Raw genomic sequence first — 72,089 nt, 5'->3', positions numbered from 1 at the left:
TTGTTAAACTTTTTCCAACGCCGCATTTGTGACACAGATGTTGCACTTTTGTTTCGTTTCACTGACCGTCTCTCCGAACACGCCTTTAGTCTTTGAAGTCCAACGTCGACTGCATTACCGAAGAACAGATTTAAAAAATCCACAAAATCATTTTGAATTAACGTAAATTGAAACTGAATGAAATAGCAGACAAGCTAAAGATATCAACTGAACGTGTACATCATATCATTCATAAATATTTGGGTATGAGAAAGCTCTGTGCAAAGTGTGTGCCGCGCGAGCTCACTTTTGACCAAAAATAACGAGTTGATGATTCGGAGCAGTGTTTGAACATCATCAAGCCTGACAATGGATGAAACATGGCTCCATCATTTCACTTCGAAGTCCAATCGACAGTCATCCGAGTGGACTGCACACGATGAACCCGCCCCAAAACTTGGGAAAACGCAACAGTCGTCTGGCAAATTTATGGCGTCTGTATTTTGGGTTGCGCATGGAGTAATTTTCATTGACTATCTTGAAAAAAGAAAGACCATCAACAGCGACTATTACTTAGCGTTATTGGACAGTTTGAAGGACGAAATCGCTGAAAAACGACCGAATTTGAAGAAAAAGAAAGTGGTGCTTCACCAAGACAATGCACCGTGTCACAAATCAGTGAAAACGATGGCAAAAGTCCATGAATTGGGCTTCGAATTGCTTCCTCATCCACCGTATTCTCCAGATCTGGCCCACAGTGACTCTTTCCTGTTCTCAGATCTCAAAAGAATGCTCACTGGGAAGAAATTTTCGTCTAATGAAAACGTGATCGTCGAAACTGGGTTCTGTTTTGAAGCAAAGGACAAATCATACCACAAAAATGGTACCGAAAAGTTGGAGGGTCGCTATAATTACCCTTGAAGGGAATTATGTAGAATGAAAAAAACTAATTTTGCCCAAAAAAATATGTTTTATTATAGCAGGTTGGGGACTTTTCAATTGACCTGTTACATACGTTTCAACATCCAGCTTATGCACTGAATATAGTTTACTTGTCTCATATCCACCTCGTAATACAGTTTATTAAACTTGAATGTAGTGGTACTGAAAAACAAAGTATAGGTTTTTCATTCAAGTTCTGCGTTAATAATAGTGCCTATTGTATAAAGTATTTTAATTTTGTCGATGTATGATTTGCGTTCTTAATTAATAGATTATGACTGATTAGGTCATTTAACATAGATGTCAGCACTCCGCGGAAGCATGCAAATTTCTCTATGCCTCTGAACAGTTAATTTGCCGTTTTGTAGATACCAATCTGACAAATCTCGGCTAACTGTATTCTACGTACGTGCGCTTCGCACTTTACCCGAAAAACAATGAATCTATTTTAATGCACCAATTAGCACCCTTTTATTTTTGTTTAATGGTAATTTTTCTCGGATCCACATATGGAAAAAAAGTTTCGTTCGCCTTTGCCAGTCGACTGTTAGAATAATTATACGCTAGAAGAAATCCGAATCGTATCGCGGGTGTTGATGGATTTGTTTGTTTTATGTTAATTCGCGTTTGATAGCTGAAAGGTGAAATAACGAATGCTTTCCGACCGTTTCGCAGGTCGCTGTGACCGCTATCAAGTGGGAAACACCGGCCTATGTGACACTCAATTGTTTCAATTTTAACATTTCCTCTAGTTTTCTCATCGAATTTCCATTAATTTCGCATATTAGGTATTTTATGAAATATTTTTCACAAAAAGATTCAACCGATTTCAAAAATAAATAAGGAACTCACTAAAAGGTAAAAAACAACCAAACTTAGATTTTTAACACAAAAAAACGTTTTAATCAAACTATATGCATAATAAGTTGATAGGATGGTTGCAATAGTCGCGGGTTGGAATCCAGCTGTGCATGGTAGTCAATTTATGTATGGGATTGTTTAATATTTGTGATTGTCCTAGTCAAGAGTACAAAATCCGATAAGGGAAATGATCCCAGTTACGACAGTAACCAGGCTGGGTAGGACCGGATGTCTTCTGGGATGATTTCGAAGTTGATCACTCGCCAGTCGGTAGGTTTCATGCCGAGGACCGAGGTTCGGAGCCCAAGTTAAATGGTAGGTCCAATCATGATAAACCCTCATTAGTAAAAAGGGGAGTTTAAAATATAAAACGAATAATTAAAAAAAAGAACAAAAACCTTTTTTAACCTATCAACTGCACGTATTTTATAATATACTATATACAAAGAATTTAGCTTAATACCTACCTAAACTTAGTTATCTCTCTACAATATTATTTTAACTCCTACCTACAAACTACTGTGAGTTCAGTACGAGCAACAATTTAGATTTGCTTTGTTCCTAATTTAATTTTGTGTAAATATCACAAAATTGTATTATTATTTTTGTAATGTTTCGGCTTGGCGCCGATTTCAATCTTATCAGTTGGCAGTAATTAAAATAACATTGTAAATAGACAAATAGGTTTAAGTAGGTATTAAATTAATTTTGTGAATAAAGTAGAATATAAAATACGCGTAGTAGATAGGTCACATAAAGCTTTTGTTTATTTTTATTTAGTTATTACAACGATTATGTACAGATTTTATTTTAAACCTTTTTTTTTTGTTAAAATTTAAGTTTTATTATATTTTACTAATTTATTTAATTGTTGAAGTCGGTTAATTTTTTTTGTTAAATATGTTTTTTATTTTCTCTTTTTAGTATTAGATATTTACTCAATAAATTACGCAGTTATTTGATTAACTATTACATTATTATTAACATATTAATTATATTCTGCAAAATATCCACATCAAACCATGAATGGTCCAAAACATCTTTGAATATTCTGAATTAAAAAGGCAACAATTTTTGTAACTAATAAAACCGCTAAAATATAAAAGCCTTATCGATTAAAACAGGTAAAATTTTAATGGAATATTGAGAAACTACTATTCCATATTCCACAAAGAGGGCTTTGTTCGATGCGTGTGTTCAGACTGTTGTTTCACTTACTGAACAAGAGCTGTTAATGTCAAAACTCTTGGCCACGATGTTGAATTGATTTGTGGATCATAATAGTTTATAAAAGGAGGGAGGAGTGCTGAAAATCTGTTGTCCAACAAGGAAACCGCATTGGTTTCTGCCTGTATTACAATTAAAATTCCAATTTAGTTTTAATTATTCATAAAAATGTGAAATAGCTGTACATGTAATAGAAGAAACTTTGGATATTTATTTTTACAAGCGGCTAGAAAATAAAACCAGCGAGAAAACCGAGATATCCTCAACAATTATGTTTATGGTTATTTTTATCACGCTAAATGATTCCGGAACGACGAAAAAAAAATCGTGAGAAAGCAAACTGACAAGAAAATCAAATTATATCCCAGTAGGCGTCGGCGGTGGATGGTGCTAGACGAAAAACGCAGTAGTTTCGTTTGTTTATATGACGTCGGAAAAAAAACGCTTAATTTTCAGCCTTAGAGTAAAAAAGTGCCATCGCGATGAAGAACAACCGCATCAAGCCGGCCGTTTAGTTTTATATGGTGTAGAACCCCACAAAATGGAATGGCGTACCGGGAAGTTATTTAGATAACAGCGTTTAAGAGCGACCATTTTTTCCGACAATAGAATCGTTGAAATTTTTGTTTAACACCCAAAAAAGACAGTATCGCTACTATTAGACTGGTCATAAGAGCGTAACTCAAAAACCATTTGTTAAATTAGTTTTATTTGTCTTTGTCTCCCGATCTGTCACAATAAATCAGAATAAATTTGTTCTTTTTGATGTTAAAATTATTGAGAATAATAAAAATGTATTACATGCTACCTCCAAATATAGTCTATTCAAAAAAGCAGTTAACTCGCGTCAATTTATGACGTTAAAACGTAGCAATGTTGCCCCATTTAAATTTTGTATTTAGTTTATTTCACTTTGGTATAAAACAACATTTTAATATAAATAATAATGTAAATAATGTAATGAAAAACAGTTTATAAAATATGACTTATTTTAACAGTATAGTACATCTAATATATATAGTGTATTCAAAGTTTTTTTAGTAACGCATCATGGATATTTGTGACGCCGAAATATTGCAATGTTGCCGAATTCACTCTGAGTTTGAGTTCAGTTTGGTGATCTGTCTCAATAAAATACAATAAATTTGTTGTTTTTAAAGTTAAAATTATTAAGAATAATAAAAATGTATTACATACTAGCTCTAAATATAGTCTATTCAAAAAAGCAGTTAAATTTAATTTTTAAGTTTAATTTAATTACTATTTGTTTTTACTTGATCGACTATATCGATTGACTCGAAAAGAATGTACCGCCATTAGAAAAGGAAGTAAATATGTCCATGTAGGAGAGTGTTCAAGTGCTAAATCCGGAGATATTTGTGGAGTAATGTAAATTACAAAAATGGAGTTACATTTCGTCAGCTTCCTAAACGGTAAAAGCGATAACCTTATCATCCTTGAACGCTATCCCTAAAAAGTGTCCATACAATGTAACACTTGTTTGTGCTCATCAGGATCTATTGAAGGATATTTTTAGCAGGTTTTCTCCATTCCTCAACAAGAAGTTGTTTATCGTACAAAGTACAAGTATATTTCAAGAACTAGTGTTCATCAAAGAAAATTCTTCTATTACTGCTTAATAGACTGAGCTGGATTAATTCTATTCTATTTACATAACCTCACAACGCTTACAACGCCTCACTAATTTAATAGATTTTTATAGTGTATGTTATTTCAAATACACAAGTTGAAAATAATTTTACTACGTATTTTGAATGCATGCAAGATAAAAATTTGTATTTTAATTAACACAAAGCTTGTATTTTGCCCAGATCTGAATACGGATAGATCCTCAAGTAGTTAGAAAAGTAATCTGAAAATTTCAGTTGGAAATACACCCACTGGAGCGGATAAAACTTTTCGACTTCTTCAGATCTTCCTGTCGATTAATTTGCTTAATGACTTTGGTTAAAAATAACATAATTTATTCATATTTTTAGGTTAGTTCCACTAAATGTTAGAGAAAGTTATTGTACATCCTGCATAACTGTATGTCGTTCAACGTCAGCCAATTTGGTTAGTGATATATTATTCAGATCTGAATAATGTTTACTGAAAATATTATTTTAGGTCAGTTTATAGATTTAGACAGAAGTGTAACAAATATTTATATTTCCATATTGACGTTGACGTGTATACAGCGATAGAACACGTTTTCAGTTTTGAGTATTCAAATTTTAAATGCTAACGTTTGGTCGTCGAAGTGTTTACCATTTACTATACCACTCGGTATGGTGGTTATATCACAATATTTACTTTCAGAGCTTCGATTGCAATCAGCCACTTCGACGCCGATACCGCTATTCGGATCGTAGACATCACAATTACTAACTAATTTATTACCCAGGGCATTAGAATTACAATAGGCAGCGCTGGCAGCAGAAACAAACAATAATTTCGCAATTTTGTGTCTTATCCGTGTTACATCTCTAGCTCGGATTAAATCACGAAGCGCTGTTTTCGTGACTGACACCCTATACAACATGGACGCACGAAAAAAAGAAACAAGACTTTTTTTAGAACGAAAAATCAGTAAATGTTATTATGTTGCTAGATCATGCTAGATCATGCTTCAGTGTATTCATATGTGTTCGTTGACTTTTTTATAAATATAAGTTCGTCGGTTGTGTCTTGGTTTGATCGATGACTTTTTGCCATATTTAAATAAAGAAGACGTCCTTTAATCCAAAACAGGTGTCCGCAAAAAGCGTCTAATGCTCTGGCGTTATTTTTTTCCTTCTTTACAGAATACTGACTTTGTTCGATATTGGCTTTTATTTGTAATTATTCCATTATTCTAGCTCTCTGTGTTTGAAAGGAAAGAATTTAATAAATTTAGGTCGTATGATGCTTGACGATATAATACAGATACGTACTGGTTTTCAATCCATATTTCGCCAGCCAATTTTGTTTAATAATTTCTAACTGGCGGGCCATTTTTATAACAAGTTAATTGAAAAGTCCATGGCCTGATACACAGATGGCGCTACTAGAACTAAATCCATACGTTTTTTAGTTAGCCCTAACCATCAATAGATGCGTGGATAAATTTGACAGCTGTCGGATCATTAGTTTTGTCAATTATAGCATTTTGAGTGAAGCAACTTCAGTTATTATGAGAGAAATGGATGAACAGGAATTTCGTGTGTTAATAAAATATTGCTTTTTGAAACAAAAAAATACAGTTGAAGCAAAAACTTGGCTTGATGCCGAGTTTCCTGACACTGCTCCAGGAAAATCAACCGTCAAGGATTGGTATGCTAAGTTTAGACGTCGTGAAATGAGCACCGAAGACGGTGAACGCAGTGGACGCCCAAAATAGGTTGTTACCGACGAAAACATTCAAAAAATCCACAAAATGATTTTGAATGACCGTAAATTGAAAGTGAATGAAACAGCAGACACTCTAAAGATATCAACTGAACGTGTACATCATATCACTAACGAATATTTGAGTATGAGAAAGCTCTGTGCCAAGCTCATTTTTAACCAAAAACAACGACGAGTTGACGATACGAAGCAGTGTTTGAAGATGATCAGGCGTAATAAACCCGTGTTTTGCGTCAATATGTGCCAATGGATGAAACATGGCTCCATCATTTTACTCCGAAGTCCAATCGACAGTCATCCGAGTGGACTGCATAGGATCAACCTGCTACAAAGCGTGGGAAAACGCAACAGTCGGCTGGCAAGGATATGGAACCTTGATGAACCTATGGTTACCTTGAAAAGGAAGAACCATCAACAGCGACTATTGTATAGCATTATTGGATGGTCTGAAGGACGAAATCATTGAAAAATGGCCACATTTGAAGAAAAATAAAGTGCTACTTTACGAAGACAATGCACCGTGTCACAAGTCAGTGAAAACGATGGCAAAAATCCATGAATTGGGCTTCCAATTGCTTCCTTATCCACCGTGTTCTCCAGACCTGGCCCTCAGCGATTATTTCCTGTTCTCAGTTCTCAAGAGAATGCTCACTGGGAAGAGATTTTCGTCGAATGAAGAGGTGATCGCCGAAACTGAGGCCTATTTTGAAGCAAAGGACAAATCATACTATAAAAATGGTATCGAAAATTTGGAGGGTCGCTATAATCTGTGTATCACCTTTGAAGCAAATTATGTTGAATAAAAAAAACTAATTTTGCCTCAAAAATGTGTTTAACTAGGGTAGGCCGGGGATTATTCAATTGACATGTTATATTTGGTTGTTAAGTAATTTGCGGTGTCAGAAAAATCAGATATAATATGTAATAAAATTGGATTGAAGGGGTTCAAATTTGATTAATATACAAAAACTATTAACATATTTGAAAAGATAGCACTGCGATACATCATTAAAAACATTGTCTATTAATATGATTGTCTAACTAGTCACGTTCCTTAGTAATAGTGTGAATACTATTTACACTTAAAGGCTGTATTACTCCACAATGGCAGTCGATGTCTTTTCATACCTATTGCATATTCAGTGATTTTAAAAGAAACGTATGAAAGCATGCAGCTAATTATAGTCTTAATTCACAAGAAATCAATTCTTATTCCACAAGAAAATGTGATTCTTCCACTCGTACATATAAAATTTGGTTTAACGAAAAAATGTTTCCATAAGACCATATATAAAAATGGTAAAAGATTTTTTAGTAGAAAACTGTTTTCTCTGAATTAAGTGATGCCAAATTAAAAGAAGACATTTTTGTTGGTCCGCAAATAAAAAACTGAAAAACAATGAAATCGATGAAAACCTTACCGCGAAAGTGTTAACGGCTCATCGTGCTTTCACTTCGTCATCATCATCGTCATTTCAGTTAGAATACTCAATTCTTCAAGCTGACATCCTTCTCTTTTATAAACATCAAAATTTAAATTAGTTCACCTTGTCTTACATAAATTTTTGCCGCTGTTATTTTGAGGGATCAAAGTTGAGATTCACCCTTTTAGAGAAGATGGCGGCAGCAAAAAACGGAATTTAATATGTGATGACAACAGGTTTGTTCATGACTACAATTGCAAATTTGATCTACCGGGATTTACATCGAAGTGAGTGTGAGTAAACATGACTCACAACTTGTTCAATAATATGATATAATATTTTTATTAATTTGTAAAAAAAATGCAGCTGAATCATGTGGAATGATAATACAGATACATAGTGATGAGTTTATTCGTGAAAAACGGGCCCAAATACGGCTCCAGAAAGTCAGGCATTTTCCGTTGACGCTCCTTCACATATCACCAAATTTAACACCTGAAAAGAAATATTTTTGAAATTATGGAAACAATAAAAATATAAAATTCCATCAACTCTTGGATAGTTTCCAAAGGAAGCGTACGTTTCAAATAGTAGTGAACAGTATTATATAATAGTGAACAGAATAAATAGATTTTGTGTAATAAAGCTTTAAAGTTAATTTAAGTTTCACAAACATTAAGCTGTTCCATCATTGTTTTTCGTTTCAGCTTGACTGGAATCAAAACAATCAGAAGTTTATCTTCTTTCAAATAAAAATACGAACATGTATAATTATATATGTTGATCGTACATACATAACTGATATTTAAATAGCTGTATTTAGTACAGTGACAGTTCGGTTGCAACAATAGGATTGTCTAAATTTTGTCTAACGCCCAAAACGGCTATATCATTATAATTAGGTAGTCAGGGCACCGTAACAATAAATAATGGCGTCCGAAATTGCCAAAAATAACACCTAGTTAGATTGTTTTGACAGTAACAATAGACGAATGGTGTGTAGTTATAGGGATCGAATAAAAAAACTGAAACGGAAGAGCTCTGAGGATAATTGGTGGTCTTTCGAATCATTAGCATACACTTCCTTCGTTTATCTGATGAAAAAAACGATTTTTTCTTCTGATAAGCTGGACTCGGTCAAAATATAGCTGAACCATGCATGTTCCTGTTTCGTATACAAATACAGCTTTGCGTTATTCAATTCTGACGGGTTATTTATCATATTTCCTCGACCAAGTGACAAGTTTTCCTTATTGAAGAGAGATACTTCAAAGACAACTGTCAAACGTTTGATGGCTAAATTCTAGGCGACGTGCTTCAAGGTAAACAACTACCTATACGTCAAAGAAACACCAAACCGGTACAGTGCCTTGAAATTGTCTGGGAGTGTCCGAGGATGTCACTTCCTCATAATGGGCAAGAACTCGGCATTTCGAACACCACAATTTGGGGGGATTTTAATCGAAGATCAAATTGACAGGATTTCTGAGCATTTGAAAATGTTTTTTTCAATTTTATTTGAAAAATTATGTTTACATACGAGGCACATTTTGGAATGAAGGGATGTTTTAAGAGACATAGTTATCTTATCGAATGACGTCTACTATCGTGAGGTTTACCGAATGGCAATACATCCAGAAAAACTAGTGTTTGATCAAAAATTTTGGTCAAAAATGTCAATGGTCCCTTCTTTTTATTATATCAATGACAAACGGTACGGAACTATTATAATAGATTGTTGCAGGTGGCTAGGAAATAGCTAATAAGGTCGGCTTTTATCGAAGTAGCACATTTGTGCCAATAAAGCGCAATTGACCAATGCTGTATAATTCAACATAGACCAGACTATAGTCCAAGTTGAACCGATACTGTGCATCGTAGATACTCATCATTGAACGTCTACTGCCCATGCCACTGTGAGAAGAAGCAGATGATATTTAAACAATGCTCTATTTCATATACAATTACATACAAGATCCTTTTGGTTTGATGACCAATGCTATCGTGATATGGATGAATTCTTGTTACACTATATTTCATGCTGCATTGTACTGTGGCCTAAATACCAGCTGTTTATTTTGTCTCTACAGAATGAAACAACTTAAATTAAATGTATAACATTTATGCGATTAAACATAGATATAAATAGGAACAAAATTGGGGTGGAATTGTGAATACTAATTTAATATATATTAGATAAAATACTAAAAGTGATTTCTAGTGAGAATCCTACGCTTTTATTTATCATTAACGCTTTATGCTGATTAAACTTATCCCTGATGCTCCTCCTAATGTTCCTGATAGTGGTTGAGAAGTTTAGATTAAAATACCCCTTTCTACAAATCGATTTGTTGAGATCTCTTAGGAAGAAAATGCCCAACTATGACTTTCACACCTCGATATGCACTTGCAAATTCTTACAAAGTTCCGATAATTAATTGGACTCGTATGATCATATGTGTGTGTCTTTTCACCGCCATGTGATTTAATGGAACAACCAAATGCTCTTAAAAATTTTACAGGTACATATTTGGATTTGGCCAATTTTAAGGCATTAAACAATAAATAGACTAATAAATACTTGGTATCGTAACAGTTCCTGGGCTATGACGGTTGACGCTGTGACTGCCTTATATACTAATAAGTTAATAAGTGAATAATAAGTTAATGGTCTAATATATGCTTGAGAATTACAGCTGAAGTGTTTTAAATAATTGTAAACATTTGTGGAGAGAATACCGATATACCATGGTGTTGGTTTCCCAACATAATTACTTTAAGATATTATTTAATAGAAACTCGAGCCAAATACAAAAGAAGTTTGCAGGATCATTCAGTATTTCTTAACAAGGTGTTTTTATTGAACAAAAATGTATCGTTTTCATTCACAACCTATAGAATTCGCTATCTAGTCAACTGAAATAGAGACTGGACATTTTATCAGTATTTAGCGAGCAATTGATTGAAATGCAGAAAAGGGTTTCTATAAGGTATCTGCATGTATTTTGATCAGCGATATATATCTATGAAAATGCGAAGTATCAATGCCCAAACTGTAACATCAATTTTGCACTTTTCTATATAAAATAACTTTATGATATAGTCTATAAATGCATATAACTACTATATAACTGTATGTATAATTTATATTATTATTTATAAGTGTTCCATTAGTATTATTAAGTTATTAAGTGTATACAGACGATAATCGTGGAAAATTACTTACAATACATTAGAAAGACACTCATTACTTCTTTCGTTTGGTTAGGAAAACTATTCTGCCAAAGTCCATTGAACACTTTCAGAAACTTATGGTTATTCTAGTACGTCATTGTCCGTTTTGGTTTCTAACTATCCATAACTATCTAAAAGTGGAGATTTTTGTATTAATGACATACAACGGCCGGGATCACAAAAACATCAAAGCATCTAAAAATTACTAAAGGAAAGACCTGTTGAAAATGACTACCTTGCGATGTGAATGAACCAGTGATGCTATTTCGAACTGTTTCAGTACTTCAGTTTTATTGCTTGACAGGCAAAAAAGAAGGATTTTCGGTGGCGTATTGTAACAAGCGATGAAAAGTGGGTCAGCTACCACAGCATCTATCGGCGTAAGTTGGACAAAGTGATAAAGTAACAAGCAAAAAATGTTAAAATTATGGCAAATAAACGTAAACTCATGCATGACAACTCTCGGCCTCACATTGTAAAAGTTGCTTGCGATACGCTCTTGTAGTTCTAATAGGAATTTATGTCAGAATCAACGTACTACCCATTAAACATAGCGTTTTTTATTACAACGTATTCAGATCGATGCTGCATGGCTTGGCTAATACAGGGCTTCAAAATGCAGAATAAATGTGAAAATGTGTCGATTATATGATCACCTGCAAACCATCATCATTCTTTCGTGTTGTTTTCATTGCTAGAAAGATGAGAAGAAGTTATGGAAGATGATTTAAAATATTTGTATTAAAATATATTGTATGATTTCTTTACTTTTTGAAGTGACTAATACATGACAGTGGATATTCTGCATTTCGAAGATCATATGGTGTACCTAATCGGACAAAAATATGTTGTACACTGAGTTAACAAATATTCTTAGACACTCTCGTGAATTCCTCGGAATTTTATGTAGAACTATTTGTTGTATATGTATGACTGTAAATAGTTTAATTCATATCTTTTTCCATCTACAAAACCTCTTTTACTTCAAAAATGTAACCCAATAATGAAGAGGCTTTTTGTGGTGCCCCATTTCTGCTACTACAGCAATATTGTTCTGTTTTCCCTTATCATCATTTTACAAAAATATATTTTGCACAAATATACTGTTTATAGTTTTGAGGCATCCGATTTTATTTCAAAATTTTCCGACTGATAAGATCATCCTTACACATTGGCCAATCCTGCAATTCCTGCACAATTGCGCGAAATCTCCGAAAGGACTGACGACACTCTCGAAACGGTTTATATCCGAAATTTAATAAATCCACGTCATCAGTCTGTATGCAAAAATTCGCCGTCTGCACAAGCTGCCGTCGCTACGCATTTCCAGGCAATGATTAATGTGGAAAAATGAACGACTACCATATGACGTACAAGGAACGATACGTCACCGGCGACGTCGCAGGACAAGTCGCTACACTCCTGCAATACCGGGTAATTTAATATGCGCCACCGGAAAAGGAGGATTGAAGTGGGAGGGCGAAGGGGCGGCGGCGACGGGGGGAGAGTAATTGTCGTGATCTCGTCATTTATCATGGGCGAATGGATAACCGGGCATGGATTCTTGATGAAATGGCTTCCCGGAAAATATACGTCCATTATGTTTTGTCCTTGTTCCATTTCGTTTTTCAATACCCTATCATTTTTGGTTACGTTTTCAACAATAAAAAATAGTTTTGAAGGGAGTTTGTATGGATAATCGAGAATAGCAAATAGGAAAAGGCTGAGCATGGTAGACAACAAGAAAATTATAATATAGTGTATCCTAAACAGAACTGAATTCACGTCACCTAAATGAATGACGTCAAAACGCCGCAATGTTGCCGCGTTCAAATTTGACTTTTACTTTATTTTGGTTTTGGTATATAACAACATTCTAATATAAATTAAATAATGAGACAATCATGTTATAAAATATAATTTAATTTAACATCATATTACATCTAATTCATATAATGTCGGAGTTAAAGTACAGCTACACTAGATAGAGTTTTTTTTAAATATATCTACATTGAACTCTTTTCCAAAGCACCTATAGAATGTACGCCCATTCCCTTAAATTAACAATTGTATATCGAAGTAATTTATTTTGATAGCATATTTACATTTTTATGCTGATTTCTCCTTAGTTTATTCTGTTTCTTCAAGTCTACATTTTTCAAAACAGTTAGTATTCATGCTTTCCTTGTATATTTTAACTAAATGTTCACATATATTCTGAACCATTATATAAATATCTATGCACATATATCTTTCACATTCTACAATACGATTTTCTACAGTTATTTTATATCAGTTACTTATATACTCACCTTTAGTGGTTTCCACTCTCATCACCATGTCTTGGTAATTCTTAGCATTGAATCATAACCCACATACAGAAAGTTTCATTCAGTCACTGTCACTTTCTGAGCCATTATCCAAGTCAATAACACTTTTAATTTTCAATCTAAGACCAGTTCACGGCTCCATATTTGTTAATTTCAAGTTAACTGAAGAGTGTTATTGTAGACAATCTTTCTGTCCATATATCCAAACAGTTTTGGGTTTTCAGGGATGAAAAAACAAATCAAGTTTCTGCTTAAAATCCAGTAAACTGAGCTAATAGATATTTCCGCGACTTGGACATTTCCAAATTCCAATAGTTCACGACTTGGGGAAACTTTCACCATCTTCAGTGTGCCTTAGGTGACCGCAGAGCCGGAATTTTTTGTTTTTTTTTCAAATTTCGGTACTAGAGTTACTAGAGTTACAAAAGCCATTTTCGTACTTCAGAATGTCCAAATTCCATGTAATCACGACCCATGGGAATTTTTCAAAACTTAGAATATAAATACTTGCTATCACTTCAAACTAAATCCATGAAATGGATATATACTTAATATATCATTATTTATACATTAACAGGTAAATTGAAAAGTCCCGGCCTGACACATAGATAGCGCTACTGGAAATAAATCCATATGTTTTTTAGTTAGCCCTTATCCTTAAAAGATGCGTGTATAAATTTGACAGTTGTCGAGTGAGTAGTTTGAGAATTATAGCATTTTGAGTGAAACATCTTTTATAATTGTGAAAAAAAAATGGATAAAAAGGAATTTCGTGTGTTGATAAAACCATACTTTTAAGGGAAAAAATATAGTTGAAGCAAAAAATTGGCTTGATGTCAAGTTTCCGGACACTACCCCAAGAGAATCAACCATCAAGAATTTAGATTTATTTATTTAATTTTAAATTTAGACGTGATGAAATAAGCACCAAAACGTTGAACGCAGTGGACGCCCAAAAGAAGTTGTTACCGACGAAAACATTTAAAAAATCAACAAAATGATTTTAAATGGCCGTAAATTGAAATTGAATGTAATAGCAGACACTCTAAAAATATCAACTGAACAACTGAACGTGTACATCCTATCATTCACGAATATTTGGATATGAGAAAGCTCTGTACAAAGTGGGTGCCGCGCGAGCTCACTTTTGACCAAAAACAACGACGAGTTGATGATTCGGAACAGTATTTGAAAATGATCAAGCATAATAAACCCATGTTTTTGCATGAATATGTGACAATGGGTGAATCATGGCTCCATCATTTCACTCTGAAGTCCAGTTGACAGTCATCAGAATGGACTGCAAACGATGAACCCATTCCATAGCGTGGGAAAACGCAACAGTCGGCTGGCAAGGTTATGGCGTCTGTATTTTGGGATGCCCATGAAATAATTTTCATTGCCTACCTTGACACTGACTACCTAAATGAAGGACCATCAACAGCGACTATTAAATAGCATTATTGAATCGTTTGGAGGACGAAATCGCCGAAAAACAGCCGCATTTGAAGAAAAAGAAAGTGCTGCTTCACCAAGACAATGCACGGTGTCACCAATCAGTGAAAATGATGGCAAAAATCCATGAATTGTACTTCGAATTGCTTCCTCATCCACCGTATTCTCCTGATAGGGGCTAGTAGCGACTATTTCCTGTTCTCAGATCTCAAAAGAACGCTCGCTTTGAAGAAATTTTCAAGGAATGAATAGGTAATCGCCGAAACTGAGGCCTATTTTGAAGCAAAGAACAAATCATACTACAAAAATTGTATCGAAAAGTTGGAGGGTCGCTAGAATCAGTGTATCACCTTTGAAGGGAATTATGTTGAATAACTAATATTGGCAAAAATTGTATTTTACTATGTTAGGCCGGAGACTTTTCAATGGTCCTATTATTTATATTACTATACAACTCATCAGTCATAAGACCTCATTAATATCTATAAGTGGAGCTAGCGAAGATACAAACGTTTTCAATATTCGGTATATAGATCCATCATTTCAGGTGCATGCAAAATGCACTCTTATGAACGGCTAAATTAAACATTGTACACGACTATATGAAATTAAAGACATATGATACCCAACCACAAATATATTTTCCCCTTAAGTGAGCGTTTTAAATGATTAATTCCTGGACATTTTTTGGTGTTCTTTAGAATTTATAAATTACATTTTAAGTTCTATTTTTTCTATTTGTAAAACAAATCTAAACAAAGCTAAGTGGATTACTGATACTGTATGTTATTAACTAATTAAAAATAAAACAGTATCAGTCAAATCATGTCAGATGGACATTTGTTCATCCATTAAAGCCATAATATATATGGGAATATTTCAAAAATTCACCTCCTTAACGACCAATATTTTAACAGGAACATTATGAGTTTTTATTATTAGGCAAATATAAGTAGTCAATTATATTTTGGGCTAGTTTATTATAACCTGCCAGGAAAACGATAATTTATTACTACATTTCATGCCTATTAATTACCTTTTAATAAAATCAAGTAACCGAAAATCGTTTAATAATTATTCCGGTGTTTGTGTGGGTGTGCTTTTCGATCAAACCGAAACCTTTAACTTTAGTTTCCGTGTAAAGAAAGTAATTTTATATTAAGTTAATTAACAGACACAAAAAAAGATAAATAATGATTAACCTCATTGATATAATAGATTTGTATATACTGTCAAAAAATGTCTGATCATTTATTGCTAATTATTTGAAAAAACTTGTTAAAAGGGACTGTAAGAATTATTAAGTTAGAACAACTGTTGTTTGTAGTGACGAGAAGTTCAAATGTCTCTGTCATTTAGTTTAGATACAGTGTTTTCCAATTTTTAAAACAATATAAACATAGTAAAACAGAATTTTCCTTATTACTTGGACTAAAATATAACGACAATATTGTTAAATAATATTTTCAGTTTAATTATTAACACGATATTTATTAAAACATCCGTATAAGTGGAAACAGTGCATTCAAGAGCAATCATGGCAGAAGATTTTCTTTGAATGTTTCAATGTTGATGTTTAGTCGGAATTTTTGTCAGAAAATCAGAAAACAGGCAATAATACAACTGCATTATGGGATAATTAAAGTGGTAGAAAAATGACAGAGTTGTGAAAAGAAAATTAAACGTAAATTATCTCTTCTATGCAGCTGTGTTCAGTCAATAAAACTGACAGACAGATATAAAACATAATTTGACATACATCATAGAAGTGTAAAGGATATATTTTAATATGTAAATAGATGTCAACAATTAATTTGATGGTAGGTAGAGACAAAAGAAGACATGCGGAGTGACTAACAATTTATTCAGTACTGATCACAAAACTTTATGGGACCCTAAGTGTTTCTCCTCCGCTAAAATACTCAAAGGAAACTATTGAGTGAAATTATATAAATTCAATGCTGAATCCGCATAAGGTGCTTCCGAAAGAGAAAATAATTCTTCTGGTAACCTGCAGACCCGGTGATACGGCATGATCAAAGGCAGAGATCAGTATTAGTCAGAACACTTCACGCCATCAGGAAAGCTTATTACACTTATTACTTGAGATCTAAATCAAACAAACACCTAGTTCCTGAAGTTTAACAAATGTGTAGTTAACAGACAGAGTAGAGAGAATTATGTAGAATATTATTTCATCAAGCATATTGATGTGACAAAAAATGTTTCTTTAACTCTATTTAATCATAAAATTATTGATAGTTATAGGAGGTATCACTGGCATCGGACTTCTCTATCAAATGAACCACAATCCCCAATCTTCCATCGCCACAATGCAGCCCGAAATCCTTTAGATGAACAAATATGAACTTCTGTCATATCATAGTTATAATATTTTATCACAAATGGGATGGTATTCCCAAAAACTATAAATTTAGCATACATAAGAGGTCAATTGGAAAGTCCCCGGACTGACACATAGATGGCGCTACTAGAATTAAGTCCATATGTTAAAAGATGCATGTATAAGTTTGACAGCTGTCGGATCATTAGTTTGTGAATTACAGCATTTTGAGTGAAGCAACTCTTAGCGATAGTTGAAGCAAGGATAAAAAGGAATTTCGAGTGTTGATAAAATATTGCCTTTTTGGCTTGATTTTAACAAGGAGCTCAGGTGCAATGTAAATGCCAAATAGGTATTTATATTTCAATTACGTATTTTTATTATTAGTAACTGAAATACTGCCAATACGGCTTAAATTAATATTTAAAATAATAAAATAACAAACTAATTATATATATACGAATTAGGTAATTAAACTTTTATAATTTAGAAATGTATGTTAGGAAGGTATTTACGGCCGTAAAATTAACTATAGATTTTTCAAAACTGAGCTCTATAAACTAGATAATCAAAATAATTGATACAAAGTTCATAGAATAAAATGTCATATATCTTATAACATTAGTTGTCAAATAACTTAATATTTATAAATACTTTTAAGTTTTTACAAATTTAATGTTAATAATTCATAATTTCTTCTATTTGTCCTATATGTACCTAAAAATTATGCCTTTAGGTGGTTTAATTTTAAATGCTGTACATTTTCATTATTTTTTTATGTATTAATTTTTTTTTAAATAAAGTTTTAAGTAAAATTTCATCGTTATTTTTTTATTTACTCCATTCTTCGATCTCATCCATGCAGTTAGCTCTATAGCTATGGTTTATCTGTTTCTTTCTACTCGCAAACAAATGGGGAATTAAAATTCTGTAACGCTAATTTATAATTGTTAATATTCTTAGCAACATTCATTTTAAATATTAATTTATAAATTAACCTATTGATTATCTGGGTTATTCGGTCAGTGTTTTCCAAAGAAGTGCATTTACTAAAGATATCTGAACTGAATCAGAAGTTATTAATACTACTAAAATTTACAGAAATATCTTAATGACCCTTAGAATTACCTCCTAGTATAATTTCCCCAAAAACCCTATTATTTACTATCAGTCCTTAAGCAAGAACAAATATCTTGTAAACAAAAATGACGGAGGGTTATTGTTATTCTCGAATTTTGCTAATCTATATCGGAATGAAATTTTCGTACATGTCGGATTTTTCTTTCACAGCTGTATACACCTTCCGATAAAGCGGACACATTAATGTGTTCTCTCTAAAAATGTAAAATGTAACTTTACAAGGTCACACTATTTCTAACCGTTTTTATCCAAATTTGCCATAACTCTCTAATAGTTTCAACAATACGGGATTAACTTAATATATCACAAAATCTTATATTGCTTGAAACTAAATAACTTTGTTTAGTACTTTTTAACATACCCACTTTCTGTTCTAATATCGATTCAATTATCAAATTTAAGGATTTATCTTCTGACTCAAAATTGCTTGTCGGAATTTTGCGGTACAACGTTGCCAGATTTTGATTGTAAAACTTACGTGTCCGTAGTTAATTTACGTAAAACAGAAACGACGAATAATCCGTATACCGTATAAGAGTTGGAGCTGGCAGCGCGTCGTCCAGGGCTTAATGATTTGTTTATATATCTTGTGTCACCGATCTGACAGCTTGTTTTAGACGTATTTTATTTGATTGAAATTTATGAATTTCTAGGACATACTCCATATGCCTCTGTTTTTCCTCAAGAATGAAGGCAACATTTCCACCAAGCCGATTAATATATAGATATATCGAACTCTGTATATAATCGTTAAAATTCTTCCCGAAACTGCAAAAAAAGAAACAAAAGCAATCCGATCACCAAAAATAAACGAAGAACGCGAATATTAACCAAGAGAAACTGTACCCACAATCTCTGGCCGAAGGCATACTAATTAACAATGTAACGCGTATCTGAACTCTAAATGTTATGCCGAAATTTTTAAACCAAGTTTACCCAAAACTTATTAGAATTGCAAATATAAATAAGGCTAATTGAATTCAAATTATCTGCTGTTAGAAAGAAACCAGAAGAGAAAAAAGCGATGGGCGGGGAAGGGTTTCTAATTATCCGATAGGAATATCTGCGCGTAAAATTAGGTGGGTAATTACGTGGCTTCGGACGCAGGCCATATGACCTGGCGTTAAATTTGCTTTTCTGATGTGGGTAATGATACTGTTCGAACAGTACAGCCTCCTTACCTTCAGGGCGTCTAACATATTCTTTATATCAAGCACCCAATATAAAATTACTATAAGGTATATTAGATAAATAATGTGTTACAAAAGTATTTATATTATAAATTGTGGAGTGAAATGGACTCATTCAGTGATAGGTTGGGGCAGTATTTGAATTACTTGTAATTAAAATACGTAATTAAACTGAAAAGATTATATATTTATTACTTCGTAAAAATTTAATTTTTAATTGGTATTTGAATTACCACAAGCATTTCGACGTGTATTTGTGTAAAATACTTAATGTTTCAAAATACATATGATCATAAATATATTTATCATTCGGTCCAATTTAGGTGAAGCCCGAATATGTTGTCTTGGATATCAGTTAATATATCCCTGTCTCTTGAGAGGGAACTCTTAAACATTCTTATGAGAAGTAACTTAAATTTAAAGGACTTATTTGTTTAATGGAGTAAGACAAGCAATTTCTTGGATTGGTAAACATGGAGAAATTCAGTGAAGTATTGAAATAAATTGCTAAAACTTTATATTATATTCAAAGCAATAATTATTGCTTTAGCAAACTTACCTACTTTAATGTGTACCAGACTAGATGGCCTACAGAATTTGAATTTGAGACAATTTACTGTTATTGTATCAAAACTAAAAGAGAAGTTAAGAAGAGTCTTTGACGACTTGTCTCCTGAAATAAACAGAGCCATATTAGCGTCTCAGGAGTGACAGTACTAGTATAGAAGATGATGATTTTATTGTCTTTGTGTATTTCATTCATATTAGAATACAGATGGGCGTGATGTGTTATTTAGGCAGACATGCTTTTCGTTGAAAATATAGTTTTCTAGTAAATTAAAAGTTCTTAGGGGTTTTAGGGCAATATCATCGCTGTTCAAGATGTAGAGTCCCTTCTTGCCATGGACTTGCAACTATTACAATTACAGTATTCTAACCGGTATATGAAAACCTAACTATTTTTTTATAATGACTTTTCTGTTTTAGCCTAATGTCATTGATATTACTGTTTTCGTGCTATTTTAAATTAGTGTTTCTTCGACTGTCCTGTGTTTTTCTCTCCTATACTGCTTAACCTCTGTATATATCTTTATTAGTAGTGAGTTTAGACATTAATTAATTTAATTAATGTTATATATCAAATATATTTCTGATCTTATATTTAAAATACTGTAGAAACAAGTTTAAGTAACATATCATTTGTAAATAATTCAATTTAGTCTCTTATGAGAGAAACATAATTAACTTAAATAATACAGTTTGTTGTCGATTATAATATAACACATGGGCTAAGAAGTCGATGGCTTAACGCATAGATGGCGCTAGTTTTATTTCATTCACTGCTTTTACAGTTAGTACTAGCCTTCAAAATATACATTCAATCATACATTTTTGAATTATTGTGCAAAGAGTGTCACTACTTTTGGTTATTTTAAAAACAATAAATCAAAAACAATATAGTGCTTTAATTTTACACTCCTTTTTGATGGGAAAAATACCATTCAAGTAAAGGGATGCCTTGAAAAGTGTTATAAGGACTCCGCTCCAGCAGAAACAATAATAAAACTTTGGTTTGCTGACTTCAGACGTCTTCGTAGAAAGACCGATGATGCAGAATGCAGTGGACGTCCAAATAAGGTGGAACACCAGAAAATATTAAAAAATCAACAAAATAAACAAAATAGTTTTGAATGATCGTAAAGTGAAATTTGCGTGAGTCAGCTAACATCGTAAAGATATCAAAAGAACGTGTCGGTTTTATATTGCGTGAACATTTGACTATGAGAAATCCCGGTTCAAAATGGGTGCCGCGTTTGCTCACTGCTGACCAAAAAGAAGAACATTTTGATGATTCTGAGCAGTGTTTGGCTATGCTTAAATGTAATAAACCAGAATTTTTGCATCGGTATGTGATAATAGATGAAACATCCATCACCTAACTCTGGAATCAAAACGATCGTAATCTAAGTGGGCAGCAACTGGATACAATTGCCTATTTTGAGGCAAAAGATAAACCGTTCTATAAAAGTGGTATTGAAATGTTAGAGCGGCGCTGGAATGATCGTGTGGCCCTTTATTGATATTACGTTGGAGAACAAAGCCAATTTTGAAAAAAAAAACGAGTTTTCTTTTTTACTCCCGGAACTTTTCAGCTCTTGTGTTACATCGTGAATTTAATCTTTGCATATATTTCGGTTATACAGACCTGGGATATTTTTAATAGTTCTCCATACACGACATAAATATACCTATATCCGACACATAGTATATTATAATTTAATTAACTAAAAGTTAAAATCATGACTAGAAGATTTGATGATGAGCAAAATTGAATTTTTTTTTGTGCCAATTTTTCGCTCTATGGCTGTTAAAGCGTGAGTTCAAAATTGGTCAACATACATTCGAAAATTTACAGTTTACAATCGAATTAGGACTGTGTTGGCTCTGTTTGCGTTTCGTTAGGTAGACAGAGAAAAAAACTGTATGTTGGAACGATGGTATCTGGATTCGGCCGAACGACACAATGGACGCTAATTATATAGTTTTTTTAGTTTTATGCATGATAGAGGTTTTATCGTGACATTCCCGTTACAACGGCGAGCGGTGTTCGAGTTATTTTATGAATTTACTGTTTTTAATGGATCCCTAGGGTAAATTTAAATAAAAATATCAATAAATTAAAATATTATCTGATTTACATGTTTTTCTTTTCAATTACATTATGGCTTAGACTTATATTATGTAATTTTGGTAAAATTTGAATCTAATCAACTTTTTTTTATACAAATGTGGTGATATTTCTTAATAAATTAGAACATTAGGTAATATGACACTAAATCGTTATATATTTCAACAGAAATTTATTACACTCTATTTATTCTATTCTGTTTTATGTTATTTTTGTATGTTAATATTTACTAAAACATCTATTTAAAAAAAAACATATTCTCTGGATATTGGATCTTGCCAAATTATCCAAAATACTTCCTATATTTTGATTTTTGCTTTCCTTTCTTTAGTTTCGCACTCATTTTAATATAAAAAACTTCTAGAGCAACTCTTAATAAAAACAAACGCATAAATGGGAATAGCAAGGGGTAGTTTATTTATTTTCTAGATTTATATCTTTATCGTCGGTACGGAGTTTTTTATAGCGTCCCATGGCTTGTCATTAATGGCAGTATATATATATATATATATATATATATATATATATATATATATATATATATATATATATATATATATATGTGAACATGTGAGACGGGTTGGTTCAACCAGTCGCTTCTTCTTTCCGCAAAATAAAATGTTTTTTAAAGTAAATTAATAATTTAATTGTAATAATAGTATTTCAGACCAATATTAATTTATTTTCAACATGATTTTTTGATTTTTTAAACTAAGTCTCTTTTTAGTTTTCTTTTACTTTAGTTGGCTTCAGTGATAATAATTTTATACGATATCTGTATGTAAGTAATGTTCCTTTTAGCTTGGCGAATAATTAATTTAATGAATAATAAATTGAACTATTTGATGTACCAATTGTAAGAAACCAGATATTTGGTAATATTAATATTTTAGAAATCTGACCATGGTGAGACTTTTTATTTAATTAATACTTTTATTTGGTTTTGTTGATCATTTAATTTGATGTTTATCAACTATACTTGTCTATCCTTCGGTAGTGTTAGCAGTATATTTTTTCTGTCTGGTTGGCATTCATATCTTGTATTAATATCTGCTGACTTCATGTGTACTTGAAAGACTAAATCCATGATATTAAATATAATTTTCCATAATATTTGATAACTGAACAAGAATAACGTATTAAGGACTCATGTACACACTAATTAAAACAAATGAAACTTAACTTAAAATTTTATGAACAGCGTTATATATATTAATATTGAGTTTTTGAGACTTGTTATGTTATGTATTAAAATCGGTAATAATAATATTAAAATAGAAATGGGCGTTACTTAAAAATAAATGTTCAAGCCATTTGGTTGTGTTGCTTTCACATTGCGAGGTTTCCACAATTCCACAATTCCTTACCTTTTTTCTGCCATGGAACGAAATTGAACTACGTTCAGAATTTTTGTCGATATATCGATATGTCGATAAGCATTATGGGCACATTAAAGCTTGTAATTAGGATACGAAGTTACTAAAACAATATATCAATAAACCTTACAACCCCCCGAGTGAAGGGAAACAACTACGTCACAAAATTTTAAATGCTTATTATTTCAACTGCAAAATTTTCTTGCAAACCCTATATTTTCCTAAGAAACTTCCAAATTTTGTAGAATAAATGCGTAGATTTGTCATGAAATACATCGTACTAAAATTAGTCATCAATAGGCCATACCTTATATCAAAATATTCTTAACAAAAAAAATTGAACCGACTTACTAAAAATTAAAAATAATTAAACCTAGATATTTAACACAACAAATGTTTTAAAATTAAATAAGTACATTTTGATCGTTATACTAACTAAATAAAAATAAACAAAAGCCTTATTCAACGTATCTACTACGTGTATTTTATATTCTACTATATATACACAATTTAGCTTAATGCCTACCTAAACCTATTTATATCTATTTACAATATTATTGTAACTACTACCAGCTAATCACTTTGAAATCAGTGCCGAGCAACAATTTAGATTTGTATTGTTCGGAATTTAATTTTCTGTATATATCACAAAATTATATTATTATTTTTTTATTGTTTGCGCTCGGCGCCAACTTCAAACCAAACGTGATTAGAAAGATAATAGTTATGTGTTGTTCGTTTTGCAACATGTAAATATAACACAGTTTATATGTATGACTTGCATTTATATACCTACAATCAATAAATATTTGTCAAAAAAAGATTTAAAAAGAGATTACAAAATAAATAGTCTTCAACATAACATATATAACAAGTCAATTGAAAAGTCCTCGGCCTACCATAGTAAAACACATTTTTTTTATTCAACATAATTATCTTTAAAGGTGGCACAATGATTATAGCGACACTAAAAATGCTCGATACCATTTTTGTAGAACGATTTGTCCTTTGCTTCAAAATAAGCCTCAGTTTCGATCACCTCTTCATTCAACGAAAATTTCTTCCCAGCGAGTATTATTCTGAGATCTGGAAAATCTGGAGAACACTGTGAATAAGGAAGCAATTCGAAGCCCAATTCATGTTTTTTTTTGTCATCGTTTTCATTGACATGTAACACGGTGCATTGTTTTGGTGAAACAGCACTTTTTTTCTTCAAATGCGGCCGTTTTTCAGCGATTTCGTCGTCCAAATGGTTCAATAACGCTATGTAATAGTCGCCGTATATAGTCCTTCTTTTGTCAAGGTAGTTAATGAAAATTATTCCATGCGCATCCCGAAATACAAACGCGACAAACTTGCTAGCCAACTGTTGCGTTTTTCCATGCTTTGGAGCGGATTCATCGTGTGCAGTCCACTCGGATAATTCTCGATTGGTCATGGGAGTGAAATGATGAAGCCATGGTTCAACTATTGTCACACATCGATGCTAAAACTAATGTTTAGTACACTTGATTATCTTCAAACATTGCTCCGAATCAACTCGTCATTGTTTTTGGTCCAAAATGAGTTCGCGCGGCACCCGCTTTTCACATACCGTTCGCATACCGAAAAATTCGTGAGTGATATGATGTACACGTTCAGTTCATATCTTTAGAGTATCTGCCATTTTATTCACCTTTAATTTACGGTCATTCAAAATGTTATTGTGGATTTTTTAAACGTTTTCGTCGGTAACAAACTTTTTTGTACATCTACTGCGTTCACCATCTTCGGTGCTCATTTTACCACGTCTAAACTTAGCATACCAATCCTTGATTGTTGATTTTCCTGAGGCGGTATCCGGAAAGTCGGCATCAAGCCAAGTTTTTGCATGAACTATATTTTTTCCTTTCAAAATTCAATATTATATCAACACGCGAAATTGCTTTTTATCCATTTTTTTCACAATAACAAAATTTGCTTCATTCAAAATCCTATAATTCACAAACTAATGATCTGACAGCTGTCAACTTTATACACGCATCTTACGAGGGTTAGGGATAACTAAAAAACATATGGATTTAATTCTAGTGGCACCATCTATGTGTCAGGCCGGGTACTTTTCAATTGACCTGTTAATCATATTGTATGTCATTGGCCAATTGCTGATACTCTTTGATATATGCAAAGGTATATTAAAGGCAATAAAAATGTTCCATATTCAATATTTTATTAAATTGTATATTTGAAATAATATCACTAATATAAATTTTACATATACCTAAATAAGATGAATTTTAACATTTTTACTGCATTTTATTTTTTACTATTATTACTATTACTGGTATTGTTTTTATTACTGGTATTATTATTAATAAAATATTTTAAATTTACCGCTGCACATATTGTCAGTCGCGTCCTCTGGTATCAAATGAACGCTAAACATTTTCACAGGTAATGCGTGGGAGATACCCTTCTAAAATCTCTCTATTTTGTGATGCACTTGTAGCTCGACGGTGTAATAATCTGTGTCCAAACAAGAACTTTGATAAAATGACGGACAATTTTTTTTACCTAACATTGTGAACCTCTGAAGTATTGAACCAAGCGCCGCCGCTGATGTACATTGTCTAGAATGTATAAAATAAATTAACTGATCTAAGAGCTTATATACATTTAAGGAAATGGGGAATTGTGTCGTTTTCGTTCCCACAAAATGAAAACATTCATTCTATAAATAGAAGCAATTTAAGCCGAAATACTCGTGTTCGCAGCTAATACATTTTTTCCACGAGCGGTATAAATTGACGAAACTATCAAAAACCGAAAGAATGGAATGTTTCCATGGCTGCCTAATGTTACCGATTATCTGATATACCGTTTCGCGGCTGTTATGGCTCGCATTATGGCACAGAAAAAAGGAAAACAATCTCGAAACTCAAACGCCATTAAAATCATTATTAAGTTCGAAATTTTGATTAATCACGCATTTGGGCAGTTTGCGCTTGGCGGCTTCGTGCGTAGCGTATCCGAAAATAGAAGCTTTATTAAAGTAAATGTCAGTTTATATGCGAAGGGCACAGCAATTTCCGAAATTGTTTATTGAACAAAAATTGGAGGAAAATTGGTATTTGGGCATCAATTTTGAGATGACACGAAACTACAGCCCTTCAACGTAACGTTTATTAAATACTCGACTTCTAACCGAATATTTACGATCAACATCCATTAAAATTATTAGATACGGGCGGGGTGCTCTTTTCGAAAAATATTATATTTTAGTTGCTTATTTCATTTGTTTTATGTAAAAGCAAACAGTCATATTATTTCTACGTTCTTATATTTTTGAAATATACTTGTACTTTATAAATGTAATTTATAAATTAATAAATTTATAAATTTTAAAAGCCCGACATTTTTTTTTATGGATACGCATGCAATTGTTTAGAATACATTGATGAAAATATATGTAAAAAATCATTAAAATGCCTGACGCCATAAAATACCTACGAAATACATAGCAACATAAATATATTTATCATTCGGTCCAATTCGTCTGACCACCCAATAAGGTTGCCTTGGACATCAGTTAATAAATCCCTGTGCCACAAGATGAAGCTCTCTTTACGATTCTATAGTACAGCTATTATGTTTGTGATTGTCCTGGGCAAGAGTGTAAGATCCGACAAGGAAAATGATCCCAGTTCCGCCAGTATCCAGGCTGGGTAAGTCCGGATGTCTTGTGAGATGATTTCTAAGTTGATCACTCGCCAGTCGGTAGGCTTAATTTCTTTTATAATATCTTTATTAGATACGCTTAGTACAATCTTAATTTACAATTAATTTTTTACTCCTTTTCCTATGTACTTGGATTAGTTAACAAGCAAGACGAGTGCGAAAAAATACATCAGTATATATTCCTCAATTATAAAATTATAATTATTTATTAATTATTAACTTATAGCTATAGTTTACACTAATAGTACACACTAAATGTTCACACAAGTTCGTATGGTTTTGCTCGTTTCAATCTCCTGACATCCTGCGCGCTGTCCAACAGTTGTATTGCTTCCACGTTAGTATGATTTAGTAATCTTCTTTCGTGTTTCAAGGCGAAATCCTGCACAACTTCGCAAATGCATTTAATTTCCAGGTCATCGTGCAGTTCTTCATTGGTTACATAGCGATAAGCATTGGTAATCAATCGAAGAACCTTGTTTTGACCGCGCTGTATGACTAACTGATTTGAATTTTTAATGCAACCTCATATTTGCACCCCATAGGCCCAAATTGGCTTTATAATTGTACTATAGATCAACCTCTTTGATTTTAGATCAAGTTGAGAGTATCTTCCGACTAACCAGTATAGTTGTTTTATTTTGGTTCTAATGTGTTTTGCTACTTGTCTAACGTAATGCGGTAGGCTTAATGCCGAGCACCGTGTTTCGGAGCCCACGTTAAACTGTAGGTCCAGTCTGAATATAAACTCGTTAGTTAAAGTAGAACAATTGGAGGAATTAAGTGTAGTATTGAAACCAATTCCTGCAGCTTTAGATTACATTCAAGGCAACAATTGTTGCCGTAGCTAACTACCTGCTTTAATGTCTGTAGAAATCCGATTAAAGATCCTGTTACGGATACCTAGCCGCGGAAACTCGTAGGAATAAGCGAGTTGGACTGGTTATGTAGAAACTTCCTCTGGGCTATCCACTAAACCCCAACCTATCAGCTGATCCCATAACCCTAACTGATACTTCTGCTTTTTGTAAAGAAGGTGACCGTGAGCGGTAATACCGTTAAAAGGCTCGAGAGCCAGGTTATGGTGTCGTCATCACACTATGCAGCTCGTGATACCTGAGTTAATCCTTCGATGAAAAGGTTGAGACAATTCGAATTATGAGCACGATACGGTGGTGTCGGCAGTGATGGAATAACGCCGCGAAGAGCTGGATGAGTTAATGACCGAGAGGCCAGCTCGGTAACGTATCTGCTATGCGAGAGACGAAGAGTGGAGGAATATCTCAAGTAGAGCTCCGAGATAAAGTTATGAACTTGGAGGACATCAGTTTCTCTGTGAATCTGATTTCGTACCTTTTATCTCTGAAAGAACTAACATCAAGGTGATCTTGATTCTTCATCCGCTTCGTATGAGGACGTTCTCTTTTCGGTGAATCCATACTAATATTCAATTCAGCTGTAACACTCAGCAAATATTTCCAATAAAAACCGCAGCAACTTATTATTTATCAGTATCGATAACTCTCTGTCACGTTTTAGTGGCACTATCTCGTTCCTTTTTGAAGTATCTAATTAAAGATGCAATATGTTTCTGACGATGACTATCTAATGACTTCGGCATTTTCAGTCAGAGTAATAATATAAGCAACGATTTGAAATTTATCAAAACAAGCAAAGCGCCATAACAACCATTGCGGTTTATAACCTGCAATTATTATCACCAATATTTGGAAGCATTTTGCATTTGGACATTTGACAACCGAACGACTTTTGTAAGCTCATTCGGTTATATGTTGGAATGTATCAGACAGCATTATATACCTTATTAACTAGATTAAAAGGACAAAGAAATATTATCTAATTTTAAAACAAATATATAAATTACCATAGGCAATACATTAAGCATCTTGATGGCGTAAGTTCACTGTTATTTTGAATAGACTATACATGTTTCAAAAGGTTGTTTGACCACTTTTTGAATCTTTTTTAATCATATCGATATTTGTTTCAGTAATAGGTCATAAATCTTGAATGTGTTAGTTTCAGTTAAAATTATGTTAACAGTTCACCATATAACCGCTAGGGGTCCTTAAAAACAATAATATTTTTTAAAAAATATTTACAATGCTCCTTAAAATATTGTTTTTTTAATGTTCTGTGTTTTTACTTCTATTTTTGTTCGGTATCGGTTCTCTGATGAAACAAAACAGTCAGATAGAGCGTGAGGTTACAATACAATAATTTAAATTGGCTTTAGACTCGTCTAATGATTTCTGCTTATGAATGAGTTGAAAAAGTAATTAGTGAGATTGGGTGCATTTTATTGTTTAAATGGTTATATTTGTGATGAGGACGTTTGATTGAATTATTATGCCAAAAATTATGGAATTAAATAATTTAAAATATTTTAAGGTTGGTACAACTTTTGGTATACTAACATACCCACGGTATACATTTTTAAAAATTACTTTGAATACTTATCAATGAAGGATGATCAATGAATTTATCAATAGTTATAATTAGCAATTAAATTACAGTTTATCGGTTTTTTGTACAAGTACAACTAATAGAACACTTAAAAAGTATCTTAACCAGTATTAAGTAGTATTAAAGTAGATATAATACAACCCATCAATACTAGCTAATAACAAGTTAAGCCATATAAGGTACATAAAAGAATTTTTTATTTATAGAATGGATTAAATCCATTTTATCCGCCAGAAGATTTACGATTAAACGCTATCAAACATCTACTGGCACATTAACAGTTCGATATTGGTCTAGCGCCAGATCGTAATAAGTGTAGGAAGACAGGAAAGTTTTTAAATGTCACCGAATGTGTGTCAATGCGGTTGCAATACGGGCGCACCTTCCACATCGTAATTGTTGTTGGCGCGTGTAAAACGCTCGCTGGTGATTTTTGAATTTCCGAGCTTGAGTTTCATAGTACGAAACGGTATATTTATCCTTGTATTAGCCTCGATATTCATATGGAAATGGAGATTATTATCCGCTATATCTTGCAGTATTTTTTTAGAAAAAAAAGTACGCAAAATATTGCGAAAAGTTTGCAAAAGTAAAATGTCCTTAACTAGCGCTGGTTATTTTTTGTTTCGGCTAAGTGAGCAAAATATTACAGTTATTCACCTCTGGTTCTGAGTTACTTGTTATATAATAAACCAGTTGTTTGACTATATTATCTATTTCTAGCTAAAGAGAATTGAATTTTGATAAGCTAGTAACATATTTGGTAGCTCTAGTAAGTATTACACACACACACAATATATATATATATATATATATATATATATATATATATATAGTTTCTTTTTTTTTCATCAACTTTTAACTTCTGGTGCAGTTTTACTTAATATTAGAATATTGATGATTAAATTATATTATAATATAATTAAATATATTTATAATAACGAAACGGTTTCAAAGGTTATTAGTAATAATACTGCATTATGTCAAACAGTACCGGCAATTAGCCAATGATGCACAATATTTTTAACAAGCCCCTGCATGACACATAGATGGCGCTACTAGAATTAAATCCATATGTTTTTTAGTTAGCTCTAACCCTGAAAAGATGCGTATATAAATTTGACAGCTGTCGGATCATTAGTTTGTAAATTATAGCATTTTGAGAGAAGTATTTTTGTTATTGTGAAAAAAATTGATAAAAAGGATTTCGCATGTTGATAAAATATTGCCTTTTGAAAGGAAAAAGTACAGTTGAAGCAAAAACTTGGTTTGATGCCGAGTTTCCGGACACTGCACCAGGAACATTAACCATCAAGTTATTGGTATGCTACGTTTAGACGTGGTGAAATGAGCACCGAAGACGGTGAACACAGTGGACGCCCAAAAGAGGTTGTTACCGACGAAAACATTTAAAAAATCCACAAAATGATTTGGAAAGACTGTAAATTGAAACTGAATGAAATAGCGGACACTTTAAAGTATCGACTGAACGTGTACATCATATCATACACGAATATTTGGGTATGAGAAAGCTCTGTGAAAGTGGGTGCCGCGCGAGCTCACTCTTTACCAAAAACAATGACGAGTTGATGATTCGGAGCAATATTTGAAGATGATCAAGCGTAATAAATCCGAGTTTTTGCGTCGATATGAGGCAATGGATGAAACATAGCTCCATCATTTCACTGCGAAGTCAAATTGACAGTCATCCAAGTGGACTGCACCCGATGAACCCACTCCAAAGTGTGAGAAAACGCAATAGTCGGCTGTCGGAAAAACGGCCGCATTTGAAGAAAAAGAAAGTGCTATCAATTGGGCTTCAAGTTGCTTCCTCATCCACTCCAGACCCAGATCTGGCCCCCAGCGACTATTTCCTATTCTCAGATCTCAAACGAATGCTCACTGGTAAGAAATTTTCGTCGAATGAAGAGGTGATCGCTGAAACTGAGGCCTATTTTAAAGCAAAGAATAAATCGTACTACAAAAATGGTATCGAAAAGTTAGAGGGTCGCTGTAATCAGTGTATCATCCTTGAAGGAAATTATGTTGAATAAAAAAAATAATTTTACCAAAAAATGTGTTTTACTATGGTGGACCGGGGACTTTTTAATTGACCTTTTATTTGTTGTTTATTATTAATCTATTTTCTGAAATAGCCTTTTGTCCTCATATTTTATGTTCCATTTTGGTTGGTGCAGTCAGTGTTTGCCATATATAGATGAATATGGCGTTTGTCAGATGGTATTTGTTGAATTTTGAGTCAGAATTTTGTGTTTTTTCAGTATAATAGCCTTGTTATTTTATCCACTATAAAGTGGCCAAACACGTTCGGAATGAACTGACCAAAATAGTATTTTAAAGAATCTAAATAATATATTATATTCGAACTCAGCGTATGTATACCGAAAACAGTTGCCAACTTGTTACCAAAAATAATTTGAACAAATATTTTGTATGGGAATCCAATTGGGTAATTTTAACACAATATATATTTTAATTGAAGATTATTTTTATAAACCTACATAGCATGCATTTAGTATTAAATTGGCTTCACAAAAAAAGACCTCACAAAATCAGCTCAGACTTGTTGGGGTTTTAGAACATCATATATAAGAGTATTGAGCTTTGCTTAATCGATTTTTATTTTATTAGTAATATGTTTGGACACCTAAAATAATAGTTTTCCGAATCACCTAATTTTAGTCAGTTGTCGTTATAATGAAGAATATTTTAAAGAACTTCATGAATAATTGATGCTGCTATATATTTTTATTACAAACCTCTAAATATAAAAATAGCTGTCATATTATTTTGTTGGGGGCCTGTATCATGCGATTTTAATTTTATTTTAAGTTATCTACTAATTTATATCATTACGCAGAAGAGCATCTTAATACAATCTATCCATATAGAAATACATAAAAAATAAACCAAATAGATTAATTTAACATAAATGTTTATATAGGTTTATATATTAAGTAATCGTAGCACATAATTTTTTTAATCTAAAATATGTTTAAAATAAAAGGAACATTTTATTTTAATCATGATTTTTTAAGTCGTTAGTATATATGTTGTGAAATATATGTAAAATATATACAAAATTAACATTTGAATAGTTTACTATATCTTAGAATCTCGTCTTTTGTCAATTAAGGTCTATCTGGACTCGATCTACTATTTAACATAAGTTCTGATTGGTACTATAGTCTACATGTATGATACATAATCCTCGTCACCATATGTAAGTGGCCAAAAATTTAACATTTTTTGGGAATATCCAAATGCAAAGCAGTTTCCGTATTGATAAGCTTATGATAAGCAAAATATACTATGAACGAGTAGCTAAGCTCTGTTAATGATCCTTCAAATCACACTAATCTTGATTAAATGGAACAAAAACCAGTGTTGAATCAGCATACATATTTAACCACTTGGGAAAAAACATTTATTGTTGAAGGATACCTCAATTCTAAACATACGTATAAGAGATCTAAACTGGCCAAAACTGAAAGTAAAGAACTAAAATATTTATTAAATTATTGATGGATCTATAATTACTATTCCACAGCTAGACCAAGCATTCAATCAGAATAGCAATATGTTCATTTTTATTTAGTTATTCCAACGATTATTATATACATATTTTATTATCAAACGTTTTTTTTGTTAATAATCTAAGTTTGATTATATTTTAATCTTTAGTGAGTTCTTTATTTATTTCTTGAAGTCCTTTCAATTATTTTGCTAAAAATATTTTATTTTTCTCTTTTTAGTGATTGATATTTTCTCGGTAATATATTAAAGGCGGACAAGTCAGCCCGTTTGAGTAAAAATAGGAATAAGAAACTATGATTGAAAGTAGGAACGCTTCAGGCTCCGGGGTATCTGATAATTTTTTCCTCGATTTTCCCCTTTCCCCCCATCAGATTATCACTTGGTTCCAATGGGACCAACTCGGAAGTACGCTCTTTCGAATAAAAAAACAATTTTCAACATCGGTCTATAATTGACGGAGATATCGGCGAACACATATAAAAAATATATATACATTCGAACATAGAACCTCCTTTTCCGAAGTCGATTAATTAATTGGTCCAGGAAACTAGTTTTAATAACAGAAAACAGTCTTGAGTAACAACAGTTATCATGATCATGGAGAATTTATCTAAGCTGAAATACTAAGGTTACACAAATAAACAAAAACTTATTTTAATAAACAAATTCAATTGGCTAAAGAACTCGTTGTAACTGAATTTCTCCATCTAAACGCACGAGTTCGTAAATCTTAATTTTAGAATTAAATTATCATCGAACCATAACTATTGTGTATCACATATTCGACGAAACTACATAAATATCTAACAATTGCAAACAGCTTCACTCCGTGTATTTTACGACTTCAATTAAAGAAAATGATGAATTGTATCGGACTAGTTCAATTTATTAGGGTTGTGTAACTCAACAATGTTTACTTAATTATAATATGGCTTTTGATTTAGACACCCATAAATTTTATCGTTCTATTTACCACTACACTTTTGATGTTTTATTAGTTAATCGCGTACTAACAGCCGCAAAAAAACGTTTAATTTTGCAACGGTTAGATTGTCGCTGATTAGCAGTAAGTGAAACAGTAAGAATAATTGTTATTAGTTATTGGGTGCGGCTTGTAGTGGGAGTTTTCAAATTGTTGGTTTCATATCAATCGAAATTTTAATAACTATTATTAGTATATTTTAACAATTGTAGCGTTATATTTATATATATTATAAGAATATTTATCATATGAAAACAATATTTAAAAAATAATTTCAAAGTATAACATTATACGATTAATTTACGTAAAACGTAAAGATGATGATGAATAAAACAAGATTTATTCTCAAATTTTAGATATACCTTGAACTTACCACCATCATCAATTCATAGCACTTACTTGGAGAGCGTCGCCACTTCTCAATCAATATGGTACTGTTGATGCTGCTGTCGGACAATATTAAACTCATATTTTTTAGTATTTTTCGGAATTACCTAATCTCCCTGATATATTCATACTTGAATGGTAGGTCCTTTCAAGTGATGATCGGTGACGCAGTCTCCTCTCGTAAACAGATTTCCGCAGGAGTCGCGCAAGGTGCTCCACTAGCCCCAGCCCTAACCCTTATATGGCTGATTTCCCACTACACAAATATTCCCACATAGCATTTTATGCAGATGATACCCCTTTTTCAGAACCGGTTATAGTCCCGACTCTATTCGCGACAGACTTCAAGTCCATTTGAACCAAGCGATTGCGTGGTACAAATTCTGGCGGCTGCAAATAAACCCAAGCAAAACTCAGGCTATTCTGTTTCACCGCAAGCAGGGGTTTCGCGCCTATCGCCTTCAAATTAACAAAATCCCGATCCGCTAGCTCCACAAAATTTCATACCTCGGTCTCCAGTTCGACCGCAGATTCCAATGGTCAGCACAAACACAGTACGCTATTTGCAAAGTCAATGGCGTGTACAGCCTACTATTTCCACTTCTCTGCAGAAAAACTAAACTTCCAATACCCCAGAACGCTGTACAAAAGGCCAGTCCGTTCAGTCTGCCTCTACGAAGCAGAGGTGTGGTACAGCTATGCCTCTGAGAGACAACTTGAACCACTCCAAGTGTTCCAAAGTCTGCGCCTTACTCAATGCTTTATGGTTTATGAGGAACATCAACACTCACCTCGAATTAGTCATCCCGTTTGTGAAGAATTTCACGAACATGCTTAGTGTAAGTTCTCTTTGATTAAATCCCTACCCACCCACAAACCTCGGTACTAAACCAACTACTACAATCCCAGTCGTAAGCCAGGGTCTCCCGAACCCGAAGCGACATCAGCAAAAAACATTTCTAGCTGGTCATCTTGGAATAAAAAAAGTATTTTTCGGATCTGCTCGCTGCGTCTTCCTCCCTAAATGTTAATAACATCACAGCAATCTATGAGGAATTCGTTCACCTTTAGTTCCACATACATATCCAAGTCATTGTAATCTGCATCTCTAAATTTGTTACTCAACTCTCTACTGACTGTCTCATTTTAAACGAACAACAATCGTTAACGGACCGACCGAAAAAGGAGGATGTTCTATGTTCTATGTTGTTCTATATTCGGCTGTATATATTTTTTTAATGTATGTTCGCCGATTTCTCCATCAATTGTGGGTCGATATTGAACATTCTTTTATAATTCGAAAGAGTGCCCTTCCAAGGCGGTCTCATTGTAACCAATATAATAAATGAGGTAACATATGTTTGTATATTAAAACTGAGAATATATGAACAAAACAGTTTTGAAATTGATATTTGACTTTCATATTAGTACAATAACGAACAAAATTAGGTAATTTATATTTTACAATTTAGAAATGTACATTAAAGTAATGTTTTTATGATTATTACAAAAAAATGTAAAATATAATTAGGTGATTATACTATTCTTATTCGTTTTTTATACAAACTTGCCATAACTCTTTAATAATTTTAACAATACGCGAATAATCGAAAGTAACACAAACTCGTAAATAACGTTCACAGTCCCCGAAGTCTATCGGGTGTGCTGCTATGTTGTTCTCTTCTATTACTCTCTTAAATAATTGGACTTTGAAGCGAATTGAATGAAAAAATTTGAAAATTAATTGCACTTCTGCTGTATTCCAATTACTAATAAATATGTGAAATTGGGACACAATTTTTGGTAGAACCAAAGTACCGGTCCAGAGATCTACACCTATAACCTGTATAGGAACTTTCTGACAAATTTGTATAAAATTTGCTCACACCTTAATACTTATTCGTGTATGCACCAGACGAAAGCAACGAGAATACGCAAAATAACCCAGCATAGTCTTATTCATTATATAATATAGATTATAATAAAATACTATGGATTATGCAAGTGACATTTATCGAATTTATTTTTACTATTATGTACTTTCTATGATAATACATAAAATGGACCATCAGTGATACAATTCCAAGTCCCAAAATTCCCCAATATGTCCAGCAGGTTATATCCAACATGGAATCCCTCAGAACTATCCGAAAAAATACGTTGTTTACCAACCCCGCCGATATTCAAGCCATAATTTTCCCGGCTTTAGTAAGAAAAAAGTTATCAATAGAATAGAAAATAGGCCCCGAATTTATACTATTACATCTCGGCCATGGAAAACAAAGTAATTTAGAACAACAAAAGCACCTTTCGGTGCGCCGGTTCTCCTCCATTTTCCATCCATCGGTCTTCGGATTTTCTCTCAGATCAATTCGCATTTTTCTTGCGAAAGAAAAATCCGAACCCGGCTACTCGGTCAGTTTAGTCGGCTATCGATAAACTATTGGTGTCAAGTGACGTAAGCGAATATATAAATTTATTTACTTACCTCTATCGAGCCAGTCGGGTGGATATATGTATATGGAATAATCAGGCCGTGAAAATTTTGCACAACGTTTATTACACTGTGCGTATTTTACACAACATTCTAAGTTTTCCTATTACGTACACATTAAGTAATTAACATATTAACCAAGTGTGCAGTCTCGAATTTATTCATGATATAATCGGAACCTTAACTACGAAATTTATACTGAACCACCGAAATCCCATATCTCCAAACGCGTATCAGTTATCTTAATATTTTATGGTTATTTAACATCATATAGTGCTTCTAAAGTATTTCAGATATGGAACACATTTGATTTACGGCTTACTTAACATATTTTTTATTATTAATTACTTTTTTTTAGTAGGAATTAATTCATAGCGGTCTTTTGTAATAGAAAATATTTTAAAATTGAATGCTAAAGAATTATCAACTACTTTTTCAACTATGGTTTACTTCTTGCAAACCTAATACAGCCATCAATCGACGAGTCGAAAACAAAGTGTTGTATGGAGTAGTCGATGCTCCGTTCTATCTATCTAATGATATGATACAGCGTTTAGAACCCAGAACTACTAACAAAAATCAGAAACATTATTATCGATATGCTATATGTTAATATATGGTTAATATAGACGAAGGGTACAATTTTGTTTTCCATTGTTAAAATAGAGCTTATTATTATTAAATTATTATATCGATATGCTGACGGTAGTCTAACCGACCTCCTAAAAGGAGGGTCTCAAACACGGCTTGAAAAGTATGGTGGTGGTCCCATTGCCATTGTAATCAGAAATGGAAAATCAGTGAATCTAAGCATAATAGTAATGGACTTACAAATGTGATGAAAGACCGCATATATGTCATTCGCGTAAATGTCATATAAAATGCCCCTTATAATTCTTACACAATGTTACGTTATCACAGCCATCATATTTATATATATAGGACCGTAATAGAAACACAGATAAATATTATTTAAAATTTTACATGTTTATTTTAAAAATGTTAATATTAGGTCTACCAAAGAGAAATCCATTATTTTTCCTAGAGATGACATACATGAACTATAACGCCCTAAAAGTCTGTTTACAATAGAAGTTTCCTGTTTACAATGGAATATTTTATAGTTTTATTATTTATAGTACTGGTACTGTAAGTGTTTATCAAGCGTAATTTTGATTTCGTCGGTTCCGTTACGATAATTTCGATGTAAAAGATGCATCATGCTTTGGAAGGGCAGTTGCATGGAAATTACCGAATCCGATCATCATATAAGCATTGATTCTATTGCTCAAGAGCTAAATATTGTTTAACATTATACAAAGAATCTGAATATATGGGTACCATACGAGTTAAACCAAATTAATTAATAAACCAAAGAATCCAGACGTATGGGTCCCACGGCTAAACTCATTTAATACCAAGACTGTGAAAAACTTCACTGTCCGAGGGAAGCAATACCCGGAAAGTTTTGCCACTATGACAGAAATTATGTTTCGTCAAGGCAAAACAAAGCTGCAAACATTGACAGATTGATAGTGAATCTCTAGAATCTCTGCAAACTTGGTTAGAAAGAAGTGGATATATAAAGTCCGCATCTAGCACAAACTAATTACCACCTATTTGGGTTTATTACGAACTACATTGCTAGTGAAAAATTAATATCAAGAAACTTGTAAAAAAATATAGTCTCAATTTTCTAACAGGGCCAAGGGTTGCTATGAGGGAGGTAAAATGGAATTTCCCTCAAAATATCTACACGTTATTAAATAAAATGACACATATTTGACGTAAACCGTGTCACTACAGGTATTTTAAATAAAGTATGTGAACATCCACAGCATTATATAGCACAACCTTTACTGATGACACGGTTAATATTAGCAGTAGCAGAGTCTGTAGAGAGTTCAACTCGGAAAGTCCAATCTTCTCTTGATAGAGTTGTTATCTGGGCTATTATGTTTAAAGGCGAATCAAATCCAATGAAGCAAAATCTACGCATATTGAATTGCGTGCTTGGCGCTCTTGGCTCCCTGTTTAATCATATTAAATTAAATTAGCACAAGCTTATAAAATATCAGCACATACTGACACCAGTGTGAAGCTATGGAATTCAGCTCTGGGGCTGCATCAGTGACTCCAATATCCAAACCACTCAGATGTTCTTAAATAAAGTGTTGAAATGTAATTTGAATGCACCTTGGTATGTACGCGTTTCTGACCTCCATCTTGCCGTAGAAATTGATAGGGTTACGGAAATAATCAGAAGATTTGTGTATAATATCATTAGACGTCTCAAACGGGAATCGATCTCAACATTCCGACTTGCAAATGTTTAAACACTAAGTCATTCAGTGAAAAATTTATTAGTTGTAGTTGTTTGTTAGTAGGTCATATTAGATTAAAGTTAGCTGTTAGTTGTATACTAGTATAAATAAATAAATTAATTAATATACATATATATATATATTTAATAACCGTAAATTGAAATTGAGTGAGATAAGAGACACTTTAAAGACATCAACTGAACGTGTACGTTCATATCATATCGTTCACGAATATTTGGGTATGGGAGAGCTCTGTGCAAAGTGGTTACCGCGCGAGCTCACTTTTGACCAAAAACAACGACTAGTTGATCAAGTGCAATTGATATGTGACAACGGATGAAACATGGCTCCATTATTTCACTCCGAAGTCAAATCCACAGTCATCCGAGTGGACTGCACACGATGAACCCGCTCCAAAGTATGGAAAAAGGAAGGACCATCAATAGCGATTATTATATAGCGTTCTTGGACCGTTTAAAAAACGAAATCACCGAAAATCGGCCGCATTTTAAGAAAAAGAAAGTGCCGCTTCACCAAGACTATGCACCGTGTCAAAAGTCCATGAAGCGGACTTCGAATTGCTTCCTCATCCACCGTATTCCCCAGATCTGGGCCCCAGTGTCTATTTCCTGTTCTCAGATCTCAAAAGAATGCTCACTTCGTCGAATGAGCAGTTGATCGCCGAAACTGAGGCCTATTTTGAAGCAAAGATAAATCGTAGTACAAAAATGGTATGGAAAAGTTTTAGGGTCACTATAATCTGTAATCACACCCTTGAAGGGAATTATGTTGAATAAAAAAGAGCTAGTTTCGCCAAAAAAAATTGTTTTACTATGGTAGGCCGGAGAATTTTTAATTGACCTGTTATTTCTCAAATATTTTCTTCTTTACGTTGTCAGCAACTTGATCCAGAAAAATAATCGGTTTCTTTTCTGCTTCCATTACGCTTAATCACAAATTATATTTTAACATTTACCTAATAGTCATTTGTTAGTTATAATGTTTTAAAATTACTTTATTTTAAATATATCTTTTGTATTTCCATACAAAAATTTGATAAAACATAGAAATTAAGTGATAATTTTTTAATTGAAATTTAACAGTAAATGATTCAAATAATAATTTCATTTTGCTATAAAAAATGAGAACCATTTTTCGTTACCGCCAAACTTATTTATTGTTTCTGCTAGGTTTACCCCCGAAAGATAACTTTGTTTTGCATTTTTAATGAATTCTTCATTGTTTCCCTATTGTAATAAAATGGTATCAATGCCCATTACCTCATCAATTATTTAGTTTCTTGTTAGGCTTTAGCTGAAATGGCTGAAAATTTACTATTATTTAATTGCTAATCGTTTCCGTTATTTCTTCGACAATAATAAAAATAATCGTTGCCGGTTTCCTTATAAAATAAACAATTTCGCCTAATTGGTATCATCAGAAAACAGCCATAAACTTGAAGGTTGCTACAATAATATTTACGGGAATACGAGGTATAGAGTTTTTTGTTATTTTAATTGTTGTCTGTATAAGAATGTTTTTGTTCGAAAAAATTTAAATGGAAATTTGTTGCAATTGATATTTTCTTCTATTTATTCATTTATAATTGAGATTATTTCTTACCAATTATGGTTTATCTGGACTAAGGCAGTATTTTCGCATAGGCTTTAAATCTCTACATTAATCCTTCTAGCTACCGAGTGATCAACTTAAATTCCATTCCAGGAGACATGTGCTCTTTGCTTTATGGGTCCCTAACAGTATTAATAACTGGAAGAATCTTAAAAGAGATGCCACGAAAGTGCATCAAATTAATAAGATTCAAATTTAAAGCCATGCTAAGACTTAACTACTTTTCCAGCACTTCCTTCACACAGGAAAGTCTCTCAAATCATTATGATTCTTAAACCTGTTAAAACTCAAAAGAAATCTCGTATATCGTATCTGTTACGTGTGCTCCCTAAACTATTCGAAAAACTATACACTAAGAGAGTCAAAATAATCGCAGAGCAGAGAAATATTATTTCAAACTATCAACTTGGTTTCCGTAATAAATACGGAACAAGAGAACAAATACATAGATTAGTCAACAAAATTAACGAAAACTTAAACGATAAAAAAATTGCTCTGCTGCATTTCTCGATATTACTCAGGCCTTCGACAAGGTGTGACACACTGGACTGCATGTTAAATTGAAAAGGCTTTTGTCCCATACGCAGCTTCAACTGCTGCAATCGTACCTCACAGACAGACATGTTATTGCCAAACAGGGTGACGAATACACTGACCTACACCCTATATATTCGGGTGTTCCGCAGAGCAGTGTTCTTGGCCCATTGTTACATCTATTGTAGACCTACCGATCTTAGTAAACACTACTGTTACAACATATGCTGATGATACAGCAGTTTTATCAACACACGAGGATCCAATATCAGGCACAAGAAACCTACAACTTCATTTTAACAAAGTTGAATTGTGGTTGAAAACGTGGCGTATCAAAGCATGAGACAACATCTACCCATGTGACATTCACCTTTTGTAGAAGAATATATCCCTCAGTAAAATTGAATAATCATGAACTTCCGCAAGCAGATAAAGTTAAATATCTGGGAACGCATTTCGAACGACGTTTGACATGGAAAAAATTAGTACAATAGTTACAAAACGCTTGGGGTCAAACTAAACCAAATGTACTGTCTGATAGGGCATAAATCTAAATTATCATTAGATAACAAGGTTTTTCTATATAACTCAATACTTAGGCCCATTTGAACCTTTGGTATCGAACTGTGGGTTTCTAATACCAAATCTAACATAGGTATCCTCGAGAGGTTCCAGAATAAAGTGTTGCGAGTCATCGTCGATGCCCCTCATTACGTCTCCAACAAATCGATTCAGCGCGATATCCCCATAGAACCCATAACGAGCGTGATTCGGAGTGTTACTACGAAGTACTTTGAAAGATTATTAGGGCATCCGAATACACTCGCCAAACAGTTAAATGTGCGAGATGACAGTGAAGTGCGTAGGCTCAAACGCAAACTACCATATGAACTGATCAATAGACAAATAGAGTGAATCTAGAATAAGAATAAGAAGCTCTAGAATAGTTTTTAGAGTAAGTTAGAATCAGAATCTACAATAAGATGCAAATTATAAGTTGTACAGTAGATCACTTACTGAAGTGATATTCCACATGCCAGGATATTTATATATAACTGATATAATATAATAATACTTATTACCCACGGGCAGATTGTTGACGTTCTAGGAGATTAATAAAAAAAACATATAGAAATGTATATATTTTTAAAATAGCTACATCAATACATAATTTTTGTGACTGTTGGAATCATCTCGCTGACCATTTAATTAATTCGTTTCAAATATAACCGAAGAGCTGAAAAATATTGAACTGAAGCTATACTTTCTGTTTTCTGTTTAATGTGACTGTTATTACGTGTGAGCCGTCGACCAGACTGCTCTCAGAAATACCCACACAAAAGTCCTTTTATTCCTGTCGAAACGCATTGCCCGACCGGTAGCAGGAACCCGATGCGAGTGTTGCAGCTCGTCTAATACAGTAGCCCCACCCGCGTCTAAGAGCCGAACTGGGTTTTACTAGACATTGTGTGTTAATGCATATCCGTGTTCGACAATTGTAACGTGTACGGCCCGAGTCCATTAATTTGGATAATACTTGGGTTTACGACCTTTTTACATTTATGAGATGCGGCTGATATTGAGGCGTCTCGCCGAGGGAAATAGTGACATGGCAATTCTCTCATGGTATATTGAATTTTATATGCATTTTAACTATAAAGGTGGCGGTCTGGTGACTCGTACGGAAATCTTGTTTTATATATAACGCCGCTGTCGAATGGCGTATTTAATAATTAATGCATGGTGGCTCGTAATGTTTTGTCAACTCGACTGTCGCAAGCCAGATTTTTTTTTCGTTGGAAAACTTACTCTATTTCATACACATGGTGACATAATGTATGTAACGTATGCAATAGTCAAGAAAAAAGAACAAACACATTATTTATTATTTTCTATTTCTGCTGTTCGTACAGGGTGTCCTTAAATGTGTACTAAATATATAAGGTGTTTGAGTGTATTTTGATCAGCGGTATATATTGGTAAAATCATGTATGTTGTGCGTTTTTCTTTTCTTCCCGATTATGAAATGAAAAACTGGAAAAGTTGAAATACTTTATTTAAACTAATTCTTATTAATTATAAAGATAATCAAAGATAATCAAGATAGATCCTTTGACTAAGTATTCCTGTTTTCAGTGTTAGCGAGACTGTGTGTGTATTCTTCAAGACTGATCGCGAAAGGAAACGACGGATACATAGTAATTTATCCCACACCGTCTCTCCCTCGTACTAACAACGTATGCTGGCTTAACTGTCCTTCTCGCAACCTTACCGGTAGTTATTTCTTTCCAACCGGTTTTCAAAGCCAATACGATTCTTAGTTTACACAATCGGATGTCTTTCAAGGGGATGAAAGCACATTCCGTCGGGAATAACCATCCCAGTCACGTCAGGCTGGATAAGAACGGATGTTTTCTGGGATGGTCTCTATGTTAACCAGTCGGTAGACTTAATGCCGAGAACCGTGGTTCGGAGCCCACGTTAAACTTTAGGCGCAGTCCAGATAAACCCTCGTTAGTAAAATGGAGACTTTAAAATATTATATATCTTAGAAATTAGTCTGACCAACTGTTTCGAACCGACTATTTTTTCTTGTCGCAAATAAATATGACATAAATAAACCTCACACAAACAAATACCGAACATAAATACTTTAGATGCCTAAACTAATTTCTACAATATATTATTAACGCAAAGAAAACATCAACAACTTGACCTACCTGTTAGTTTTAATGGTATTGTTATTTTTCTAGATAAAATAATATTTTCGTTTGAGTATCATTGAATTATTCAGTGCATACACAGGATAATCATGGAATCTTAAAAATCGCATATTCGATATTCATAATCTTTGTTATTTTTCATTTTAAGAAGTCTGCTATCGACTCCCATCAATCACTGTTAGAAATTTATGTCTGCAACATATACCAATTGTCAATTTTAGTTTGGATTATTTAAAAGTGCTGATTATGGTGTCGATGACAAAGAACGGCCTGAAGAACCGAAACAATTCCAAGACAATGAATTGTTGCCAGACTACCTTGACAGACTGGTTAGTTCGGCAGGAGAGCTATCCACATCGGCCTTATCATGTTGCTGTGTATATAGGACGATCAACAAGGTGTAACGAATTGCAAGCTGCTAAAACCCAATGAAACTGCTCTGGATTAACATCTTGTAAAATAAGCATTTGATGGAGATGAAAAGTTTACTAGAAGGGCAGATCAGTGGCGAGAGTAGATTTGTTCTACCCGAAACTTTCCGTCAGTCGAAGAGAAGACCTGGCTACGCGACTTCATCCAGCGACGGCATGGTTGCAGTGGCGATCTTAAGTTGTGTGTTTCTGACGAGTTAATCTACGAACCAAGCAAAAGCCCAAGTATTTTACGTGATTTTACGTGATATATAATGTTACCGACAAACAGGTTAATACCAGCAATCAAGAAACAGAATCAAAGTAATATTTTTTCATGACAATTTCTCGACCACAAGTTATAAAAGTTTTGAAGCATGTACTGGTTCGTCTCGAATGCGAACTCATCAGACATAATGCCTTCCGATTACTCACCATGATTTACCAATTTTTCTCAATAAATCCCGTTTTAAAGCAAAAAAATTACAAGTAAAAGCAATGAGAAAATTCCGTAAGAATGAATATTTCAAACTATTTGGTATTTTATAACATAATAACATTAAGGAACGACAACTTCTTAAAGGTTAAACTCCCCGAAGAATATGTTCGCGGAACAAAAGTCAAGAAAAAATAACGGCCCGTTTCAATGTCAGAAAATAAACTAATGTCCACCGCGGCGAGGACCTCATAAAAAGCGAGATAGGGAAAGAATTCCATCCTGATCTAGACTGTTGGCGCATTGGTCATACGTTCTGTCACCGAGATTGTTGGCTTACAAGCCAACCGAAAACGACTAAAAACTACACATTGGTTCCATTATAGATGATAAATGGCAATATACACCGAAGCTTTTAGCTACAAGATAACGTAAAAACGCCGCTCGAACAAGACATATGTTTTACATATTAAGACTCATACTTTTTCATCTTTAATTGTCGTAATATTTCTGTGCGATCCTTCCTCGTGTGACGTCGGTCTCGAGAACTAATTATTTTTTGCGTTGCATCTTGTACGCATCTGTCGATCGATAAACAAATGACGCTAAAGCAAGTATATAATCTATAGTTCACAATGACGTACTAATTATATAGACAAAAAAAGTGTCTCTAGCCAAGAGAAATTAACTATAAAGGACATCAAATAAATTATATTTATAAACAAAAAAAAATGCAGTTTTAAAGATTTTCTTAGAGAAATTGGTATAATGTACTAGCTGTTTGCATGTATATCTGTTCGTAAAAATGGGATGTATTAAAGTGACAATTTAACCTAACTGTTAAACTTGACGATTTTGTCAGAGAAATTATTACTACTGTTCTGTTGTACTTGCATTAATACACAAGCAAGGCGAGTACGGGATTAATACATCAGTATGTATTTCCCAAATTAAAATAAAACTAATCTACTTAAGATTGTAAACCAATGTCTTTGATTTTAGGTCAAGTTAAGAGTATCTTCCGACTAACCAGTATATTTGCTTAATTTCTGATCTGATTAATTTCTGTTTTCATTTTTATATAACCTGATGTTTCTTACAATAGAGGTGGATCCCTGGGGGATGAGTTATGATTGCCTAAGTGATGAGTCATATAATTAGGTTTTTATCATTTTACGGTAGCGCAAAATTTACATGGGCAGAATTGGAGTTATTAAGCCGCATTTTCCAGTCTCTAGTCCATTTGTAGTTCCTGTGGACTGCTATTTGTACTTTCTCTACAGCCTTAGACAGCGATGTTCCGTAACATATTTCCCTAATTTTCGTTACTAACGGGGAGGTCATCTCGAGCTTCTTCCTTTTCTTATCCTCCTTGTACTTCATTTCTGTATAGTCGGGCTGTCCGTCTACCCCTCTTTCTATTTCACCCTTGTCACTTAAATATTCTTCGGTATAATTTTCACATTTTCATGTCCAGCATAGCTGTTTACCCCATACAGTGTTTGGTTTAACTGGTGATTAGTGTCTTTTAATTGGTTGTTTTTTTCATAAGTGCAATTGGATCCATTTTGTTTGATATTTCTAATGTATTTATAAGAGTTTTTGTTTTCAGGGTTCGATTATTACAAGTGCAAAACTTCGTTGTTTCTCGTTCCTTGTTTCTTAGCACATATTCACTGACTTCAATACGACGTCAATAAAATACAGATGTATTTTTGTAATATTTTTTAGAATTGTTTTCGCGAAGGGGAAAACACGTCATGACTTTATGGACGTGGGACCGAACTAAACTTAATAGTTTGAACTTTCAGTCTGCTTAGAAATTGGTGAATCATCTGATGTCTATATTGAATGGGAAAGATCCAAAAGATGGGAAAAGAGCTACCGTATGAATTAGATAGAAAATCCACTTCGAACCGTTTCAGCATCGCAGTTTCACTTATTTCTAGTGTGTATTATTTCTAAAACAAGTGTCCAGATAGGTTAGCCCAGGAGAGTAATCATCATCTACACCGAAGCGGAATATGTATTAGGAGCTGCTAGTAAAACCTAAATTAAACGACTTATTGTTGTAACGAGACCAGCAAAAGCTGTTGTAGCAAGAATTGCAAAGTATGCACTGTTGTGGTTGGAATGAGAAAGAGGCAGCCGACTTCTTCATCGTGTGATTAAAAAGTTATTGAAAATTTGTTTATAAACTTTTAAATACATGTACAATATGTTTTCAAAATATAAATAAAATAAATTTATTCTTAATTAGCTAAGAAAATTCGTAAAAATGATCGAAATACGTCGTTTTATATCGATTTCCCCCCTTCAGCCCTTCTGAAGAAGTATATAATAAATAAGCAAAATTTTTCCTTTCCAAAAATAATGATTTTGTACCTCACGTATTAGCTATATCTCAAAGTGAAAGAAGAAGTAAAAGATTTTTTAAAAAACTATGCTCCCATTCTCATGAAATTGCTTGATGACTGGCAAACAATGTTGTACAAAACAATGTAGCGGAATGTGCTTTTCAGAGGTTTTAATTAAACTGCAAGTTTTAACTAAAATTTATAAACACTACGTTATGACAATTTTTTTATACATTTTTGACTACAACTAATCTAGAATAAGATTAACTAGCAGTATTTTCCGATTAAAATCTAAAAACTACGGTGTTTTACCGACTTTGGCCCACTCACGTTTCCTCAGTTTTGTTCACTCTTTGCTACAAAACACAACATGCACTGTGCTCTGCTTTTAACCCACTGTACTACACTGGGTCAAAAGGTTTGCTCCTTTTAAGTCTTCTCACTATTCCATTTTGGTCTAGCGGCTGGATTGCTTCGACGTTCTCGTGGTTCTTCATGCCACCATCTCCAATCCCAGGTCACTGTGTAGGTCTCTTACATACCAAGGGACATTGGCAATACCCTATTGTACCTTGTTCTGGAATCCTTGTAAGGCATTTATATTGCTTACACAGGCACATCCCTAAGTTCTATGCCCTATGTCTACACAGGATTTAATACCTGCTTGTATATTATCAACTTATTTCGAATTGATAGTACAGAGTGTCTACCTAATAGCCTATTATGACAATAAACAATAAAAATCCAAGAAGGCGCCGCTGTCCTTACATGTCTAAATTTTCTCAGAAATTTCAAGCATATCCTATTCTTCCTTTTCATTCCTAGAGATAAGAAAGTAACGTAACTAGTGTTTTTCCTCTCTTGAAAAAACAATATATGTGAATCAAAATAATTTTAATTAATTTATATAACTTTTCCATCTCTCTGGCAACGTAGCGATGCGGTTTCGAAAGGATGATATTGGTTTTGGCAGCGATCCAATCATTGATCCATTTTCAGCATTTTAAAACCAAGCTGCGCAGTATCTATCTGAGTAAGTGATAATGATAAGGCGCTAAGTGCGGTAAGTGCGTTTGGTATGGCAGAACTCTCCATTCGAGCTGCAAAGTGTATCCTTCAAAACTGTTATCACAACGTGTTTTTGCTTTTGCAACAATGCGTAGTCCAATTTATTTAATTGGCATCGGTAGGCAACTGCAGTAAAAATTTCATTCACACCTTGCTAATGCTGCCCTGTGTAAAAGAAGGCCTTATGGCTTCAATATTTTCAAAAATACTTATCCCTGATGAATCAACTGTTAAGTTGTCTGAAAGTAACGTTCTTTAATAATTCGAGCTGAGTTTAGATCGTTTTGCAAACCATTAATTAATTCTGTATCTGCTCTAAACTGCTGACGTTCCAACAACAAAAGAAACACTTCTTGGAATCTTTGCTGACGACACAACTATTATGGCAAGAGCTATATCTCTGCCTAGGGCAATAGAAAAAGTGCAAGTGGCAGTCAACAAAATCTATAAATGGACAAAAGATTGGAAAATTCAACTTAATAGCTCCAAATCTGTCCACGTTAATTTTGCATTCAGGTGAAATAATAAAAACTTAATTATATCACTCAATGGATGCCCGATTCCTCAAGCAGAATCAGCTAAATACCTTGGAATCCATCTTGACGGTATATTAAATTGGAAGCATCACGTTAGACAAAAAGTAAAACACATTAGAACGAAAATAAAACAACTATACTGGTTAGTCGTAAAAAACTTTCAACTTGATCTAAAATCAAAGTGGTGGACCTATGGGGTGCAAATATGGGGTTCCACCAAAAAGTCAAATCAACTAGTCATACAACGCTGTTAAAACAAGATTTTTCGATTGATTACCAATGCCTATCGCTATGTAACCAATGAAGAGCTGCACGATAGCAGATAGCTGCAAGAGATGACCTAGAAATCAAATGAATTTTCGAAGTTATCCAATATTTCGCCTTGAAACACGAAAGAATAGTACTAAATCATACTAACGTGGAAGCAATACAATACAACTGCTGAACAGAGCGCAGGATGTCAGGAGATTGAAGCGAATAAAACCATACGAACTTATATAAAGTGTATACATTTAGTGTAAACTATAGCTATAAGTTAATAATTAATAAATAATTATAATTTTATAATTGAGGAATACATACTGATGTATTTTCTCGCACTCGTCTTGCTTGTTAATTTATCCAAGAACATAGGAAAAGTAGTAATAAATTAATTGTAAATTAAGATTGTACTAAGCGTATCTAATGAAGATGTTATAAAAACAAATTAATTCATTTTGTAACTCATTAAATCGTCGACGTTAAATCATTAGGTGGTTGTTTAACAGTTATTTCCATTGATAATTCACATTTTCAGTAAGATATAGCGCTGCCCGGGATACAAGCAAGCACCTAATATATATTCTTAATTTTACGAACACCGGAAAGTATTTGGTTTTAATGTTTAACATTTCCAATTATTATTATCAGATTTCCTAATATGTATTTTCGTTTCACTCAATTTCTTTACATATCTGCGGTAAGGATCCTTTCTTGGCTCGCTATCATTCGCCTAATGCCCGTAGATACATATTTATTGAATCCATGCCGACAAATACTTACCTCTTATTAAAATCATCTGCCGCCCAAAGATCGAAAATGTGATGGAAACCAGTTTAAATCCCATTCGGTATCGGGCCGTTCGCCGTGCCATTTAAAACGGTCAAAACATCCCGCTTCCAAAGTAAACTTTGATATGTAAAGACCCATACAGTCTGATTAAATCTGCCGTGCATAATAAGTTTTGAGATTCTTCGGATCGTTTTCGATCTGTTGGGCCCCAGAATTCATAGTCGAAAACTTTCTCAGTAGCACGGGAATAGGGTTTCCGCCATCGGTTCGAACATTAACGAAAATAGTTTAGGTCCCATTAAAACCTGAGAAAGTTTGACTATTTTCAGTCAATTACAAGGCAACGATCCTCTTATTGATGTGGTACTAGCGGGTTTCGAATCCTGTTCAAAATGTTAAAATTTTTAAATTATATTTGTAGACAAGAGTGTAAAATTCAACAACGAACAATTGTATCAGTCGCGCTAGTATCCAAGCTCATTAAAAGGGGATAGTCTCTGAGAAATTAAATTATTGTTGCTGAAGTCAAACGTGGCACAATCCCGAAATATAAAAATTAAACCCCATATTAAACCGTACGCCACCACTGATTCCATTCCAACTACCACAAGACCTAATCCCATTCATTTTTTATGTATAAATGTATATCTAGTCCTATCTATATCAAAACTATTTCCTTAATGTGTCGTAAAATTAATCTTTTATGAGGAATTGCTTTGCATAATGCCATAAGGCCAACCATTTATCTCCGTAACGATCGAAGCATCCACCCTGGCTTTATGGCGTCCCTTTCCAGTTTTTTTTGGGGAAAGAATAATATCTCACGAAGCAACGTTGTTCCAGGGTGTACGTATCGGTCATTTTTAAAGTTTTAAATTGATATTAATCATTGTGATGGGTACATTATTGTTCCCACTGCTATTTTTAAATAAACCTGATTAAATTATTTTCTGTAATATCTCAGTTTAAATAATTGAAAATACCAATTGATCAATATTTTTAAAAGCACTTAATTTGGATTGTTTTATGTCATTGAAATCTGATATCTGTTTACTGAAACTTTATAAATATCATTTATATTAAGAAACTGTTGCTTACTTATCATGTTCGTTGAGCCAAATTTTAAATACTTTAATTAATGTCCCTGAAAATATAAATCCACTTTTTTATATTACTCTTTGTCAATTACTCTTAGTGGCTCAACAATCTGCAAGTGATTTCGTATAATATCTTATTCTAAATTTTACTATAACATGATTATTTTGAATTTTGATTATATAAAACATAAGGGTTTATAATAGAAACTTTTAAATTATTGTGGGCGGCTTGGTAAGACAGTAGAGAAGGCAACAATTCTCCTATTGATGTGATAGTAGCAGGTTTCGAATATCCATAAATCAGATTGGAGTATAGTAAACATTGGCTGTATTAGATTTGGTAGACGACCCCACAGTGGGATTCCCTAGGACCACATGAAGAATTTAATTGAAAAGTGTTGGTAAGCTAGAAAAAAAATTGAACAATAGAGTACTTTTTGGTGCGAGCAGGAATGATCACTGGAATTATCAAAAATGAGACCAATCTCGAACAAGACAGAGAGGCAGAAACAGAAATAATGTCTGATGATGATGGTGGATATTGTGACTTGACACACTAGTCCTTGTTTAAATTGGATTGGAATTGAAGAAATTGAAGAATTGGGAAAACAAAACGGTGTCATATACCGTACATTTGGTAAAACAATTCATTCACTGCATGATTCATTTCTTGGTCATAAGTTATCTCATTTTGATGATCAGAATTTGCCCCATTAGTCGTTTTTTCTGTGACTCCACAACTGAAATTTGGTTAGAACACCAACATTTGAGAAACCGTTTCATAAAGGATATATTAAAAATTGAGAAATGATAAAATACAAAATATTATTGAAGGTTGACTGGCAGGTGAAGCTACAGGCTATAAGCACAAATAATTTAACTGCTACAGTAAACTATCTGGACCCAGCAACGACCATATACGTCCATTTGGGCGTTATATACCGGGATACCTGATAAGGCACTGGATTTTTAAGAAAGTTTGTCTGGTGTTTGTTGGATTCTTTTAGTTAAAATAAAGTAAAATAGAAGGTTTTTAAATACATAATAAATTAAAAGTTACATATATATATATATATATATATATATATATATATATATATATATATATATTGCACCAAAATATAAACTATTGGATATTCAAATCGAATAGTTATATTATCTCATATCCTATTTTTATGGTTTAAAATGCTATTATATGGCTAATAATTTTAATGTATATTTAAATGTTATTCTATTCCTAATATATATAACCATAATATGAAACTTTTTTATGTCCTTCGATAGTATTTTTATTGTTTTATTTTATTATGTTAGATCTTTATGTGTCTTTTTGTGTGTTTGTTATGTGTATGCACCGACTGAGACTATTTCTTAGATCTTATTGAACATTTTATAAGGAATTCATCTAATTTTTGAGTATAATTAAAACCGTCAACCCAACATGACGACTGTTGAAAATTTTTAGAAGCTGATTATTTAGTTAAATTAAATAGACTTTTTAATGAACTGCTTATTATTTATTTTCTAATGAGTAGTTTAATATCTAATTGTTAACTTCTAATCTAATATTCGAATTTTCAATGAACCTGGATTTCCAGGTTCATTGGAATCAATAGACAATGTTTTTAACAATGGAATGAGGAAATGAAAGCACGCAGTCTTATTTATGTTAGAAAAATTTTGTCACACAGTGTTAATGGACAAGCTCAAAACACGAAGATTTTCCAACACTGAAGACTTATTTTATCTAAAAAATAGGAAAACGTTATAGCAAGTGACAAAAGTTACTTTGAATAAAATATAATGTAACGGTAACACTTAAATTGAAAAGTCCCCGGCCTACCATAGTAAAAAACATTTTTTTGGCAAAATTAGCAAAAATAGCGACCCTCCTACTTTTCGATATAATTTTTATAGTACGAAAATAGGCCTTTGTTTCGGCGATTATTCCCAGGGAGCATTCTTTTGAGATCTGAGAACAGGAAATAGTCGCTGGGAGGCAGATCTGGAAAATACGTTGGATAAGGAAGCAATTTGAAGCCCAGTTCATGGATTTTTGCCAACGTTTTCACTGACTTGTGACAGCGTGCATTGTCTTGGTGCAGCAGCATTTTCCTTCTCTTCAAATGCGGCTGTTTTTCGAAAATTTCGTCCTTCAAACGGTTCAATAACGCTATGTAATAGTCGCTATTGATGGTTATTCCTTTCTCAAAGTAGTCAATGTAAATTATTCAATGCGTATCCCAAAATACACACGCCATAACCTCGCCAGCCGACTGTTACGTTTTACCACGCTTTGGAGCGGGCTCATCATGTGCAGTCCACTCGGATGACTGTCGATTGGACTTCCGAGTGAAATGATGGAGCCATGTTTCAGCCAAACTGGGGTTTATTATGCTTCATCATCTTCAAACATTGCTCCGAATCATCAACACGTCGTTATTTTTCCTCAAAAGTGAGCTCGCGTGGCATCCACCTTGCACAGTGATTTCTCATACCCAAATATTCGTGAAAGATATGATGTACACGTTCAGTTGATATCTTTAGAATTTCTGCTATTTCATTCAATTTCAGTTTACGGTAATTCAAAATCATTTTGTGGATTTTTTAAATTTTTTTGTCGGTAACAACCTCTTTTGGACGTCCACTGCATTCACCGTCTTCGCTACTCATTTCACCACATCTAAACTTAGAATTCCAATCCCTGATGATTGATTTTCCTGGGGCAGTGTTCGGAAACTCGGCATGAAGCCAAGTTTTTGCTTCAACTGTATTTTTCCCTTTAAAAAGTAACATTTTATCAACACGCGAAGTTCCTTTTCATTCGTTTTTTTTTTCACAATAACAAAAGTGCAATCTGTCAAATTTATACACGCATCTTTTAATGGTTAGGGCTAACTAAAAAAGTATATTTGGATTTAATTGTAGTAGCGCCATTTATAGACCTTCTATAGATTTTTAAATTAACCTGTTATCTCAAAACAAAGCTTCGAAGTTATAAGAAAACCATAAAATGTATTTGTATGCACTACAGCATTAGTATTTAATTAAATTTATCATTGATTGTTGTATGAGAATTGTACATTCTTGATATTAGAGACATAATTTTGTTCACATTCCCTACTTAATTTCTCAAAATATTACTCGAAAGTACGCGCACGTTGATTGAGTATAATTTCAACCAGCGACACAACCTGAAATAGCATGCACAGCGCGTTTTAAATGTGTTATTCCGTTTCCGACATCGTTTAAAAATTCATAGACGTCTTGTCTACCGAAATGTCGGGCAAAAATTCTTTCGAAATGATTAACCAGAAATTAAATTCAACATTCTGCCACCGGTCAGTCTCGTTCCCACGCCTGCATAAATAAATGATGGGAGTAGCTGCAGTATGCACCAAAAATGGATTTATACCTGAACCGTTCTAAATTAGAGTTATTATCCCTCTACCTCTTTCTATTTGCCTTACGGGGAAATCTGTTGTACATTTATAGAGAGGCCGTGTATTCCGGATAAATTTTTTAGCATGCCGTCAACTACTATGTCAGCATGCAGGTCCGTCTTTTCTAGAATGTCGATTATTATATTATTAATAATATATAATTAGTACAAATAGTTTTTCGTCTTTATATATTTTATTGATTCGTTGATAATGAATGGTATCTGTTATAATTATGAGATAAAATATATAAGGCTCCGATTTTTCTTTCAGTTACTATTACAAAATATAAAATCAATAAAAATTATCAGGAATAACATCCAAACTTTCCGAAAAAGCGATATTAAATGCTTTAAACGATTTTACAGACGCACATCACATAATCCCGAACGAACAATTCGGTTTCCGTGCCAAACACTCATGCCTTCATCAAGCTGCCCGCGTCGCAGCAATTATCAAAAAAATTTCGCAAGGCACTCCACTAGCACCAGCACTATTCAACCTTTATATGGCTGATTTCCTGCTCTACAAACTTTCCCTCACAGCATTTTACGCAGACGATACTGCTTTCTTCACAACCGGTTACTGTCCCGACGCAATTTGCCATAGACTCCAAGTACAGCTGAACCAAGCGATAGCGTGGTACAAATTCTGGTAACTACAGATAAACCCGAGCAAAACTCAGGCTATTCTGTTCCACCGCAAGAAGGAGTTACGAGCCTATCGCCTCCAAATCGATAAAGTCCCTATACCATGGCTCCAGAGAGATTCATAACTCGGTCTACAGTGGACCGTAGATTCCAATGGTCAGCTCCACTTCAGCACACCATTTGCAAAGGAAATGGCGTGTACAGTCTACTATTTCCACTACCCACAGAAAGCGACGGTGTATAAAATTCTAGTCCGTCCAGTCTGCCTTAATGCCTCATGGTTTATGAGGAACATCAATACACACCTCAGGTATACACCACAGGTACGTCTCGGAGAGGCAACTTGAACTACTACAAGTGTTCCAATCCAAACAGTCTGTACAACTCTGCGCTCAGTGTGATTCTCCATAGGAACCTTAGAACACGACAACACCTTGATAAAATCCTTACCCGTCCACAAACCCCAATAGTAAATAAACTACGACAGTCCCAGTCGTAACCCAGGATCTCTGTCGCCCGCAAAACAACCATTCCCCGATCCTGAAGTGATATTAACCATTTGGTTCTAGCTGGTCAACCTAGTAAATGAAAAACAAAATCAGTAATAATAAATAAGTACAAGTATATCCAGCACAAATAAGTAAGGCGACGACTAAATATCGAATGTGTTATTTAATTTCTCTTTCATTTGTATGAATTGAACTTAAGGTTTAAGTTTGGGGATAAGCAATATTACCTAATAGATGCTTTTGAAGCCGCAAATCTTTAGATATTCTTTTTTAATCGCATCTGAAACGTAACAGTTTTTCTCTTTTGTTTGCTGTTCGTGCTATGAAAATGAAGGTCCTAAATGTATTTTTTTTTGATCCTAAGAAGTAAAATCCATCATAGACTCGTTGAAAATTTAGGATATATAGTGTTGATGCTGATATGTGTTCAAGTGAACACCAGCGTCTTCCAACCAAAGGGCCGATAATATGCTAAACTACAGGGATTGATGAAATTAGCGCATTCGCCAATCGGCTATATTGTACTCTTTTTTTCTCCACCTATAGTGTATAATCGGCCATTTTAAAATTAACCGTTGATAAAGTGAAAACAAATAATCTAAAATATTTAGATTTTGTGAGGCGTCAACAAGTTTATAACAATAATAATCAAATTGTTGTATTAATCTTAGTGTTGTAACATAACATTAATTTTAAAATATGGAAGAACGGTGAGAACGGAATGTAAGGTTAAGATTTATGATGTTAAAATATCCAAACATCATTAATTTTGATTATAGTGAAAACAATAACCGCCAATCTTATAACAAAATATTTTTTACATCAAATAGAAGCCAACATTTGCCAATAAGAACCAAATAAGAAAATTATCCCGTTGGTTCAAATAAAAACGTTGTAAAGTGTATGAAAGAAATAATAAATAATTGTTCTAGAAGTTATATTAATGGCAATTAAAACTTTTATACAAATTTTTTAATAAATGTACAATACGTCAATTAAAAGATAACCACTTCAGGACTCGATTCCTTCAAAAATATTAGCAAAAATTGCGGTAACTGATGTTAGATGTTAGAAATGTTAGAAATGTATTTCAATCGCTATATATTTTAGTAACGATTTAGTTTTTCTTTTATAGCTGAAGCTGAGGAAACTTGTATTAGAATAATAGAAAAAATTAGATAGGATACTGCAAGGATGCAAGAATAGTGAAAAACTTTGAAAAGTTCAAATTTGCCAGTTGTTTAAGTTAACTAAGAGTTGACCTGAATCGAATAAACAAAACACATTCATCATCAATGACACCCTAAGGATGTAATGATTATATTAAAAATAAAGAGTATATTGATTATAAAAAAAAAGAATATATTTTTATGATAGAACATAGATAAATAATTTTTTTTTGTAAAAATAATGATGTCTTTCAGCTGGAAAATACGATGGTGTGTAAGATGAAGTTTTTGCTTTGAGATAGATGAATTACATATACAAATGTGGTTTTTGGAAATTTTGTAAATAATATTGGATTAATAATATCAGATAATATCAAGTCTTTATGTTAATATAGTTTATGGACTTTGACTAAAAATGTCTCAATATGATGTATTTATGTAAATATGCTGCATGGACTTGATGTAATCATATCAATCATGTATATAATACCAAAGCAATGAAATATCTATATAATGGTGTTTTTCACTCCGTTTTTTAAAGATTTCTAATAAAATTTTCCTAATAAAACATGACTTTTTATTTTCAAGTGATTCCCAATTTATATTTACTTGATAAACAAAATTACAGCACTCAATTATTAAAATATGCATTTTAATTAGCATTTAATTTGAAATATTTCATACAAAATTAATCATAATTTTCATATTACTCTATTTACTAGTTCTTAAATGAGTTCCCAGTACTTCCTTTAGTATTGTAGCATGTTCTCGTCTACATTAAATTTCTCCGTCGCGGAACGATATACAAAGAGAAATATATTAGAGTATAATTTCGTTTCAAAGTATATGCGCGTGCGTAGATCTGCCAAGAGAGTGCTTGTTCACTAAGACTATTAATTTAAATATATAAAAATGTGCACACGCTAAACCGATATTTTAGAAATCAGTCGTAAAATGTAGAAATGCAGTAGGTATAGAGACTACGTCTTCTTGATGAACGTTGGCTAGGATCTAAAATAAATTTGACAAATCTTTTTGCACACGTACACAGTTAATGTGACCATCGTAAGATGCCTGAAGTTGGTAATAATTGTAAAAAGCTGAAATAATGGTTATTAATAAATACATTTTCAGATGGTTTTCGAATGCGATTTATGTAAATATCCTATTGGTCATTTAAATTTACTCATATAATTTAAATAAATCTAAGGCTTATGTTAAATCATGCTTATTTATTATTCTAAGATCGCGCACTAGTTAATAATATTCTAGTTAAAGTAACTTTTAATTTAGAAACAAAAGAGATATAATAAGAAACTTTTTCAATCCACTGAACCATAATATCGACAAGTCAGGAGATAAAAATTACAGGCCTGGAAGAAAAAAGGTGCTTAGGTATTTTCAACAACTTATTGTTATTTATTTTGATATACTGAAAACCGAAATAAAATAGCCATCAAGGGAGCTTAAAGTTGGCGAAGAGAACGTCAATCAAGAAATATTGCTACCTCCACAAAAAGGTCTTTTTCCATCGCTGCACATAAAGCTGGGATTGATGAAGCAATTTGTAAAATCACTTCTCAAAGATGGAGCTTGCTTTAAATGTATACTTTCGAAGATACCACGGGTCTCAAAAGCAAAGGTGAAGGAAGGTGTTTTCGTCGGGCCAGATACTAAACGGATTTGACTGACTCACAATTCATCACGACCATGACTGATCCTCATGATGAGGTACATTTTCTTCATCCTCACCTCGTTTAATATGAACTATTGAACGTTTAAAAAAAATTACGTATCAACTATATATATTTATATACATATATATATATATATATATATATATATATATATATATATATATATATATATATATATATATATATATATATACAGGATTCGAACAATCACAATAGTAGGAGGACCATCCTTACCCACATTGTTAGGAAACGTGGAACCATCCTGTGATAAAAAGGAACCCAAGCTAGTCAGCTAAATCTAATCAACTCTTAAATGTTTTGCAGATTATACAAATATACAACAATGATTGAAAAATAATGCAAAATGCTTAAAGAATTCAAGAATTATAAAAATGTGTTATGAAAAATAATTTCGATTATACTGATACATGGAACGCATTGCATATAATACTAACCATGAAAATATTTAATTAATATATTCATAATTATAGATACAAATTGACATATCGTTCTCCAGATATAATTAATTAACTCAATTTATTATTAAACTATTTAACAGCCATATAATATTGATTATATTTCGCACTGTTTTACATATTAATATGATTTATTAACGAGACTTGCACATACAGGCATATACAAAATAACCAAAACCAACATAGATTGGATACAGTTTTATTTCAACAGTTTTCCAGAGTATCGTTATAATATTTAAGCGGTTATTTGTTTTTTTATTATTATTGCTACCCGTATAATATCGTTCTTTCTTGACCAACTTTATAATGACAGAAACATAGTAAAAGTAGGACCGTTTGTTTATTATCCGCTATTAAATTTAACTGAGAAGCTGCTAAAAGGTAATGAGATATTATTATGTTTAATGTTTTGTCAAATTAGTGGCGGGAAAGTAACAGTTTGTTAAATGTACGAGTAGTTATCAAGAGGACGATGTTCTAATTCTGCCTTATTAATTAGTTGGTTTATATAATACTGAAGAATATGAAGGACCACTAATAATTTAATATCACAACAAAATCAGCATTTTTTTAATGCTGCTAAGAACATCTACACCAATTATGCACTTTAAGATGGTTATTTGCGACTATTGGCAATGTGCTCATTGGTTTGACTTGTTCTCTATCATTATCAACAAATTCAGTTAGAATTAGGCCTTTCGGAGGACAATAATAATTTATAGATTATAAACAGTATCAGTTTTCTTCGTTAAATATGAATACAAATAGATTTATAGACTTGACAAATATCTCAAACAAAGTATATCTATATATTAAAAATACATCTATCTATATATTAATGTATTTCTGTTTTGGTTGGATTGTTATGTTTGAATCTATCTTTGTTATATCTGTAATATTTTAATTTTAATTTTAATGTGTAGTGATCTATTTTTTTTTCTTCGGTATCATCGATTACTTATTGTAGTCACTCTGTAGTTTTGTAGTTTTTTCGTTGTCTGCTTTTGGTTTACTCATTCCTTTGAAAAGCCTGGATTGTAAATACAACCAAAAACTCATCGTTTTTGACTCAAAGTAAATGAGAAGTCATAAAAGCATGAAATACTGAAGATTAAGAATTGAAAATTATTCGATAATATCAACTTTTATCAACAAAAAGTAATTTTTATATAAGTATATCGATGAAGTCATTATTTTTATCTATAAGCCTGATTCATTCTATCAAAACTAGTAAAGAATCTTTCCTAATGCCTTTATATTATCTTATATCTTCCAGATTTCTAATTTTTGTTCTGCTTACATTTGTTTGCTCTTAATGTGTTTACCTTATTCTAATAAATATCTATCTGTAGCGACCGCTACAGCTTTTTAGGCCAGTACTATTACATCTACATTATATTCAAAGGTTGGCAATGCTGGTGAAATGGTACCATACAGTTCCCGCCTATAAAACCACCAGGTTGACGTCTCTCGTAAGGTGCTCCACTAGCCGCAGCCCTATTCAACTTCTCTATGTCTGAGTTCCCACTCCACAAACTGTCCCACACAGCATTTTATGCAGATGATACCGCTATTTTTACATCCGGTTATAGTGTCGACGCTATTCGTAACAGAGAGAACAGCAAGACCAACTGAACTAGGCGATGGCGTGGTACAAATTCTGGCGGCTGCAGATAAACCCGAGCAAAACTCAGGCTATTCTGTCCCACCGCAAGAAGGAGTTTCGCGCCTATCGCCTTCAAATTGATAAAGTCCCGATCCGCTGGCTCCACAAAGTTTCATACCTGAGTCTCCAGTTCGACCGCAGTTTCCAATGGTCAGCCCAAATTCAGCACGCTATTTGTAAAGGCAATAGCGTATAGTCCGTCCAGTCTGTCTCTACGGAGCACAGGTGTGGTACAGGTATGTCTCACTCTCTTCGAATCAGGAATCCCTTTGTAAAGAATTTGATAAAGAACACGACAACACCTTGATTAAATCCACAAACCTCGACAGTAAACCAACTACGACAATCCCAGTCGTAATCCAGGGTCTCTGTCGCCCGCAACTATCCCGAACCGTCGAACACATGTAGTATTTAAGATCGAAAGAAACAAGATTTTATTCAACCAGTGTTTTCTGTTCCCGTGCGAATCCCTTCCACAGAAATAGTAGAGAGTGTTCCGATAATCAATCGCGTCGACAGCCACACATTTTGACAGACCAGACGAAGATTCATACATATTAATGGACAAAATTATTCCCCAGCTATGTTTCTCAAATTATTCGCTTTGTTCCTATTACGGTCCTGTCTGGATCGTGCTACGTGGCCAGTTTCCTAACCACTCTTTTCGTAGCCTTAGTTGTGTTACTTACCTTTTCCTATTATTATTAGCTTGACTTGTATTTTTATGTAGTTTTCATACCATTATTCTTCTCACTGTTTCATTTGCCTTTAATATGTTTACTTCTCATTCACTACCTGATTAACTATATTTTGTTCGCAGTATATTTTGTCTCAAATACTTTGATATCTTTCGAACCATGCAAATCAACTAAACGATCTAAGTTAAAAAATAGCAACAGTTGGCTATATTAGTCAGAGTAGCTAGTTGTGTTAAACGAGCAGAAATGGCTAGAACCTAATTTTAACCCTTAATCTTCTGGAGGCCATAACTATGATTTTTATTACGTTACACTATCCCGCAATCAAATAGAACATATTCGATCAGCTCTAAAAGAAGCTAGCCCAACAAGGGGATAGAAATCACACCATGAAGTTATAAAAAATTAGAGTACGTCACAGAACTAGAAACGCTACAGACAAAAGAGTGATTAATAGACCCAGTAACCAAATAATTCAAACTATTAACGAATATAAACAGAATTGCTGCGGAAGCTATGAAAAGCAACTCGCAGTTTTAATTGACCAACTGTGCAAGTGCCTTCTTTTAAAATTGATTGCAATGAATGGGCTAAATTCAGGGACGAATATGCCGAACTATTCAACACCGGTTTATCAGCCCCAAATAGCAGTAAAGCTGGATTACCTAGTGATCGATCCCATGGAAACTAACAACGACCTCAATCCTAAAAACTCTCCTGGAATTGATGATATTTCATCTAGACTATTGAAAGAGCTGTCACGAATGTTTAAAGTGGCACAAATAAAGTCCAGTAAAATGTCCAATATTTTCGGGATTTGAGTTTTACATGTCCCTTCATTCCCAACATTTGAAACAATTCTGTGGGTGTTCCGTAAGATAGTGTGTTGGGGCCACTCCTTTATTTACTCTGCCCTGCTAACGCCTCAACAATAAAACAATCCATAAAGGACTTACAAAAAAGATGATGAAATTATTAAGACACGAAAGAAGGTTACTAAATCATAGAAACGTAGAATACAGACACTGATCAGAAGATTGAAGCAAACCAAACCCAATTTAACTTTAATTTGGGAAATACATATTGACATATTTTCTGGCACTTTTTTGTTTGGACATTTATGCAATGAAAGTGGTAGATATCGATATGGATTATATAGATATCGATAAAGTTAGCAAACCGTGATCTGAAGTCAGTCTCTGAAAAATCCAGTTCCGTACAATTTTTTTCTGTTTCTGATGCATATTTCAAAAATAATTCTGTTACTACGCTCAGTACGTTAAGAGATCCTTCTAATTGCCTTTCGCTTTCTTGAAGATGTTCTAATGGGAGATAGTTGTAATGGGCAATTTTTAGACTAATTTCATTTAAATCAGGGACATTATTCCTAATTAGAAAAAGTTAACTACACCTATAAAATAAACAAATAAAAACAAGTGCTCGACCCAAACATACTAATTGTACTTGATAGCGATCGCCATTGATTCAATTCCGCCAATTCCGGTAATGTCTCCAAATCCTCATCTTCATATTTTTTTTTTGGCTGTGTAAAAAGTTCTTTTTGTTCGGTGTCAAAATCACCATTTTTAAAGCGTCTAAACCACCTAATTTTCACACACTTTTTTTCATTCGATAACCTTTGGACTGCCTTTTTCCATTAATGAAGATTTTCTCGGCGCAAATTCAAATACTTTCAACGAATTGAAAAATTCTTCACACTTCGACGACGTGAGACTTCAATATGAAACAAACGTACCCGATACGATTTAATACATAGTAAAAGCATCTATTCTCAATCCTTTCAAATGAATTTGTAAGCCTGATATTAGATCTAATTCACAATTCCTATATATATGAGAAAAAAATTAATGTTTTTATTGGCAATTAGTTCTAGCTAGAGTGAAAACGAAATATATTATCAATTAATCATAGAGACATTAATTTTTTAAGAAAATGACTCTAATTTATTTGCTCCCTCTATTACACGTACACTACCGTGAAATTTGTCTGGCTGCGTAATCCTTTAGCGAGGCGGCCTTGGGTGGCACCCGTCAAACCGTCAGGAAATTATGAAAATACGGCATTATTAATTTTCCATTCGGGATCCCGTTACGTTTTGCTTTGATTGCCTCTGACTGAAATATGACTGTTAATTTATTAACCAATTTGAGAAGGAAAACGATTTTTTGTCGCGTATTAAATTTGCAGAAAGGGCTTCGTTACGACGGATGAAAAGAAACGGTTATTCCGGAGTATCATGTTTGAAATTTTAATTTTGAAAATAATTTCCACGAAGATATGATTTTTTTCTTAGGAGTCTGTGTATTCTAAAGACAAGAACTGCAAAATATTTTATTATTAAATAAAATATCATATTATAAACACACTTTCCGAATTTCTTCTCATTAGAATTTCTTAGATTCCGATAACTTTTTAAAAAATATTTAAAAAGCATATGTACCAAAAAGTGCAAAACTTAATCATGCTTTGATCAATCATTTGATCACTCACCAGTTATTATAACAGACAACCCAAATATTGTCAACAAAACAAAACCACCTTCTTTGCATAACACTAAAACTAACTCGCCATTATTTAGAGAGAAACTAGACAGTTTAATATCCTTAAATTTATCTCACAAAATTGAATGAGATATAGAAACAGCAGCAATAAATGTTAAAAAAAGATCAGAAGTGGCTACATGGTACGCAGCTCCTCATAGAGCAACAAAAAATTTAATTATAATTATGTAGGGCCTTACGACACTTTGGGCCACCACGCATTCATCTACACTAAGTTCAAAGGTTGGCAACGCCAGTGGATTGGTATCATGCGGCTCCCAGCTATAAAAGACCACCACAACGACGTCCCTCTCTTTTTTTCTCTACCCCCTTGTAACAGTACCACTTTCACAGAGCTACCGTACTACCTCTACCTAACCTAATATCCTGTCAATTCTCCCGTCGACCACATGTATCAATCATAAATTAAAACAAACAAGTTTTATGCAAACAGTGATTTTAGTTCTCGTGCAAATTCCTTCGAAAAATAGTAGAGAGTGTTCGGACAAACAATCGCATCGACAGCCACACATTTCGACCGACCGACCAGACGAACATTCCAACAAGAAAATAAAAAACTGCGAAAAATTTGACAAGTTAGAACAGAAGGAAACAAGAGAAAATTCAAATTCCAAGATTAATGTACCAAATATCACTATACAGAAATTTAGTTGGTATAGAATAATAGATAAAATTATTCACATTTAAACCTTAACAATTATATGTTGTTTCTACATAACTAATGTTTATATAATTACCGTAAACACTTAATTTCCTCTTCCTAAACAAAATATCTTAAATGCGGAATACATTTTAGTTTCCGCTCATTATTATATTTGGCAACTAATTCCTCTTCCTATGAAACTTTTTTTATAGTTATTAAAATACTTTCATATTTTGTTACAGCGGTAATATTTGATATTTTACAGCTACTTGACCTTAATATTAAGGTTCATAATTAGACAATAAATTTCTTACCAAAATATAATATTTTACTAATAATTACCTTTACTCCTTTACCCTGGTAAACACATTACAAAATAGAGGTATCATGATTATTAAACGTTATTAAAAGTTAAAAAAATGGTAGATGTTGAGAGGAAAAACCTAATAACCACACACCAGTTCCAGTTTATTAACAAATATTCAATAACTGACCAGGTTCATAGAATAACAGATGTAGTTGAAAAAAACTATGAAGATTAAAAGGTATGCTCACCTGTATTCTTAGATGTAGTCCAAGCCTTCGGCAAGGCATGACATGAAGGTCTTATTCATAAGCTACAGAAAATATTATCAGAACAACACACCGAACTATTAAAATCTTATATTATCTCCAGAATAATCAAACAAGAGGAAGCTTACTCCACAAAAGAAGCTAAAGCAGGTGTACCATAAGCTACCGGAAAGTACCACAATAGTATTAGGATCCATTATTTACACATTCTACACATATGCACATACACAGACAAAACAAATACATTCCACAAATGGAAAATATCACGATAGCTACATTACATTTACTGATTAAAGATGACGATTCTTGCTGACAGAGATACTAGAGAAGGAGCCACACGAAAACTACAACAGGTAAGTGACGATAAGTATAAATCCACCAACGACCAAGTATAAGTAATTGGACTCAAACCTGGAAAATAAAAATTAACAAAAATAAATCTGTGCATGTGTAGTTCACGCATAATCAAGCCGTACTAGTGGATATATCAAGAAGTAAATTATCTATACGCTCCCGGCTGAAGTTAGGAACACGGTAGTCTGACACCTAGTTTCCTCTTAAAAAACTAACCTCCCCGAATATGCTCTGAATGCAGCTCAACAACCTCAGTCAAGCATATATTGACATCATGCAGGAAATACCCATAACTAAGAAAAAATATCGTATAGAGAACAATCTAAAGGACATCCCTGATATAGGCCATTTGGTTAGTTTTAACTTCTTTATGTAGCTACAATTAATTTATTTTGTTACTACTAATTTATATATACTAAACAACTGCAATACTGCATTATAAAATACTGTAGCCATGTATTTGTATCAAACAACTATTTATCTTTATAATACATTTCTAGTTATATATGTTATCTGGAATTATAAATACTATTATAGTTTTAACTTCTTTATGTAGCTACAATTAATTTATTTTGTTACTATTAAATTATATCTACTACACAACTGCAATACTGCATTATAAAATACTATAGCCATGTATTTGTATCAAACAACTATTTATTTTTATTATACATTTCTAGTTATATATGTTACCTGGAATTATAAATACTATTATAGTTTTAACTTCTTTATGTAGCTACAATTAATTTATTTTGTTATTATTAAATTATATATACTACAAAACATGTAACAACGAGCCTAAAAAGTATTTAGTTGATAAATATATAAATATATAAGCCGCACAAACACCAATGACATTAATTAAAAATATAATTCCATATAGCGACAACACTAAGTGCCTCGCAATGAATCTTGATGCAAAACTTCGCTGGAAGGAACATGTAAAAAGAAACAGAAAGAGTTAATTGGAAGAAAATAATAATTATCAGTACATAATAAATTGTTAATTTAGAAGCAAGTGTTGAAACCTATATGGACATATGGTACTCAATTATGGAGACTTTCAGCGAAAATTAATATAAATACAAGAGAAGTTTTCTAGAACAAACTCGTGGGAAGTATTGTAGGTTCACCGATATACTACAGAACTGATTACTTACATCGATACCTTTAGACATCAACTATCACTCGGCAAATCAAAAAAAAATTACATGGAGACATGAGGACAGACTCAATTATCATTTCAATATCTAAGTAATACAACTCTTGGATAGCTCCGGAATTGGACGCAGAGTCAAAAGTATCAAACCATTTAATATTCTGTAGTGTAGTATAGTGAGGTGCATTTAATAGAAAAATTGATAGAAAAAGCAATGTTAAACATAAACATTATTTCACCAGAAACTACAAATCTTTATACAAGATTATAATAAAACGAAATTAGAGAAAAATAGTCTGGAGAACCCTTAAATCAAGTTCGAGATCAAAGTCACGGGGTTGTTAGTTCATAATTTCTGTGGTTTTTGCTGTCATCATCATCCTTCATCATGTTTCATCTACATCTATTTATCCCCTCATAATAATCTCATCTACGTTAGTTTTATATGCCAGGAGACATCGAATGTATTGAATAATAACATTGAGAATAATATCTCCCATTCTGGTCTCTTAAATTGAGATGCATGTGATCTTTATATGAATAAAAATTTTTCCAGATTGTAATCCACGTTGTTCCATTTCTGTGCGAAGGGGGCACAGCTTTGGAACAAAATAAGGATATATATAGATGTTTAGAATTGTTTACTGTTGTGTACCAAAATTATTGGAAAGTGTTGACAGTACCTGTACATTTTTCCCAAGTTTCGGTGTCCCCAAATTGTGATATTGATAATAGTGATAGTAGTGTTGAATAATTGAGCTACCATAATTCGTCTTTGGTAGCAGAACAAGCTTCTATCGAAATTCCAGTAAGCTAAATTAGTTTACAGGAACTTTAGTCGGACTTTGTAGTCTAGAAAGACTTAGGAAGGTAGCTAATAGTGGACAATATTTGGAGTAATATTACAAATTGAATTATCATCATATCAAGTTTCTTTGAAATAAATAGAAAAATAATTTTAGAAACTGGTAATGCTGCTCCATCACAGTCCAACTGTCGGTTTTGATTTCAACTTCAACAACATTCAAGTGGTGATTTTGATGTAAATTACACGGAACGACTATGCTGGTCTGCCACGCCAAAGTTCAAGGGCTATTAATTGTAATACTTATTGAACGAAAACAGAACACTCACGCAGCTTAATAGTTGATGAATAAATTTTGAGACATAATCATTACATGTGTGGTGATGGGTACATGTAATTGTAGTTTAGTAGGAAAGATCCGAAGATTCCTACCAGATGAATTAACCGAAAATGTTATTTCGAACCGTTTCAAGTACAGAAAATTTTGAGTTAGTCTAGGAGATCCATTCAGATCGACACCGAAACTTGGTACAATTCACGGTGTTAAAATCTTGCACTGTATATGATGGAATCAGTAAAGAGTAGTGCATTACGAGCTGCTAAAACCGAATGAAACTATTACCGCAAATGTCTGCCGAGCTCTACGCTAGCACACAATTTCGAAATGCTGAAGAAGTTCTAAAATTGATCCATGATCAATCAAATCAACATCATTCTATTGATACAGTATTCCTATGTTGCTAGAGATATGAGAAAAAATTGTGGAACATGATGGAACATATTTGGATTATATATATATATATATATATATATATATATATATATATATATATATTGTGCGAATTTTCCTCATTACATATCTTTTTGGGGTGAAAATTAATCAGAATACATTCAAGCACCTACTAGATACAGTTTATAAACAACAATAAACTTGGTAATTAAGAAATATTTTAATAATTCAATTTTAAATTATAAAAATAAATTAGTTTCAATACAATTTCATGCTAGAGGTATTTTTGGGCTCCTTGTAACTATTCCTACTCCTCCTTGAATACTTGCAAGTTTCAAACTCATAAGAATATTTTTAAAGTCTCTCACCATCTACTCTAAATCCCTAGAGAGATTTAGAATTTTCGTTAATTTATCTTAATTAACAGTAGTAAATGGAAAAATAAACGCCAAGTTTTAGGCACATAAAACTTATAAAAATTACAAGACATACAAGAGCGTATTAACACTGGTCTGTTAAAAATGCGGTCGGAATTCGTATTGAATGCCAAAAAGACTACAAATTAAAAATGTTACTAAATTGTTTCTATGAAACCATCTGGTTACGACACAAAATCCATATAATTTATAGCTAAAATATTTCATTTCTCGGAATACACCTAATAAAATATATTTTATAGTTATTGCTAAGAGTGTTCCCAGTGAAAGCACCATAAAAACCCAACTGAATAACTTTTAGCGTTCGATAAATCAACGGTTTTCGTTAATTTCCCTTTATTATACGTCTAATGCGCTTCTTATGAGTCCTCGATGATGCGCCATCAGCTCGCGGCTCTTAGCTTATTAAACACACAACCGTTAAATCGCTTTCGAATAGAAAAAAGTCAAAACAATACGGTCGGAACGAGATTAGCGCCTCGGTAAGGACGATCCTCTTAATTGGCATGACTAACACATTAGCAGGGTATCGAAACGTCCGAGCGATATGACAGTTACGCAACAAACATTAAAATACCGGTTTAACAGCTTCTTAACAGCAATATAATCGCTAGAAGCGCGCTAAATACTAAGCTGATGTCGTACTAATATGCCTTTTTTATCTATGTTGTCTCTTTTTCTTCCTCTCATTATAATGCAGCGGTTTTAAAATCCCTGGTAACCTTTCTTTTAACAAATATATAGTTGTATGTACCAATATGTGTAGGGTAAAATTTAAATTTCTTATATTTAAGGAAAACAAGATAAAACGTTATGTTGAGCTGGTTTACCTGTTAGGCACTTCGATCACGTCGGGGTCACCAATTTTAGGAATGTTTGTCTGGTCGATCGGTCGGAATCTGTGGCTGTCGATGCGATTGTTTGTCCGAATACTCACTACTATTTTGGGGAAGAAATTTGCATGAGAACTGAAAACCATCGTTGAAGAAATACTTGTTTATTCCGATATTAAATGATACATGTAGACGACGGGAGAATGACAGGATATTAGGTTAGGTAGAGGGAGTATGATAACGCTGTGGAAATGGTGCTGTCACAAGGGGCTAGAGAAAAGAAAAGAGCGCGAGACGTCGTCGTGGTTGTCGGTTTTATAGTCGAGAACTGCATGGTACCAATGCACCAGCGTTGCCAATAATTTACTTTGATGTATGTGAATACGTGGTGGCTTAAGGGGTTGTAGCGGTCGCTACATCACTCCCCTCCCAGTGGAGCAGTCATGGCATGTACCTTCAGGTGATGCAGGTTCCGGAGTGCACCCGCAATCACGCAATAAATCCTCCCATCCTGAGCGAGGAATGCCATCTGGGGGCCTTCCGATTTGTTTGAGGGTACCTATAATTGTGGTGCCTTACGTGCCCGTTTCGTGGTGCAAGGGTGCTCATGCGTTGATGTTATGCATGCTGGGCTTCTGTGGTTTTCGCCCAGCGCGTTAGTCTCCTGGGATAACGTCGGCCATATGATGTTGATGGGTTTCGTTCCTCGTACTATTCTTCCATGCACGTACAGTTGAAACAGTTTGAACGATGATTTGAAAACAACCTGCCTGGGGGGCTAATTCTAGTGATAGGTATCTCACATGTTTTCTGCTTCTTTGATCCCATTCTACGTCCACCATTCTTGTGTACGTATACGATACCTCATCCTAACATGTTTGTCATTGCTATCAATGATCTCAATTGCCTGTCATCGTCATTATCTATCGTTGTCATTGTATATCAACAAAATAAATTTCAAGTGTTAAGTATTTTAGATAGGCGTCACTACTTTTTCCTATCATCTATTACCTAGAAGGGACACATAGAATATTTTCAGAATAACGCCTTTTTAAGTAATACCAGTTATCCGATAGTTCGAAAAGCTTACGGTAAATTTAACATCGAATGCAACACCAACAAGTAATGTAAGGCCGAAATTTTATGAAAACGCAGAACTGAAAACTGAGCATGAACTAAATCATCATCAAAGATTATTTATATATTGAAACCGATACGCTTGAGTGCGACAATGAATGCAAATTGTCGTTATAGAGGTAAATATAGTCATAGTAAAATAATTTTGCAATATGAGAACTATTCATTACATGTTGGGAAATGTATGAACATCTATAGGAAAATTATTTTACCCCATATGCATTATTGGCCGGATATTAGTTTTTCCACTATATGACTCGCGGCTTGGCTAAGCAGAAAATTATGATTATTTGTGTTTTTTAAGGTACCCCAAAGAGGAACGATAATGATCTCTTAATTGTTGAGATTCTCTTTCAAAACCGAATGTATCCCTAGTCCTGGTCTTACACGTTTCAATTTCTGTCGACATACTCACTATTAAATACGGTTAGTAAATATCAATCAGCAATAATTATACAGTATTAAACACTAATTAGTAAACACTATTTCAAAATGCCGAAGAAGTGCGAAATTATATCGATAATTAGATCGCCTCTAACGAGTTTGAAGCAAGTCGAACTTAACATCTTAACATAGAATAGCGGCCTACAAAATACCAATACACTATTATCCCAGATGTTGAACACGTGCGGAGTGCTAGCAGCAATGTCGAGGAAATGATAGCGAAAATTAAATTAATAAAATATAATTAATAATATGTCCATGATTCGTCACCTGTCACGATTTCATAAACGTCTTTCGAAGCACCGCGATTGAATTTCTTAAGCATTTCTTTGCACCAATTGACACGAGCCTTTTTTTGAGCGATTGTCAAATTGTGTGGGATCCAACGCGAACATAAATTTCGCACAGCTCAGTGTTCATGTAAAATCACATATATGTTGGTGGAACTAATGCTTTGGGATGCCTCAATCTTACAATAGGTGACATGACGATCTTGCTTAATCATTTCGCACACAGCGTTGATGTTTTCTGACACAACAGCCGATTTTGAACGACCTTCACGAAACTCGTCGGACAACGAACTACGACCACGATTGAATTCACTAAGCCAGCGATATTCGGTGATTTTTGATGGAACTTCATCGCCAAAAGTCAAATCGAGGCACTCTTGTTGTGATAATCCACGTCGAAAATCGTAAAAAATCATCGCACGAT

This window comes from Rhynchophorus ferrugineus, unplaced genomic scaffold, assembly GCF_030347505.1.
Source record: "Rhynchophorus ferrugineus isolate W39M unplaced genomic scaffold, kcgeb_rfMv2 rfM8, whole genome shotgun sequence".
Lineage (NCBI taxonomy): Eukaryota > Metazoa > Arthropoda > Insecta > Coleoptera > Curculionidae > Rhynchophorus > Rhynchophorus ferrugineus.
The sequence above is the reverse complement of the archived record's forward strand: the minus strand, read 5'-3'. Positions refer to the sequence as shown.